The following is a 60,948-nucleotide window of genomic DNA, read 5'->3' on the forward strand; positions in this document are numbered from 1 at the left end:
AGTGGAGAGAAAAATAAACCAATGGACCAGGGTGGGAGGGGGTGGTGGGAGGAGAGACGAAAAAACCCAGCAAAATTAAACCAGCGAAAATAAACCTTGGAGACTATTCACCAACTACGAGAAGGAGCCGGAGCGGAAGGAGATGTCACAATTGGAAAGAATCGCAAAAAAATCATAACCTGGAGATCCCATTTCAAAAAAATGCTAATATCGATGGAGGGGTGATTTCCTTCTATAGGTGGAAAACATAGGAAATATTGGTTGTTATCAAGGAAAGGTAAAAAATTAGGAAAGTTAGAATTTTGAACTGATTTCTATGCAAATGGGGTTTTATTGTTTGGTAACATGATATCAGTACCTGCTCGTTTGTGACGTGTCTGATTAGGAAAGTTTGGAAATGTTAAGAAACAATTTATTAGGAGGAAAGTTTGTGTCGTGTCTGTTATTTGTTTTCTAAAACAAATTCTAGTAATGAGAGAAATCGATTGATTTAGATAACTTAGGAAAGTTAGATTAAAACATATTATTTGTTTCCTGAAAATCTGTTATTTGTTTCCTAAGACAAATTGAACCAATAAAAGGAATCGATTTATTTGCATAATTTAAGGAAGTTAGATCCATGATTTGTTATATGTTAGGAAAGTTCTGGTTGTAATAAAGAGTGGAGAGAAAAATAAACCGATGGACCAGGATGGGAGGAGGTGGTGGGAGGAGAGACGAAAAAACCCAGCGAAAATAAATCGCGGAGACTATTCACCAACTGCTCCATTAGAAGTAGACACCCGCCCATCATTAGCGACACGTGAGGCAAGACGCTTGCGTCTCGCTATAAGTGCAACTCTAGCAGATATCGTAAAAGGAGATGTATTGAATAATTACTACCGGTTTAGAGTTTTGGAGGCATAAAAATGACCAGAACAGATATTGTAAACTCGAGTGTTCTCATTTTTTCACAGTAAACTTAAAAATGGGCCTGCCGCACCGCATATGTAGAGTATTGGCGTCCTGGGTTTGCGCATATGCAAGACCTGCTCGGGCTTGGCAGGAGTGAAGTTTCACCCGACGCCCTTCCCGCTCTTACGCCTCCGCCGTCCGCTACCTCACTGCCGTCGCCCTGCCTGGCCACCCAATGCCACCCGCGCATCATCATGGAGCCACAGGAGACCCGCATCATCCTGAAGGAAATATGCCCTAGAGGCAGTAATAAAGTTGTTATTTATATTTCCTTATATCATGATAAATGTTTATTATTCATGCTAGAATTGTATTCACTCGAAACTTAATACATGTGTGAATACATAAACAAAATAGAGTGTCCCTAGTATGCCTCTACTTGACTAGCTCGTTAATAAAAAATGGTTATGTTTCCTGACCATAGACATGTGTTGTCATTTGATGAACGAGATCACATCATTAGAGAATGATGTGATGGAGAAGACCCATTCATTAGCTTAGCATAATGATCGTTTATTTTTATTGCTATTGCTTTCTTCATGACTTATACATATTCCTGTGACTATGAGATTATGCAACTCCCGAATACCGGAGGAACACCTTGTGTGCTATCAAACGTCACAACATAATTGGGTGATTATAAAGATGCTCTACATGTGTCTCCGAAGGTGTTTGTTGAGTTGGCATAGATCGAGATTAGGATTTGTCACTCCGGTATCGGAGAGGTATCTCTGGGCCCTCTCGGTAATGCACATCACTATAAGCCATGCAAGCAAAGTGACTAATGAGTTAATTACGGGATGATGCACTACAGAATGAGTAGACTTGCCGGTAACGAGATTGAACTAGGTATGATGATACTGACGATCGAATCTCGGGTAAGTAACACAACGATGACAAAGGGAATAACGTATGTTGTTATGCGGTTTGACCGATAAAGATCTTCGAAGAATATGTAGGAACCAATATGAGCATCCAGGTTCCACTATTGGTTATTGACCGGAGATGTGTGTCGGTCATGTCTACATATTTCTCAAACCCGTAGGGTCCGCACGCTTAACGTTCGATGACGATTTGTATTATGAGTTATGTGTTTTGGTGACTGATGACCCACAAGTATAGGGGATCTATCGTAGTCCTTTCGATAAGTAAGAGTGTCGAACCCAACGAGGAGCAAAAGGAAATGATAAGCGGTTTTCAGCAAGGTATTCTCTGCAAGTACTGAAATAAGTGGTAACAGATAGTTTTGTGATAGGATAAATTATAACGAGCAACAAGTAACAAAAGTAAATAAAGTGCAGCAAGATGGCCCAATCCTTTTGTAGCAAAGGACAAGCCGGAACAAACTCTTATAATAGGAAAAGCGCTCCCGAGGACACATGGGAATATCGTCAAGCTAGTTTTCATCACGTTCATATGATTCGCGTTTGATACTTTGATAATTTGATATGTGGGTGGACCGGTGCTTGGGTGCTGTTCTTACTTGAACAAGCATCCCACTTATGATTAACCTCTATTGCAAGCATCCGCAACTACAACAAAAGTATTAAGGTAAACCTAACCATAGCATGAAACATATGGATCCAAATCAGCCCCTTACGAAGCAACGCACAAACTAGGGTTTAAGCTTCTGTCACTCTAGCAACCCATCATCTACTTATTACTTCCCAATGCCTTCCTCTAGGCCCAAATAATGGTGAAGTGTTATGTAGTCAACGTTCACATAACACCACTAGAGGATAGACAACATACATCTTATCAAAATATCAAACGAATACCAAATTCACATGACTACTAATAGCAAGAATTCTCCCTTGTCCTCATGAACGAACATAATTACTCACAAAGCATATTCATGTTCATAATCAGAGGGGTAATAATATGCATATAGGATCTGAACATATGATCTTCCACCAATTAAACCAACTAGCATCAACTACAAGGAGTAATCAACACTACTAGCAACCTACTAGCACCAATCCCGGACTTTGAGACAAGAATTGGATACAAGAGATGAACTAGGGTTTGGACATGAGATGGTGCTGGTGAAGATGTTGATGGAGATTGCTCTCTCCCGATGAGAGGAGCGTTGGTGATGACGATAGTGATGATTTTCCCCTCCCAGAGGGAAGTATCCCCGGCAGAACAGCTCTGCCGGAGCTCTAGATTGGATCCACCAAGGTTCCGCCTCATGGCGGCGGAGTCTCGTCCCGAAAAGTTCCTCCCTTTTTTTCTCATCGAAAGACTTCATATAAGAGAAGATGGACGTCGGAGAGCCACCAGGGCCCCCCCACTCTCGTGAGCAGGGTGTGGGCCCCCTGGCCATCATCTTTGGCGAGGATTTTTCTTTATTTGTTTTAAGATGTTTCGTGGAGTTTCAGGACTTTTGGAGTTGCGCAGAATAGGTCTCTAATATTCGCTCCTTTTCCAGCCCAGAATTCCAGCTGCTGGCATTCTCCCTCCTTATGTAAACCTTGTAAAATAAGAGAGAATAGCCATAAGTATTGTGACATAAAGTGAAATAACAGTCCGCAATGCAATAAATATTGATATAAAAGCATGATGCAAAATGGACGTATCAACTCCCCCAAGCTTAGACCTCGCTTGTCCTCAAGCGAAAAGCCGATAACAATAAATATGTCCTCATATTTAGAGGTAGAGGCGTCGATAAAAATAAAATACGGACATGAAGGCGTCATGATTATTCTCATAGCAGCAACATATATAGATTTTGTCATATGATTACTTATGTTCAAGTGATGATCTATTCACAATGCAAAAGTATAAATCATAAACCTTATTGGGCTCCGACAAACTATAATCTCAGTCATTGAAGCAATTGCAATTTATCATAACATAGGAAAGAGTCTATGTCAGAGCTAAAAAGCAAGTCCACATACTCAACTATCATTTAGTCCTCCATAATTGCTAACACTCACGCGATACTTGTGGTTACGGAGTTTAATCAGACACAGAGAAAGATAGGGGCTTATAGTTTTGCCCCACAACCTTTTACCTCAAGGGTAATGTCAACAATAATGGTTCATGCTCCCCTACATCCAATTATATATATATATATATATATATATATCATGTTCTTTCCAACATGGTGAGCTTGCCAAAGGATAAAATGAAAAAGAAAAGGTGAAGATCACCATGACTCTTGCATAAGGTACAAGATAATGAGAAAGGATAGGCCCTTCATAGAGGGAAGCAGAGGTTGCCATGCGCTTTTATGGTTGGATGTATAAAATCTCAATAAGAAAGAACGTCACTTTATATTGCCCCTTGTGATATGAACCTTTATTATGCAGTCCGTTGCTTTTATTACTTCCACATCACAAGATCGTATAAAGCTTATTTCTCCCACACCAATCAATCATACATATTTAGAGCAATTTTTATTTCTTTGCACCGATGAAAACTTACTTGAAGGATCTTACTCAATCCATAGGTAGATATGGTGGACTCTCATGGCAAAAATGGTTTAAGGGTATTTGGAAGCACAAGTAGTATTTCTATTTGGTGCTGAGAATTTGGCTAGCATGAGGGAGAAAGGCAAGCTCAACAAGTTAGAGGATCCATGGCAACATACTTTATCTCAGATATAAGAAAGACATAACTCATTACATTGTCTTCCTTGTCCAACTTCAACTCTTTAGCATGTCATATTTTAATGAGTGCTCCCAATCATATAAGATTTCAATGATAATATATCTGTATGTGAAAACCTCTCTTTCCTTATTACTCCCTATTAATTGCAACAATGACCAAAGCTATGCTTTCCAACTCCCAACAACTTTTAATCATCATACTCTTTCTATGTGAAGTCATTACTCTCAATAAGATCAATATGAACTTTTTGTTTCTTTTTATTCTTTTTCTCTTTTCTTTTATTCACCCAAGATCATGGCTAAATACTCAAGCCCTTGACTCAACACTAATCTTTATTATATATAGCTCACGGACTCGATTACATAGAGATATCATAAAGCAAAACTCAAAACTAGATCATGCCATAAACTTTATTCTACTAGATCAAGATACTACTAATAGGATCGAACTAAGAAAAACAATAAAGATAAGAGTTGTGGTTGTGATACGATACCGGGGAATCTCCCCCAAGCTTGGCAGTTGCCAAGGGGAGTGCCCATACCCATGTGATTATGTCTCCTTTGTCGGTGAAGAAGGTGGTGGTGATGTTGGCTTAGTTGATGGCTTAGGCTTCTCCCTTAATTTGCGCTTGAGGACGACATTTTGATCCCTCAGATCATGAATCTCCCACTCCATGGTTAATATCTTTTTGCATAGGTCCTGCTTATTTTCCTGCAAGAGACGAAAAGGGATAAACTCGAACTTGGGTTTCTTTACCCTATCATGGAGACTTGACTTTTTGAACTCCACGTGCATGTCCCCAAGTTGAGGTAACGGTGCTTCATCTTCATCTGAGCTCGTCTCCTCCTTCCTCTTGGGTTCATAGTCCTCTTCTTCCTCCGTGGTCCATCCATCGTGTTCCACATCTCCATAGACCTTTGGATTTGCTAAGTAATCATCCACATAGCTTTCTCCTTCCGAATCCTGGGAAGACATGTTGATTTAATCTGCAACGGGACAGCTTGAAACGAAAACAGAGGATATTTGCGTGATACGGGAGTCAAAACCTTCGGGAGGTTATATAATGAATTTTTACCGACCAAAATACGTAACGTGCAAGAAAACGGAGTCCGGAAGGCACACAAGGTGCTCACGAGGTAGGGGGGCGCGCCCACCACCCTCGTGGGGCCCTCGTGTCCTTCCCGGACTGCTACTTATTTTTCTATTTTTCTAAATATTTCAAAATGGAGAAATATTGCCCTAAAAATTGTTTTGGAGTCGGTTTACTTACCGTGCTACATACCTATTCCTTTTCGGAGTCTGAAACATTCCGGAAAGTGTCTCTTATGTATTCCTCCGGGGTTACGGTTTCAATAATACTGGTTTCAACATTTATGGGATTACCTGAGATATAATGTTTGATTCTTTGACCGTTTACCACTTTCAGATTTGTGCCCTCGAAGTTGTTGATCTTTATGGCACCGGAACGATAGACCTCTTCGATAACATAGGGGCCTTCCCATTTAGAGAGTAGTTTTCCTGCAAAAAATCTTAAATGAGAGTTGTATAGTGATGACCCACAAGTATAGGGGATCTATCGTAGTCCTTTCGATAATTAAGAGTGTCGAACCCAACGAGGAGCAGAAGGAAATGATAAGCGGTTTTCAGCATGGTATTCTCTGCAAGTGCTGAAATAAGTGGTAACAGATAGTTTTGTGATAGGATAAATTGTAACGAGCAACAAGTAACAAAAGTAAATAAAGTGCAGCAAGATGGCCCAATCCTTTTGTAGCAAAGGACAAGCCGGAACAAACTCTTATAATAGGAAAAGCGCTCCCGAGGACACATGGGAATACGTCAAGCTAGTTTTCATCACGTTCATATGATTCGCGTTTGATACTTTGATAATTTGATATGTGGGTGGACCAGTGCTTGGGTGTTGTTCTTACTTGAACAAGCATCCCACTTATGATTAACCTCTATTTCAAGCATCCACAACTACAACAAAAGTATTAAGGTAAACCTAACCATAGCATGAAAATGTGGATCCAAATCAGCCCCTTACGAAGCAATGCATAAACTAGGGTTTAAGCTTCTGTCACTCTAGCAACCCATCATCTACTTATTACTTCCCAATGCCTTCCACTAGGCCCAAATAATGGTGAAGTGTTATGTAGTCGACGTTCATATAACACCACTAGAGGCTAGACAACATACATCTTATCAAAATATCAAACGAATACCAAATTCACATGACTACTCATAGCAAGACTTCTCCCTTGTCCTCAGGAACAAACGTAATTACTCACAAAGCATATTCATGTTCATAATTAGAGGGGTAATAATATGCATATAGGATCTGAACATATGATCTTCCACCAATTAAACCAACTAGCATCAACTACAAGGAGTAATCAACACTACTAGCAACCTACTAGCAACAATCTCGGACTTTGAGACAAGAATTGGATACAAGAGATGAACTACGGTTTGGAGATGAGATGGTGCTGGTGAAGATGTTGATGGAGATTGCCCTCTCCCGATGAGAGGAGCATTGGTGATGATGATGGTGATGATTTCCCCCTCCCGGAGGGAAGTTTCCCCGGCAGAACAGCTCTGCCGGAGCTCTAGATTGGATCTGCCAAGGTTCCGCCTCGTGGCGGCGGAGTCTCGTCCCGAAAAGTTCCTTCTTATTTTTTTCTCATCGAAAGACCTCATATAGGAGAAGATGGACGTCAGAGAGCCACCAGGGGGCCCACGAGGTAGGGGGGCGCGCCCTAGGGGGGGCGCGCCCCCACCCTCGTGAGCATGGTGTGGGCCCCTTGGCCTTCATCTTTGGCGAGGATTTTTCTTTATTTATTTTAAGGCGTTCTGTGGAGTTTCAGGACTTTTGGAGTTGCGCAGAATAGGTCTCTAATATTTGCCCCTTTTCCAGCCCAGAATTCCAGCTGCCGGCATTCTCCCTCCTTATGTAAACCTTGTAAAATAAGAGAGAATAGCCATAAGTATTGTGACATAAAGTGAAATAGCAGTCCATAATGCGATAAATATCGATATAAAAGCATGATGCAAAATGGACGTATCAACTCCCCCAATCTTAGACCTCGCTTGTCCTCAAGCGAAAAGCCGATAACAATAAATATGTCCTCATGTTTAGAGGTAGAGGCGTCGATAAAAATAAAATACGGACATGAAGGCACCATGATTATTCTCATAACAGCAACATATATAGATTTTGTCATATGATTACTTATGTTCAAGTGATGATCTATTCACAATGCAAAAGTATAAATCATAAACCTTATTGGGCTCCGACAAACTATAATCTCAGTCATTGAAGCAATTGCAATTTATCATAACATCGGAAAGAGTGTATGTCAGATCTAAAAAGCAAGTCCACATACTCAACTATCATTTAGTCCTCCATAATTGCTAACACTCACGCGATACTTGTGGTTACGGAGTTTTAATCGGACACAAAGAAAGATAGGGGCTTATAGTTTTGCCCCACAACCTTTTACCTCAAGGGTAATGTCAACAATAATGGTTCATGCTCCCCTACATCCAATTAGATATATATATCATGTTCTTTCCAACATGCTGAGCTTGCCAAAGGATAAAATGAAAAAGAAAAGGTGAAGATCACCATGACTCTTGCATAAGGTAGAAGATAATAATAAAGGATAGGCCCTTCGTAGAGGGAACCAGAGGTTGCCATGCGCTTTTATTGTTGGATATATAAAATCTCAATGCGAAAGAATGTCACTTTATATTGCCCCTTGTGATATGAACCTTTATTATGCAGTCCGTCGCTTTTATTACTTCCACATCACAAGATCGTATAAAGCTTATTTCTCCACACCAATCAATCATACATATCTAGAGCAATTTTTATTGCTTTGCACCGATGACAACTTACTTGAAGGATCTTACTCAATCCATAGGTAGATATGGTGGACTCTCATGGCAAAATTGGTTTAAGGGTATTTGGAAGCACAAGTAGTATTTCTACTTGGTGCTGAGAATTTGGCTAGCATGAGGGGGAAAGGCAAGCTCAACAAGTTAGAGGATCCATGACAACATACTTTATCTCAGATATAAGAAAGACATAACTCATTATGTTGTCTTTCTTGTCCAACATCAACTCTTTAGCATGTCATATTTTAATGAGTGCTCCCAATCATAAAAGATGTCAATGATAATATATCTATATGTGAAAACCTCTCTTTCCTTATTACTTCCTATTAATTGCAACAATGACCAAAGCTATGTTTGCCAACTCCCAACAACTTTTAATCATCATACTCTTTCTATGTGAAGTCATTACTCTCAATAAGATCAATATGAACTTTTTGTTTCTTTTTATTCTTTTTATCTTTTCTTTTATTCACCCAAGATCATGGCAAAATAATCAAGCCCTTGACTCAACACTAATCTTTATTATATATAACTCACAGACTCGATTACAAAGAAAGATCATAAAGCAAAACTCAAAACTAGATCATGCCATAAACTTTATTCTACTAGATCAAGATACTACTAATAGGATCGAACTAAGAAAAATGGTAAAGATAAGAGTTGTGATTGTGATACGATACCGGGGCACCTCCCCCAAGCTTGGCAGTTGCCAAGGGGAGTGCCCATACCCATGTGATTATATCTCCTTGGTTGGTGAAGAAGGTGGAGGTGTTGTAGGCTTAGTTGATAGCTTAGGCTTCTCCCTTAATTTGCGCTTGAGGACGGCATTTTAATCCCTCAGATCATCAATCTCCCACTCCATGGTTAATATCTTTTTTGATAGGTCCTGCTTATTTTCCTGCAAGAGACGAAAAGGGATAAACTCGAAGTTGGGTTTCTTTACCCTATCAGGGAGACTTGACTTTTGGAACTCCACGTGCATGTCCCCAGGTTGAGGTAATGGTGCTTCATATTCATCTGAGCTCGTCTCCTCCTTCCCCTTGGGTTCATAGTCCTCTTCTTCCTCCATGGTCCATCCATCATGTTCTACATCTCCATAGACCTTTGGATTTGCTAAGTAATCATCCACATAGCTTTCTCCTTCCGAATCCTGGGAAGACATGTTGATTTAAACTGCAACGGGACAGCTTGAAACGAAAACAGAGGATATTTGCGTGATACGGGGGTCAAAACCTTCGGGAGAATATATAATGAATTTTTACCGACTAAAATACGTAACGTGCAAGAAAACGGAGTCCGGAAGGCACACGGGGTGCTCACGAGGTAGGGGGCGCGCCTAGGGGGGTAGGCGCGCCCACCACCCTCGTGTCCTTCCCGGACTGTTACTTATTTTTCTATTTTTCTAAATATTCCAAAACGGAGAAATATTGCCTTAAAATTGTTTTGGAGTCGGTTTACTTACCGTACCACATACCTATTCCTTTTCGGAGTCTGAAACGTTTCAGAAAGTGTCTCTTATGTATTCCTCCGGGGTTACGGTTTCAGTAATATTGGTTTCAACATTTATGGGATTACCTGAGATATATTGTTTGATTCTTTGACCGTTTACCACTTTCGGATTTGTGCCCTCGAAGTTGTTGATCTTTATAGCACCGGAACGATAGACCTCTTCGATAACATAGGGGGCTTCCCATTTAGAAAGAAGATTTCCTGCAAAAAACCTTAAGCGACAGTTGTATAGCAATACATAATCACCTACATTAAACTCACGCTTTTGTATCCTTTTGTCATGCCATCTTTTAACTTTTTTCTTTAAACAACTTGGCATTTTCATAAGCTTGGGTTCTCCATTCATCAAGTGAGCTAATATCAAATAACCTCTTCTCACCGGCAAGTTTAAAATCATAGTTAAGCTCTTTAATAGCCCAATACGCCTTATGTTCTAGTTCGAGAGGTAAGTGACATGCTTTTCCATAAAACATTTTATACGGAGACATACCCATAGGATTTTTGTATGCAGTTCTATAAGCCCATAATGCATCATCAAGTTTCTTGGACCAATTCTTTCTAGACCTATTAATAGTCTTGTGCAAAATTAATTTGAGCTCTCTGTTGCTCAACTCTACTTGACCACTAGAACGCGGGTGATAAGGAGATGCAATTCTATGATTAACATCATATTTAGCAAGCATTTTACGGAAAGCACCATGAATAAAGTGTGAACCACCATCAGTCATTAAATATCTAGGGACTCCAAACCTCGGGAAAATAACTTCCTTAAGCATTTTAATAGAAGTATTATGATCAGCACTACTAGTTGGAATAGCTTCTACCCACTTAGTAACGTAATCAACAACAACTAGAATATGTGTGTATCCATTAGAGGCAGGAAAAGGTCCCATATAATCAAAGCCCCAAACATCAAACGGTTCAATAACAAGAGAATAATTCATAGGCATTTCTTGACGTCTACTAATATTACCAATTCTTTGACATTCATCACAAGACAAGACAAACTTACGGGCATCCTTCAAGAGAGTAGGCCAATAAAAACCAGATTGCAACACCTTATGTGCAGTTCTATCTCTAGCGTGGTGTCCTCCATAAGCCTTGGAATGACACTTGCGTAGGATCTATTCCTGTTCATGCTCAGGTACACAACGTCTAATAACACCATCTACTCCTTCCTTATAAAGATGTGGGTCATCCCAAAAGTAATGTCTTAAATCATAGAAAAACTTTTCTTTTGCTGGTATGTGAAGCTAGGTGGTATAAACTTAGCAACAATATAATTAGCATAATCAGCATACCATGGAGTACTACAAGAAGTACTTATAACATTTAATTGTTCATCAGAAAAGCTATCATTAATAGGTAGTGGGTTATCAAGAATATTTTCTAACCTAGACAAGTTGTCTGCAACGGGGTTCTCAGCTCCCTTTCTATCAACAATATGCAAATCAAATTCTTGTAGCAAGAGAACCCATCTAATAAGTCTAGGCTTAGCATCTTTCTTTTCCATAAGATATTTAATAGCAGCATGATCTGTTTGAATAGTTACTTTAGAATCAACAATATAAGATCTGAACTTATCACAAGCAAATACAACTGCTAAAAGCTCTTTTCAGTAGTAGCCTAGTTTCTTTGAGCATTGTCTAGAGTCTTACTAGCATAATGAATAACATTTAATATCTTATTAACTCGTTGCCCTAGAACAGCACCTACAACATAATCACTAGCATCACATATAATTTCAAAGGGTAAATTCCAATTAGGTGGCCGAACAATAGGTGCAGAGACTAATGCTTTCTTAAGTATTTCAAATGCTTCTACACAATCATCATCAAAGACAAATGGTATATCTTTTTGCAATAAATTAGTCAGAGGCCGGGAAATTTTTGAGAAGTCCTTAATGAACCTCCTGTAAAATCTGGCGTGACCAAGGAAACTTCTTATACCTTTGGTGTCCTTGGGACATGGCATCTTTTCAATAGCATCAACCTTGGCTTTATCAACTTCCATACCTCTTGAAACTTTATGCCCCAAGACAATACCTTCATTAACCATAAAGTGGCACTTTTCCCAATTCAAGACAAGATTAGTTTCTTCACATCTCTGCAAAACTCGATCAACATTGCTCAAGCAATCATCAAAAGAGGAACCATAGACGGAAAGGTCGTCCATGAAAACCTCACAAATCTTTTCACAAAATTCAGAGAATATAGCCATCATGCATCTTTGAAAGGTAGCAGGTGCATTACATAAACCAAAAGGCATATGTCTATAAGCAAAAGTACCAAAAGGGCATGTAAAAGTAGTCTTTGATTGATCTCTAGCCGACACAGGTATTTGAGAGAAACCAGAATAACCATCTAGAAAGCAATAGTGTGTATGTTTGCATAATCTTTCTAGCATTTGATCAATAAAAGGTAAGGGGTAATGATCTTTCTTAGTAGCTTTATTTAATTTTCGGAAATCAATTACCATCCTATAACCTGTGATAATTCTTTGTGGAATCAATTCATCTTTATCATTAGGAACAACCATAATACCTCCCTTCTTAGGGACACAATGGACAGGACTTACCCACTCACTATCAGCAACGGGATAGATTATACCTGCCTCCAGAAGCTTTAGTATTTCTTTTCTTACCACTTCTGTCATTTTAGGATTCAGACGTCGTTGAGGATCACGAACTGGTTTGGCATCTGCTTCCAAATTTATATTATGTTGACATAGAGTGGGACTAATGCCCTTAAGATCATCAAGAGTATATCCAATAGCAGCACGATGCTTCTTCAGAGTTTTCAATAATCTTTCTTCTTCATGCTCTGAAAGGTTAGCACTAATAATAACAGGATATATCTTCGTTTCATCAAGATAAGCATATTTAAGATTATCGGGAAAAGGTTTAAGCTCGAACATGGGATCACCCTTGGGTGGAAGAGGATCCCCTAAGATTTCAACAGGCAAGTTGTGGTGCAGAATAGGTTCATGTTTAAAGAATACTTCATATATTTCCCTTCTTTCATTCATGAACATATCATTTTCATGGTCTAGCAGTTCTAAAGGATCACTAGGAGGTACGGCAATAGAAGCAAGACCGATAATTTCATCCTTACTAGGTAATTCTTCCTCACGATGTTGTTTACCAAATTTAGAGAAATTAAACTCATGAACCATATCATCCAAGCCAATAGTAACAACATTCTTTTTGCAATCTATGGTAGCATTGACAGTATTTAAGAAGGGTCTACCAAATATAATGGGGCAAAAGTTATCTTGTGGGGAACCAAGAACAAGAAAATCAGCAGGATATTTAGTTTTCCCACACAAGACTTCAACATCTCTAACAATTCCAATTGGTGCAATAGTATCTCTATTAGCAACTTTAATAGTAACATCAATATCTTCTAACTCAACAGGTGCAATTTCATTCTTAATTTCTTTGTATAAGTCAATAGGTATTACACTAGCAGTAGCACCCATATCGCATAAGCCATGATAACAATGATCTCCTATTTTAACAGAAATAACAGGCACGCCTACCACAGGTCTATGTTTATCTTTATCACAAGGTTTAGCAATTCTAGCAGTTTCACATTCGAACTGAATAACATGCCCATCAATATTATCAGATAAGAGATCTTTAACAATAGCAATATTAGGTTCTACTTTAACTTGCTCAAGAGGTGTATAAGTTCTAATATTGCTTTTACGAATAACAATTGAAGCTTTAGCATGATCCTTTATTCTAACAGGGAAATGTGGTTTCTTCAACTTTAATAGGTGTGGCTACTTTTAGGAACAATATGATCATTATAAGTGACAGTCTTTTCTTCAACTTTAATAGGTGTGGCTACTTTTACTTCTACGGGAGGATGATATTTAAACCACTTCTCCTTAGGTACATTAACATAAGTAGCAAAAGATTCACAGAAAGAAGCTACTATCTCAGAGTCAAGTCCATATTTCGTGCTAAACTTACAGAAAATATCGGTATCCATAAAAGATTTAACACAATCAAACTTAGGTGTCATACCTGACTCCTTACCTTCTTCGAGGTCCCAATCTTCAGAGTTGCGTTTAATTCTATCCAATAAATTCCATCTGAATTCAGTAGTCTTCATCATAAAAGAGCCAGCACAAGAAGTATCGAGCATGGTGCGATTGTTATCAGAAAGCCGAGCATATAAATTTTGAATAATCATTTCTCTTGAGAGCTCATGATTGGGGCATGAATATAACATTGATTTAAGCCCCCCCAAGCTTGATCGATGCTTTCTCCTTCGGGAGGCCAGAAATTATATATATAATTGCGATCACGATGAACAAGATGCATAGGGTAATACTTTCTATGAAATTCCAGCTTCAATCTTTTATAGTCCCATGATCTCATATCATCACATAGCCTATACCATATCAATGTGTCTCCCTTCAAAGATAAAGGGAAAACCTTCTTCTTAGCAATATCATTGGGTATACCTGCAAGCTTAAATAATCCACAAACTTCATCCACATATATTAAGTGATCATCAGGATGCTTTGTTCCATCTCCTGTAAAAGGGTTAGCTAGCAGTTTTTCCATCATACCCGAAGGAAATTCAAAAGGAGTTTCATTTTCAATAGGTTCAGTAGGTTGAGGAGCAACTCTTTGCTCTACTGGAAGGGGTGAAGATACCCCGAACAAGCCCCTCAGAGAATTACTTTCCATAGTAACAAGTGACAGTAAATTTCAGCACACTATATAAAAATTTCCTTACCAAATTCCACCTACCAAAGGCGCTACACTCCCCGGCAACGGCGCCAGAAAAGAGTCTTGATGACCCACAAGTATAGGGGATCTATCGTAGTCCTTTCGATAAGTAAGAGTGTCGAACCCAACGAGGAGCAGAAGGAAATGATAAGCGGTTTTCAGCAAGGTATTCTCTGCAAGTACTAAAATAAGTGGTAACAGATAGTTTTGTGATAGGATAAATTGTAACGAGCAACAAGTAACAAATGTAAATAAAGTGCAGCAAGATGTCCCAATCCTTTTGTAGCAAAGGACAAGCCGGAACAAACAATTATAATAGGAAAAGCGCTCCCGAGGACACATGGGAATATCATCAAGCTAGTTTTCATCACATTCATATGATTCGCGTTTGATACTTTGATAATTTGATATGTGGGTGGACCGGTGCTTGGGTGTTGTTCTTACTTGAACAAGCATCCCACTTATGATTAACCTCTATTGCAAGCATCCGCAACTACAACAAAAGTATTAAGGTAAACCTAACCATAGCATGAATTCACATGACTAGAGGATAGCTAACATACATCTTCATAATCAGAGGGGTAATAATATGACTACTAACACCACTAGAGGATAGACAACATACATCTTATCAAAATATCAAACGAATACCAAATTCACATGACTACTAATAGCAAGAATTCTCCCTTGTCCTCATGAACGAACATAATTACTCACAAAGCATATTCATGTTCATAATCAGAGGGGTAATAATATGCATATAGGATCTGAACATATGATCTTCCACCAATTAAACCAACTAGCATCAACTACAAGGAGTAATCAACAGTACTAGCAACCTACTAGCTCCAATCCCGGACTTTGAGACAAGAATTGGATACAAGAGATGGACTAGGGTTTGGAGATGAGATGGTGCTGGTGAAGATGTTGATGGAGATTGCCCTCTCCCGATGAGAGGAGTGTTGGTGATGAAGATGGTGATGATTTCCCCCTCCCGGAGGGAAGTTTCCCCGGCAGAACAGCTCTGCCGGAGCTCTAGATTGGATTCGCCAAGGTTCCGCCTCGTGGCGGCGGAGTCTCGTCTCGAAAAGTTCCTTCTTATTTTTTTTCTCATCGAAAGACCTCATATAGGAGAAGATGGACGTCGGAGAGCCACTAGGGGGCCCACGAGGTAGTGGGCGCGCTCTAGGGGGGGCGCCCCCACCCTCGTGAGCAGGGTGTGGGCCCCCTGGCCTTCATCTTTGGCGAGGTTTTTTCTTTATTTATTTTAAGACGATCCATGGAGTTTCAGGACTTTTGGAGTTGCGCAGAATAGGTCTCTAATATTTGCCCCTTTTCCAGCTGCCGGCATTCTCCCTCCTTATGTAAATGTAACATCCAAAATTTTCAATTTGGAATGTTTTACAATTATTAGCTAAACATCTATGCATTTCGTTTGAATTGAGTGGCATTTGGAAATTTTCAGAGGCTTTTGAGTTTTGGTTTAATTTGGATTCAACTTGGCATTTTGCCAAAAGGTTTGAATTCAAATTTGAATTTTATTTGGAGTTTCCAAATTTTTTTTCTATTTTGCCTCTGGAAAAAAATGTTCACGTTGTAGGATTTATTTTTCTAATTTTATTAATATATATATATATATATGTCCTATATAAAAATATTATAGTTTTCGCTTATATTAGTTTCTCTCTCTGCCTTAATTCAAAAAAAAGAGGAAAGACCCAGGCGCGAGCCAGGCCAACCGGCCCAGCCAACAGCAGGCCAGCGCGCCTGCGCCCGAACCCCTCTCCCCTCGGTCGCCCGCTCGCCCCCTTCCCTCTCTGTCCCACTAACCCGCGGGGCCCGCCCTCATCCCCAACCCCTCGCTCACGAAACCGAACCAGAGTACGCCCGAGCGCCGCCGCTGTTCCGATCTTCCCGCGATCGCACTCCGAAGCTGCCCCCTCCTCCAAGTTGATATCCTATAAATACCTACGCCCTTCCTCCCTCGAACCCCCTAAAACCCTAACCTCGAAACCCACCACCGCCCCCGCGCTCGCCGAACGCATCTCGCCGCCACTCCCGACGCCGGTGAGCTCTCTCTGCCCCTCTAAGCACCTTTACCCGAACCCCCTCTTCGTTACGCACATCTTTGACATCCTCTCATCGCCCAGGAACAACCGAAGCCGCTGCCCCGAGCATCATCGCCCGCCGTCGGAGTTGCAGAGCACCAGGAGCCCTGCCGAGCTCGTCCCACTCGCCTCTGTCGTTCCCGAGCTCCACTGACTCCATCCCCGAGCTCCCCTAGAGCTGCCGCACACGCCCGACGACTCCGCCGTCGCCCCGGACCACCGGAGCACCCCCGCCACCAACGCCCGAGTCCACCTCGCCGTCGACCGCCGCTGTAAGCCACCGGACTCCCCACTACCGTCCGATTACCAATCTAGGGACTAGATTAGATCGCGCGAAGAGTTTGGTTTTTCTTCAGTAGACCGGTTTAGTTTCGGTTAGATCAGTTTATTTTAAGTTGTGGTTTAGTTGGACCGGCCCGATCGGTTTATTTCTGTTAGCCCGTGGATGCAGCGGTCTATTAATCGCTTAGGCGCTGTTTAGTTTTAGAGCGCTCACTATTTCGGCCCGTTAGCGCCTAGGTGTTTTATTTTTAATTTTCGTTTCTGTTTTTAACAGAATAGTTTCAGTTTTGTAAAATCTATATCTTTTAAGTTATTTAATATTTTTAGTTGATTCTTTTTGGTCTAGTTGCAAATTTCCTATAGTTGTTGTAGAAAATTAGATTCGGCCATGTTTAGGTTTTTAAAAATTGTTTTATATTAGTTTTAGTCAGATTAGTTTTTCTGCTATAAATTGAGTTAGGATTATTTTATTTTAGTGATTCTTTTTGTCACTGCTTTGTTTTGACCTTGTCTAGCAGTAGGAATTTATTTGGGCATTTATAGTCTTTATTAAAAATAGTTTTTATGCGTAAACAAGCTTTTCTAGTTTTTTAGCTTGCTGTGGTTTTCGGCTGTTCTAGTTTTTTTAATTTTTATTTTACCTATGTTATAATTTGTTTTTAGGTTAGTTTCTGTAGTTACATAGGGTGAACTTTTATTTGCAGAAAAAAATGTTTATTTTATTTTTATTTTTTTTCTTGCTAGTTGTTGGCTTGGAGTTCTTTGAGTTTTCTTTGGTTTTTGTTTTGATTGTTTTGTGTGATTTATGTTAGCATGGTGGTACGTTAAGTGATGGTATGGTTGTATGCTTATATGATTATTGTTTGCTTCGATAGAATTTCCGGAGTGTGAAGCTTGCTATCTCGAGTCACTAGCATTTGAAGACCGTCAGCCAGGCAAGTCATTTGATCATGTTTTTGCAATACCTATGATTTTGTTGCATTAGAATTGTTCCTCCCCACCATGCATGCAGTAGGGGAATTTTAAGTTATGTTCTTGAGTAGTATCATGAGGTAGGATGAACCCAATTCCCCTTGTTACCATTGCCCGGGACGATGTAGTTTATTTTGCTATGCTCGTAGACGGGGTTGGTTGAGTGATTCATAAGGGAGATGTGAGAGTCAAGATGATGACAACCGCATGACTTCAAGCTCAAGATGGACTTCAAATTCACTACTGGGTGGAGGACGGTTGACGGGCACCCTGGAGAAACCAGCGGGTGGCCGGGATGCATGGAGAAGCGCCATGACATCTTGCGGAAAGCTTCACCTAGCCACGAAGAGACGGATGGATACCCCTTGACCGGAAGCTTACCAGTGCAGCCGCAAGACATTATGGGCTCTGGCTGGGTTGACCCTAGGCGTGACTCTGGACGGACGGTGCCAGCAGATGTAGAAGAACGGTAGGACATGGATGGGCACCGGCAGTGCCCAGAGAAACTCTACGGAAGACCCTATTTCGTTCATCCCGTCTTCAAACACCAGGCTGTGCGAGGACATAAAGGAGGGAACGATTCTTGCGGGTAAAGTGCACAAGACTCTACAGAGTAACAACCTAATCGATTAGTCATGTCCCCGGTTACGGACAAATGAGCCTCTGGAAATTGGAGTATTTCGGAAATCTCAACACCGAATTTAATAAATTAATTGAGGGGTTATTTAATATTTGGGTATGAGACATTGGTTGGCGGAACCATCTCAATAACAACCAACATTTTGTAGTAATTGCAAGCAAGTCCTTTGTTATAGGGAAAAATTGGCTTTTTCGCAAAAACATAAAACTTAGAGCCCCACAGCCAAATTGCATATAGTGTTAGCATTATTATGTTGTTCTCTCTATGACTTGCCATCATATTCAAAATGCTGACCTACACGGCTGCAACGTCTTATGTTGCAGAGGAGTTTTCCGACCAGGAGTGAGGCTACGATCCACGCTTGGCGATTTCCCTATGGAGTCGGATGGACTCGCTATTCGTCTACGCTTCCGCAGCTTTATTTAGTTTATTTCTCATGAGTTGGCCTTCGGCCGAATTTATTCTATTGTAATAAAGACTCGATATGAGAATCGTGTAATAAATTCAGGTGCGATTGAACTTTGAATCTTTTCATAAATGTACTGTGTGTGCCAACATGATCTTGGGATGGTACACCTACACAGAGACTTGACCGATTTTGGGTCGGGTCACTACAGAGATGGTATTCATAGCACACGCTGACCGTAGGATGTAACCCCTAGGATTGAAAAGCCATAGGAAGAAACTATTTTATTGTATGTCCTTATCATTCCATAATACTCCCCTGTTCATTTCTGACTTCTCTCAGATTTCAACATTCTAGATGGCCGTCAAGTTCATCCCAGTTCTACTCCCGGAGTTTTGCCAGCCAGATGAGGCAATGCTTTTCGGCAGGAGGTTGGTCCAGATCACCAAGGAATTGAAGATTGCTCTGCCGTCTATCACCGGGACCCCTATCATGGCATTTCTAGAAGACCGTCGTTATAGGATTAAGGTGCACATATCAGGGAGAACTTTTGGAAGCCTCTCAGCGCCCGTTGACTTCAAGTTCACTGCTCCCACTTGGATACTCGGGAGAGACATAGCAGTTCATAGTGCACTTGGACGCATCCAGGAGGAATACAGGACCGAGCTTGTTGGATCAGACCACATCATGATTTCTCGCAGGACTGCAGATGGAGAGATTATCCGCACCATAGATGACGACTCCGTCCGCTCATATGTCCTAGACTTGGAGGCTCACATCAGGGCTCTAGAGATTCAGATGCGCAGGAGCTTGAAGACAGTCCAAAAGTTGCATCTTCGTGAAATTGAACTAGAGGATGCAGCACGTGAAGCCCACTATGAGCATGAGGATGAAGTCGAGGATTTTATGGAAAGACTCGAGGACCGGAAGAAATATATTGCCACACCGGAGGAGAAGATGGATCTGGGAGAAGACCTTTTCCCGAGTGGAGATGATGGACCTCTCGTGAGCAATGACCAGGATTATGAAGAGAGCTCCACCGAAGGAAGCCGCACCAAAGGACGACGCACCAGAGGATGCAGGGATAATTGATGAAGACATTTAGTCGACCGCCATGTTATTTTTATTTTCGTCGATCAGTTAGGCCGTTATTTTCAATTAGTCGTGAGATCTTGTAATCCGAGTTTGAACCTTGCTTGAGATGAATGAATAAATGATTGGTGTGATTGTGTTTGTGCATTCATTTGGGTAGTGTTATTTTCTCATTAGACCCTTGTTCTATTCTAATTTCTCATCCACTCCATAACACCAGATGCCTCTGAGACGTGACCCCGGTTTCACTTTCCCGCCGGAGCTCACCCAGCTGATTCAACAGCAGAATGCCTTAATGCAAATGCTCATCCAAAACCAAGGCAACAACAACAACCATCCACCGCCACCACCCCCTGTCGATAACCTGACCCGGTTCCTAAGGCTGAATCCACCAGTGTTCTCTAGTAGCACCGAGCCGATTGTAGCTGATGATTGGCTCCGCAAGATCGGAAGGGATCTAACAACTGCTGGATGCACAGATGCTGAGAAGGTGCGTTTTGCCGCACATTAACTGAATGGACCTGCAGCCTCTTGGTGGGAAAACTACACAGCCACTTATCCGGTCGCCACCATGACATGGGATCAGTTCCAGCGGGCTTTCCGCACCGCGCATGTCTCAGCTGGAGCCATGAGTCTGAAGAAGCGTGAGTTCCGCAACTTACGCCAGGGGAACCGTACTGTGGGGCAGTATGTGGATGAGTTCAACAAGTTATCTCGATATGCCCCAGATGGCGTGGCCACAGATGCCGCAAAATAGGAGAAGTTTCTTGAGGGACTCAATGATTAGCTAGGAATGCGGCTAATGGTGGCTACCTTCAACAACCACCAGGAGCTGGTAGACAAGGCCACTATACTTGAAGGCAAGCAGCAGCAGATTGAAAGCCGCAAGCGGAAATATAGCCAGGGAAAGTACAACTCCGGAGCTCAGCAGAAGCCCCGCTATGCCCCATACTCAGGAGGACATAACCATCACACCCATGGAGGACACAATCATGGAGGACATAACCATGGAGGGAATGGGAACAATCGCAACCACGACAACAACCCCAAGTCAGGCAATGGAGGCAATGGCAACCAGCACCGTCTTGCTCCAACTCAGAAGGATCTGAGTCATATCACCTGTTTCAAGTGTCAGAAGACAGGACACTACGCCACCGATTGTCCAGAGGCCAAGCAGAGGAATGGGAACGGCAACGGTAATGGAAGCTCAGCAAAGAAGCCCAACCCTTTTCCTCGTGCTTAGGTGAATCACATTGACGTGGAGGACGTCTATGATCAGCCAGAAACTGTGGTTGGTAAGTTTTTATTAAATTCACGTCCAGTATTGGTACTCTTTGATTCCGGTGCAACGCATTCATTCATATCAAGGGTAGTTGTGGAAAAATACGGGTTGCCCACTAGGACACTTAGAACCCCAATCCAAGTCACTCTCCAGGAGGAGAGATGATGGCAGGCTTAGGCTGTCATTCAACCCTCAGCATCGGAAATCATGATTTTCCCGTAGACCTCGTAGTCTTAGAATCCTAGGGATTGGACGTAATCCTAGGCATGGACTGGTTGACGAAGTTTGAAGGGAACATCGACTGTGCCTGCAAGACGATTTTGCTCACCACCCCGGAGCAGAAGAGGATCAAGTATGTATCTAGACGCACACCGATAAAGAAGCGGGTGAATTCCCTCACGAGAGTGGTTCAGGAGGAAGTGCTTGTAGTACAAGATTTTCCGGATGTATTTCCGGAAGAATTACCAAGAATGCCACCAGATAGAGAAATAGAATTTTTGATCGAGTTATTACCTGGCACAGCCCCAATATCCAAGAGACCTTATCGAATGCCCCCGAATGATTTGGAAGAGATCAAGCAGCAGATCAAGGAATTATTGGAGAAAGGATATATTCGCCCAAGTTCGTCACCTTGGGGAGCCCCAGTTCTTCTGGTAGAGAAGAAGGATGGAACCTTGAGAATGGTTGTAGATTATCGTTCATTGAACGACGTGACCATCAAGAATAAGTACCCTCTACCGATGATTAATGATTTATTTAATCAGCTAGTCGGAGCCAAAGTATTTTCTAAGATCGATCTTCGATCAGGGTATCATCAGCTGAAGATTCGTGAACATGATATACCCAAAACAGCCTTCACCACCAGGTATGGTTTATATGAGTATATCGTCATGTCATTCGGATTGACTAATGCCCCTGCGTATTTCATGAGCATGATGAACAAGGTATTTATGGAATACCTGGACAAGTTTGTCGTGGTGTTCATCGATGACATATTGGTTTTCTCCAAGAGCGAGGAAGAGCACAAGGAACATCTGCATCTAGTCCTGGAGAAACTCCGAGAACATCGGTTATATGCCAAGTTCAGCAAATGTGAATTTTGGTTGAAGGAAGTCGGATTCCTCGGACACGTTATTTCAGGAGAAGGAATAGCAGTCGACCCCACCAAGGTTGAATCGGTCACCAACTGGCAATCCCCCACCTCAGTCAAGGAGATCCGCAGTTTCCTCGGACTCGCAGGATATTATCAGAGATTTATTGAAAATTTCTCCAAGATTGCTAAACCCATGACCGAGCTATTGAAGAAGGAAACAAAGTACATTTGGACCGAGGATTGTGAAGCCAATTTTCAGGAGTTGAATAAACGTCTAGTTACAGCCCCAGTACTCATTTTGCCGGACATACACAAGGATTACCAGGTGTATTGTGACGCTTCTCGTCAAGGGCTCGGAGGGGTGCTCATGCAGGAAGGAAAAGTTGTAGCTTATACCTCCAGACAGCTACGACCTCACGAGATGAATTATGCCACACACGATTTGGAGTTAGCAGCCGTAGTGCACGCACTCAAGATGTGGAGACATTTCCTTGTCGGAAATAGTTGTGATGTTTACACGGATCATAAGAGATTGAAGTACATTTTCACGCAGAAGGAGTTGAACCTCAGACAAAGGAGATGGCTTGAATTGATCAAGGACTATGATATGAGATTGCATTATCACCCAGGGAAAGCAAATGTTGTAGAAGATGCCTTGAGCTGTAAAAGCCATGTGAACACCCTCATAGCTGGAGGATTACCTCAGAATTTAGCCGACAATCTCAGAGATCTCCGATTGGAAATAGTACCAAGAGGATTTGTCGCCACCTTGGATATTCAGACCACTCTGACCGAAAAGATCCGTGAAGCGCAGAAGACGGACAAGGAAATTGCAGAGATAAAGGAAAAGATGAGTAACGGAAAGGCTAAAGGTTTTCATAAGGATGAACACGGAACTTTATGGTTCGAGGATCGTATCTATGTGCCTAATGACCCAGAGGTCCGGAAGTTAATTCTTCAGGAGGCCCATGATTCACCGTACTCGATTCACCCAGGCAACACCAAGATGTATTTGGATTTGAAGGAAAGTTTCTGGTGGACAGATATGAAGAAGGATATTGCCGAGTACGTAGCAGTATGCGATGTTTGTTAGTGAGTAAAGGCTGAGCATCGGAAGCCGGCAGGGTTACTTCAACCACTGCCGATTCCCGAGTGGAAATGGGAAAAACTTGGAATGGATTTTATCACAGGATTACCCAGGACCCGTTCAGGTTATGATTCTATCTGGGTAGTGGTTGATCGCTTGACCAAGGTAGCTCATTTCATTCCCGTGAAGACTACATATACCAGCACTAAGTTAGCCAAGATATACATGACCAGGATCGTATGTCTGCATGGAGTTCCGAGGAGTATCGTGTCAGATAGAGGAACGCAATTTACCTCAAAGTTTTGGAATCAGTTGCATGAAACTTTGGGTACGAGGCTGGAGTTCAGTACAGCTTTTCATCCACAGACAGATGGACAGACCGAGAGAGTCAACCAGATTCTGGAGGACATGTTGAGAGCATGTGTGCTAGACTATGGGTCTAGCTGGGAAGACAATCTGCCATACGCAGAGTTCTCGTACAACAACAGCTATCAGACCAGTCTGAAGATGGCCCCTTTCGAAGCTCTATACGGAAGGAGGTGTAGAACACCATTGCTGTGGGATCGTGTTGGAGACCGAAAGCTTTTTGGTCCCGATCTTATCAGAGACTCCGAAGAGAAGGTCAAGCTGATTCGAGATAGACTCAAGATAGCCCAGTCGAGACAGAAGAGTTATGCCGACAGTAAACGCAAGGAGGTAATGTATGAAGTTGGAGACCGAGCCTATCTCCGTGTGTCCCCACTTCGTGGAATCAAGAGATTTGGTGTTAAAGGAAAATTAGCACCCAGGTTCATTGGCCCCTACAAAATCCTCGAACGCAGAGGAGAAGTTGCATACAAGCTGCAATTGCCGAAAGGATTGTCAGGAGTTCATGATGTCTTCCATGTTTCCCAGCTGAAGAAATGCCATGCTGAGATGGTCGATATTCCTTTGAGAGACACAGTGCCCCTAGAGGCCATACAGCTCGACAGTGATCTGACTTATGAGGAGAAACCCGCCAGGATTCTCGAGACTGCGAACAGAGTTACCCGCAGCAAGATCAACAAGTTTTGCAAGGTTCTGTGGAGTCATCATTTTGAGGAGGAAGCCACCTGGGAGCGAGAAGAAGATCTCCGCCGAGACCACCCGCACCTATTTGCTAGCCAACCCGAATCTCGAGGGCGAGATTCATCTTAAGGTGGGTAGGTTTGTAACATCCCAAATTTTCAATTTGGAATGTTTTGCGATTATTAGCTAAGCATCTATGCATTTTGTTTGAATTGAGTGGCATTTGGAAATTTTCAGAGGCTTTTGGGTTTTGGTTTAATTTGGATTCAACTTGGCATTTTGCCAAAAGGTTTGAATTCAAATTCAAATTTTATTTGGAGTTTCCAAAAAAATGTTTTTTTCTGTTTTGCCTCTGGAAAAAAATGTTCACGTTGTAGGATTTATTTTTCTAATTTTATTAATATATATATATGTCCTATATAAAAATATTATAGTTTTCACTTATATTAGTTTCTCTCTCTGCCTTAATTCAAAAAAAGAGAGGAAAGATCCAGGTGCGAGCCAGGCCAACCGGCCCAGCCAACAGCAGGCCAGCGCGCCCGCGCCCGAACTCCTATCCCCTCGGTCGCTCGCTCGACCCTTCCCTCTCTGTCCCACTGACCCGCGGGGCCCGCCCTCATCCCCAACCCCTCGCTCACGAAACCGACCCAGAGCACGCCCGAGCGCCGTCGCGGTTCCGATCTTCCCGCGATCGCGCTCCGAAGCTGCCCCCTCCTCCAAGTTGATGTCCTATAAATACCTACGCCCTTCCTCCCTCGAACCCCCTAAAACCCTAACCTCGAAACCCACCACCGCCCACGCCCTTGCCGAACGCATCTCGCCGCCGTCGCCTCGGTTCGCCGCCACTCCCGACGCCGGTGAGCCCTCTCTGCCCCTCTAAGCACCTTTACCCGAACCCCCTCTTCGTTACGCACATCTTTGACATCCTCTCATCGCCCAGGAACGACCGAAGCCGCCGCCCCGAGCATCACCGCCCGCCGCCGGAGTTGCAGAGCACCAAGAGCCCCGCCAAGCTCATCCCACTCGCCTCTGTTGTTCCCGAGCTCCACTGACTCCATCCCCGAGCTCCCCTCGAGCTGCCGCACCCGCCCGACGACTCCGCCGCCGCCCCGGACCACCGGAGCACCCCCGCCACCAACGCCCGAGCCCACCTCGCCGTCGACCGCCGTTGTAAGCCACCGGACTCCCCACCACCGCCTGATTTCCAATCTAGGGACTAGATTAGATCACGCGAAGAGTTTGGTTTTTCTTTAGTAAACCGGTTTAGTTTCGGTTAGATCGGTTTATTTTAAGTTGTGGTTTAGTTGGACTGGCCCGATCGGTTTATTTCTGTTAGCCCGTGGACGCAGTGGTCTATTAATCGCTTAGGCGCTGTTTAGTTTTAGAGCGCTCACTATTTCGGCCCGTTAGCCCCTAGGTGTTTTATTTTTAATTTTCGTTTCTGTTTTTAACAGAATAGTTTCAGTTTTGTAAAATCTATATCTTTTAAGTTATTTAATATTTTTAGTTGATTCTTTTTGCTCTAGTTTGCAAATTTCCTATAGTTGCTGTAGAAAATTAGATTCGGGCATGTTTAGGTTTCTAAAAATTGTTTTATATTAGTTTTAGTCAGATTAGTTTTTCTGCTATAAATTGAGTTAGGATTATTTTATTTTAGTGATTCTTTCTGTCACTGCTTTGTTTTGACCTTGTCTAGCAGTAGGAATTTATTTGGGCATTTATAGTCTTTATTAAAAATAGTTTTTATGCAAGAACAAGCTTTTCTAGTTTTTTAGCTTGCTGTGGTTTTCGGCTGTTCTAGTTTTTTTTAATTTTTATTTTACCTATGTTATAATTTATTTTTAGGTTAGTTTCTGTAGTTACAAAGGGTGAACTTTTATTTGCAGAAAAAAATGTTTATTTTATTTTTATTTTTTTTCTTGCTAGTTGTTGGCTTGGAGTTCTTTGAGTTTTCTTTGGTTTTTGTTTTGATTGTTTTGTGTGATTTATGTTAGCATGGTGTTACGTTAAGTGATGGTATGGTTGTATGCTTATATGATTATTGTTTGCTTCGATAGAATTTCCGGAGTGAGAAGCTTGCTATCTCGAGTCACTAGCGTTTGAAGACCGTCAGCCAGGCAAGTCATTTGATCATGTTTTTGCAATACCTATGATTTTGTTGCATTAGAATTGTTCCTCCCCACCATGCATGCAGTAGGAGAATTTTAAGTTATGTTCTTGAGTAGTATCTTGAGGTAGGATGAACCCAATTCCCCTTGTTACCATTGCCCGGGACAATGTAGTTTATTTTGCTATGCTCATAGACGGGGTTGGTTGAGTGATTCATAAGGGAGATGTGAGAGTCAAGATGATGACAACCCCATGACTTCAAGCTCAAGATGGACTTCAAATTCACTACTGGGTGGAGGACGGTTGACGGGCACCCTGGAGAAACCAGCGGATGGCCGGGATGCATGGAGAAGCGCCATGACATCTTGCGGAAAGCTTCACCTAGCCACGAAGAGACGGATGGATACCCCTTGACTGGAAGCTTACCTGTGCAGCCGCAAGCCATTATGGGCTCTGGCTGGGTTGACCCTAGGCGTGACTCTGGACGGACGGTGCCAGCAGATGTAGAAGAACGGTAGGACATGGATGGGCACCGGCAGTGCCCAGAGAAACTCTACGGAAGACCCTGTTTCGTTCATCCCGTCTTCAAACACCAGGCAGTGCGAGGACATAAATGAGGGAACGATTCTTGTAGGTAAAGTGCACAAGACTCTGCAGAGTAACAACCTAATTGATTAGTCGTGTCCCCGGTTACGGACAAATGAGCCTCTAGAAATTGGAGTATTTCGGAAATCTCAACACCGAATTTAATAAATTAATTGAGGGGTTATTTAATATTTGGGTATGAGACATTGGTTGGTGGAACCATCTCAATAACAACCAACATTTTGTAGTAATTGCAAGCAAGTCCTTTGTTATAGGGGAAAATTGGCTTTTTTGCAAAAACATAAAACTTAGAGCCCCACAGCCAAATTGCATATAGTGTTAGCATTCTTATTGTTGTTCTCTCTATGACTTGCCAGCATATTCAAAATGCTGACCTACACGGCTGCAATGTCTTATGTTGCAGAGGAGTTTTCCGACTAGGAGTGAGGCTACGATCCACGCTTGGCGATTGCCCTATGGAGTTGGATGGACTCGCTATTCGTCTACGCTTCCGCAGCTTTATTTAGTTTATTTCTCATGAGTTGGCCTTCGGCCGAATTTATTCTATTGTAATAAAGACTCGATATGATAATCGTGTAATAAATTCAGGTGTGATTGAACTTTGAATCTTTTCATCAATGTACTGTGTGTGCCAGCATGATCTTGAGATGGTACAGCTACACTGAGACTTGACCGATTTTGGGTCGAGTCGCTACAGTAAACCTTGTAAAATAAGAGAGAATAGCCATAAGTATTGTGACATAAAGTGAAATAACAGTCCATAATGCGATAAATATCGATATAAAAGCATGATGCAAAATGGACGTATCATATAGCAATACGTAATCACCTACATTAAACTCATGCTTTTGTATCCTTTTGTCATGCCATCTTTTAACTTTTTCTTTAAACAACTTGGCATTTTCATAAGCTTGGGTTCTCCATTCATCAAGTGAGCTAATATCAAATAACCACTTTTCACCGGCAAGTTTAAAATCATAGTTGAGCTCTTTAATAGCCCAATATGCCTTATGTTCTAGTTCGAGAGGTAAGTGACAAGCTTTTCCATAAACCATTTTATACGGAGACATACCCATAGGATTTTTATATGCAGTTCTATAAGCCCATAATGCATCATCAAGTTTTTTGGACCAATTCTTTCTAGACCTATTAACAGTCTTTTGCAAAATAATTTGAGCTCTCTATTGCTCAACTCTACTTGACCACTAGACTGAGGGTGATAAGGAGATGCAATTCTATGATTAACATCATATTTAGCAAGCATTTTACGGAAAGCACCATGAATAAAGTGTGAACCACCATCGGTCATTAAATATCTAGGGACTCCAAACCTCGGGAAAAAACTTCCTTAAGCATTTTAATAGAAGTGTTATGATCAGCACTACTAGTTGGAATAGCTTCTACCCACTTAGTAACGTAATCACCAACAACTAAAATATGTGTGTATCCATTAGAGGGAGGAAAAAGTCCCATATAATCGAAGCCCCAAACATCAAACGGTTCAATAACAAGAGAATAATTCATAGGCATTTCTTGATGTCTACTAATATTACCAATTCTTTGACATTCATCACAAGACAAGACAAACTTACGGGCATCCTTGAAGAGAGTAGGCCAATAAAAACCAGATTGCAATACCTTATGTGCAGTTCTATCTCCAGCGTGGTGTCCTCCATAAGCCTCGGAATGACACTTGCGTAGGATCTGTTCATGTTCATGCTCAGGTACACAACGTCTAATAACACCATCTACTCCTTCTTCATAAAGATGAGGGTCATCCCAAAAGTAATTTCTCAAGTCATAGAAAAACTTTTTCTTTTGCTCGTATGTGAAGCTAGGTGGTATAAACTTAGCAACAATATAATTAGCATAATCAGCATACCATGGAGTACTACGAGAAGTACTTATAACATTTAATTGCTCATTAGGAAAGCTATCATTAATAGGTAGTGAGTCATCAAGAATATTTTCTAACCTAGACAAGTTGTCTGCAATGGGTTTCTCAGCTCCCTTTCTATCAACAATATGCAAATCAAATTCTTGTAGCAAGAGAACCCGTCTAATAAGTCTAGGTTTAGCATCTTTCTTTTCCATAAGATATTTAATAGCAGCATGATCAGTTTGAATAGTTACTTTAGAATCAACAATATAAGATCTGAACTTATCGCAGGCAAATACAATTGCTAAAAGCTCTTTTTCAGCAGTAGCATAATTTCTTTGAACATTGTCTAGAGTCTTACTAGCATAATGAATAACATTTAATTTCTTATCAACTATTTGCCCTAGAACAGCACCTACAGCATAATCACTAGCATCACACATAATTTCAAAGGGTAAATTCCAATCAGGTGGCTGGTCAACAGGTGCAGAGGCTAATGTTTTTTAAGTATTTCAAATGCTTCTACACAATCATCATCAAAGACAAATGGTATATCTTTTTGCAATAAATTAGTCAGAGGCCGAGAAATTTTTGAGAAGTCCTTAATGAACCTCCTATAAAATCCGGCGTGACCAAGGAAACTTCTTATACCTTTGATGTCCTTGGGACATGGCATCTTTTCAATAGCATCGACCTTGGCTTTATCAACTTCAATACCTCTTTCAGAAACTTTGTGCCCCAAGACAATACCTTCATTAACCATAAAGTGGCACTTTTCCCAATTCAAGACAAGATTAGTTTCTTCACATCTCTGCAAAACTCTATCAAGATTGCTCAAGCAATCATCAAAAGAGGAACCATAGACGGAAAAGTCGTCCATGAAAACCTCACAAATCTTTTCACAAAATTCAGAGAATATAGCCATCATGCATCTTTGAAAGGTAGCAGGTGCATTACATAAACCAAAAGGCATACGTCTATAAGCAAAAGTACCAAAAGGGCATGTAAAAGTAGTCTTTGACTGATCTCTAGCCGACACAGGTATTTGAGAGAAACCAGAATAACCATCTAGAAAGCAATAGTGTGTATGTTTGCATAATCTTTCTAGCATTTGATCAATAAAAGGTAAGGGGTAATGATCTTTCTTAGTAGCTTTATTTAATTTGCGGAAATCAATTACCATCATATAACCTATGATAATTCTTTGTGGAATCAATTCATCTTTATCATTAGGAACAACAGTAATACCTCCCTTCTTAGGGACACAATGGACATGACTTACCCACTCACTATCAGCAACGGGATAGATTATACCTGCCTCTAGAAGCTTTAGTATTTCTTTTCTTACCACTTCTTTCATTTTAGGATTCAGACGTCGTTGAGGATCACGAACTGGTTTGGCATCTGCTTCCATATTTACTTTATGTTGACATAGAGTGGGACTAATGCACTTAAGATCATCAAGAGTATATCCAATAGCAGCACGATGCTTCTTCAGAGTTTTCAATAATCTTTCTTCTTCATGCTCTGAAAGGTTAGCACTAATAATAACAAGATATATCTTCTTTTCATCAAGATAAGCATATTTAAGATTATCAGGCAATGGTTTAAGCTCAAACACGGGATCACCCTTGGGTGGAGGAGGATCCCCTAAAATTTCAACAGGAAAATTATGTTGCAGAATAGGTTCCTGTTTAAAGAATACTTCATCTATTTCCCTTCTTTCATTCCTGAACATATCATTTTCATGGTCTAGCAAATAGTGTTCTAAAGGGTCACTAGGAGGTACGTCAATAGAAGCAAGACCAATACTTTCATCCTTACAAGATAATTCTTCCTCACGATGTTGTTTAATAAATTTAGAGAAAGTAAACTCATGAACCATATCATCCAAGCCAACAGTAACAACATTCTTTGTGCAATCTATGGTAGCATTGACAATGTTTAAGAAGGGTCTACCAAATATAATGGGACAAAAACTATCTTGTGGGGAACCAAGAACAAGAAAATCAGCAGGATATTTAGTTTTCCCACACAAGACTTCAACATCTCTAACAATTCCAATTGGTGCAATAGTATCTCTATTAGCAAGTTTAATAGTAACATCAATATCTTCTAACTCAACAGGTGCAATTTCATTCTTAATTTCTTCGTATAACTAGCACCCATATCGCATAAGCCATGATAACAATGATCTCCTATTTTAACAGAAATAACAGGCACGCCTACCACAGGTCTATGTTTATCTTTATCACAAGGTTTAGCAATTCTAGCAGTTTCACCTTCGAACTGAATAACACGCCCATCAATATTATCAGACAAGAGATCTTTAACAATAGCAATATTAGGTTCTACTTTAACTTGCTCAGGAGGTGTATAAGTTCTAATATTGCTTTTACAAACAACAGTTGAAGCTTTAGCATGATCCTTTATTCTAACAGGGAAAGGTGGTTTCTCAATATAAGAAGTAGGAACAATAGGATCATTATAAGTGATAGTGTTTTCTTCAACTTTAATAGGTGCGGCTACTTTTACTTCTATGGGAGGATGATATTTAAACCACTTCTCCTTAGGTAGATCAACATAAGTAGCAAAAGATTCACAGAAAGAAGCTACTATCTCAGAGTCAAGTCCATATTTAGTGCTAAACTTACGGAAAATATCGGTATCCATAAAAGATTTAACACAATCAAACTTAGGTGTCATACGTGACTCCTTACCTTCGTCGAGGTCCCAATCTTCAGAGTTGCGTTTAATTCTATCCAATTAATTCCATCTGAATTCAATAGTCTTCATCATAAAAGAGCCAGCACAAGAAGTATCGAGCATGGTGCGATTGTTTCCAGAAAGTCGGGCATATAAATTTTGAATAATCATTTCTCTTGAGAGCTCGTGATTGGGGCATGAATATAACATTGATTTAAGCCTCCCCCAAGCTTGAGCGATGCTTTCTCCTTCGTGAGGCCAGAAATTATATATATAATTGCGATCACGGTGAACAAGATGCATAGGGTAATACTTTCGATGAAATTCCAATTTCAATCTTTTATAGTCACATGATCTCATATCATCACATAGCCTATACCATATCAATGCATCTCCCTTCAAAGATAAAGGGAAGACCTTCTTCTTAGCAACATTATTGGGTATACCTGCAAGCTTAAATAATCCACAAACTTCATCCACATATATTAAGTGCTCATCAGGATGCTTTGTTCCATCTCCTGTAAAAGGGTTAGCTAGCAGTTTTTCCATCATACCCGAAGGAAATTCAAAAGGAGTTTCATTTTCAATAGGTTCAGTAGGTTGAGGAGCAACTCTTTGCTCTACTGGACGGGGTGAAGATACCCCGAACAAGCCCCTCGGAGAATTACTTTCCATAGTGACAAGTGATAGCAAATTTCAGCACACTATATAAATTTTTCCTTACCAAATTCCACCTACCAAAGGCGCTACACTCATCGGCAACGGCGCCAGAAAAGAGTCTTGATGACCCACAAGTATAGGGGATCTATCTTAGTCCTTTCGATAAGTAAGAGTGTCGAACCCAACGAGGAGCGGAAGGAAATGATAAGCGGTTTTCAGCAAGGTATTCTCTGCAAGTACTGAAATAAGTGGTAACAGATAGTTTTGTGATAGGATAAGTTGTAACGAGCAACAAGTAACAAAAGTAAATAAAGTTCAGCAAGATGGCCCAATCCTTTTGTAGCAAAGGACAAGCCGGAACAAACTCTTATAATAGGAAAAGTGCTCCCGAGGACACATGGGAATATCGTCAAGCTAGTTTTCATCACGTTCATATGATTCGCGTTTGATACTTTGATAATTTGATATGTGGGTGGACCGGTGCTTGGGTGCTGTTCTTACTTGAACAAGCATCCCACTTATGATTAACCTCTATTGCAAGCATCCGCAACTACAACAAAAGTATTAAGGTAAACCTAACCATAGCATGAAACATATGGATCCAAATCAGCCCCTTACGAAGCAACGCATAAACTAGGGTTTAAGCTTCTGTCACTCTAGCAACCCATCATCTACTTATTACTTCCCAATGCCTTCCTCTAGGCCCAAATAATGGTGAAGTGTTATGTAGTCGACGTTCAAATAACACCACTAGAGGCTAGACAACATACATCTTATCAAAATATCAAACGAATACCAAATTCACACGACTACTAATAGCAAGACTTCTCCCTTGTCCTCAGGAATGAACGTAATTACTCACAAAGCATATTCATGTTCATAATCAGAGGGGTAATAATATGCATATAGGATCTAAACATATGATCTTCCACCAATTAAACCAACTAGCATCAACTACAAGGAGTAATCAACACTACTAGCAACATACTAGCACCAATCCCGAACTTTGAGACAAGAATTGGATACAAGAGATGAACTAGGGTTTGGAGATGAGATGGTGTTGGTGAAGATGTTGATGGAGATTGCCCTCTCCCGATGAGAGGAGCGTTGGTGATGACGATGGTGATGATTTCCCCCTCCCGGAGGGAAGTATCCTCGGCATAATAGCTTTGTCGGAGCTCTAGATTGGATCCGCCAAGGTTCCGCCTCGTGGCGGCGGAGTCTCGTCCCGAAAAGTTCCTCCCTATTTTTTTCTCATCGAAAGACTTCATATAAGAGAAGATGTTCGTCGAAGAGCCACCAGGGGGCCCACGAGGTAGGGGCGCGCCCTAGGGGGGGCGCCCCCCACCCTCATGAGCAGGGTGTGGGCCCCCTGGCCTTCATCTTTGGCGAGGATTTTTCTTTATTTGTTTTAAGATGTTCCGTGGAGTTTCAGGACTTTTGGAGTTGCGCAGAATAGGTCTCTAATATTTGCTCCTTTTCCAGCCTAGAATTCCAGCTGCCGGCATTCTCCCTCCTTATGTAAACCTTGTAAAATAAGAGAGAATATCCATAAGTATTTTGACATAAAGTGAAATAACATTCCATAATGCAATAAATATCGATATAAAAGCATGATGCAAAATGGACGTATCAGTGAACGAAGTTTGTTCGGTGTCCCAGATGAGATCACGGACATGACGAGGAGTCTCGAAATGGTCGAGAGGCAAATATTCATATGTTGGAAGGTAATATTCGGATATCGGAATGGTTCCGAGTGATTCGGGTATTTTCTCAGAGTACCGAAGGGTTACCGGAACCCCTCGGGGAAGTGTTGGGTGTACATGGGCCTCAAGGGAGAGAGATGGATGCCCGCGGGAGGTGGTGCGTGCCCCCCTCCTAGGGAGTCCGAATAGGACAAGGAGGAGGGGCGCGTCCCCCTTCCCTTTCCCTCTCCCTCTCCTTCCTATTCCCTCCGATGGAGAAAGGTAGGGGGCGAATCCTACTTGGACTAGGAGTCCAAGTAGGACTCCCCCCTTGGAGCGCCCCTCCTGGCCACCGGCATCCTCCCCCCCTTTATATACAGGGGCAGGGGCACCCCAAAGGACACCAAGATTTCTCTTAGCCGTGTGTGGTGCCCCCCTCCACAGTTTACTCCTCCGGTCATAGCGTTGTAGTGCTTAGGCGAAGCCCTGCGCGGATCATATCACCATCACCGTCACCATGCCGTCGTGCTGATGGAACTCTCCCTCGACCCTCTACTGGATCAAGAGCTCGATCGAGAGACATCATCGAGCTGAACGTGTGCTGAACACGAAGGTGTCGTACATTCGGTACTTGGATCGGTTGAATCGTGAAGACGTTCGACCACATCAACCGCGTTAACCTAACGCTTCTGCTTTTGGTCTATGAGGGTACGTGGACACACTCTCCCCATCTCGGTGCTATGCATATCCTAGATAGATCTTGCATGATCGTAGGATTTTTTTTTGAAATTGCATGCTACATTCCTCAACGGTGGCATCAGAGCCAGGTCTATGCATAGATGATATGCACGAGTAGAACACAAAGAGTTGTGGGCGATAATAGTCATATTGCTTACCACCAATGTCTTACTTTGATACAGCGGTATTGTTGGATGAAGCGACCCGGACCAACATTACATGATTGCGTTCATGAGACTGGTTCTACCGACGTGCTTTGCACACAGGTGGCTGGCGGGTGTCTGTTTCTCCAACTTTAGTTGAATCGAGTTTGACTATGGCCGGTCCTTGTTGAAGGTTAAAACATCACACTTGACGAAAAGTCGTTGTGGTTTTGATGCGTAGGTAAGAACGGTTCTTGCTAGAAGCCCATAGCAGTGATACGTCTCCAACATATCTATAATTTTTGATTGTTCCATGCTATTATATTATACATCTAGGGTGTTTTATATGCATTTATATGCTATTTTCTATGATCTTTGGGACTAACCTATTAACCTAGAGCCCAGTGCCAGTTTACGTTTGAGTTTTACAGAAAAGGAATACCAAATGGAGTCCAATTGACGTGCCAATTTTTGATGATTTTTTATGGACCAAAAGAAGCCCCCGGAGTAAAATAGTTGGGCCAGAAGAGTCCCGAGCCATCCACGAGATAGGAGGGCGAGCCCAGGGGGTAGGGCGCGCCCTCCACCCTCGTGGACTACTCAGAGACCCCCCTGACGTGAGACCTACGCCAAAAATTCCTATAAATACAGAAAGCTCCATAAAATAACCTAGATCGGGAGTTACGCTGCCGCAAGCCTCTGTAGCCACCGAAAACCAATCTAGACCCGTTATGGCACCCTGTCGGAGGGGGAATCCCTCTCCGGTGGCCATCTTCATCATCTCAGCGCTCTCCATGACGAGGAGGGAGTAGTTCACCCTCGGGGCTGAGGGTATGTACCAGTAGCTATGTGTTTGATCTCTCTATCTCGTGTTCTCGATTTGGCACGATCTTGATGTATCGCGAGCTTTTCTATTATAGTTGGATCTTATGGTGTTTCTCCCCCTCTACTCTCTTGTAATGGATTGAGTTTTCCCTTCGAAGTTATCTTATCGGATTGAGTCTTTAAGGATTTGAGAACACTTGATGTATGTCTTGCATGTGCTTATCTGTGGTGACAATGGGATATTCACGTGATCCACTTGATGTATGTTTTGGTGATCAACTTGCGAGTTATGTGACCTCGTGAACTTATGCATAGGGGTTGGCACACGTTTTCGTCTTGACTCTCCGGTAGAAACTTTGGGGCACTCTTTGAAGTTCTTTGTGTTGGTTGAATAGATGAATCTGAGATTGTGTGATGCATATCATATAATCATACCCACGGATACTTGAGGTGACATTGGAGTATCTAGGTGACATTAGGGTTTTGGTTGATTTGTGTCTTAAGGTGTTATTTTAGTACGAACTCTAGGATAGATTGAACGGAAAGAATAGCTTCGTGTTATTTTACTACGGACTCTTGAATAGATCGATCAGAAAGGATAACTTTGAGGGGGTTTCGTACCCTACAATAATCTCTTTGTTTGTTCCCCGCTATTACTGACTTTGGAGTGACTCTTTTTTGCATGTTGAGGGATTTTTATATGATCCAATTATGTTATTATTGTTGAGAGAACTTGCACAAGTGAAAGTATGAACACTAGGCCTTGTTTCAACACATTGCAATATCGTTTTCGCTCACTTTTATCATTAGTTACCTTGCTGTTTTTATATTTTGAGATTACAAAAGCCTATATCTACCATCCATATTGCACTTGTATCACCATCTCTTCGCCAAACTAGTGCACCTATACAATTTACCATTGTATTGGGTGTGTTGGGGACACAAGAGACTCTTTTCTATTTGGTTGCAGGGTTGTTTGAGAGAGATCGTCTTCATCCTATGCCTCCCACGGATTGATAAACCTTAGGTCATCCACCTGAGGGAAGTTTGCTACTGTCCTACAAACCTCTGCACTTGGAGGCCCAACAACGTCTACAGGAAGAAGGTTGTGTAGTAGACATCAAGCAGCCACGTAAAACTTGCAACAACAAAGTAGAGGATGTCTAACTTGTTTTTGAAGGGCATGTTGTGATGTGATATGATCAAGACATGATGAGATAAATTGTTGTATGATATGATCATGTTTTGTAGAAGTTATCGGCAACTGGCAGGAGCCTTATGGTTGTCGCTTTATTATATGAAATGCAATCACCATGTAATTGCTTTACTTTATCACTAAGCGGTAGCGATAGTCGTAGAAGCAATAGTTGGCGAGATGACAACGACGCTACGATGGAGAACAAGGTGTCAAGCCAGTGATGATGGAGATCATGACGGTGCTTTTGAGATGGAGATCAAAGGCACAAGATGATGATGGCCATATCATGCCACATATTTTGGTTGCATGTGATGTTTATCCTTTATGCATCTTATTTTGCTTAGTACGGCGGTAGCATTATAAGATGATCCCTCACTAAATTTCAAGGTATAAGTGTTCTCCCTGAGTATGCACCGTTGCTACAGTTCGTCGTGCCGAGACACCACGTGATGATCGGGTGTGATAAGCTCTACGTTCACATACAACGGGTGCAAGCCAGTTTTGCATGTGCAGAATACTCAAGTTAAACTTGACGAGCCTAGAATATGGAGATATGGCCTCGGAACACTAAGACCGAAAGGTCGAACGTGAATCATATAGCACATATGATCAAGATGGTGATAGTCACCATTGAAAACTACTCCATCTCACGTGATGATCGGACATGGTTTAGTTGATATGGATCACATGATCATTTAGATGACCAGAGGGATGTCTATCTAAGTGGGAGTTCTTAAGTAATATGATTAATTGAACTTTAATTTATCATGAACTTAGTACATGATAGTTTTTTGCATATCTATGTTGTTGTAGATCAATGGCCCGTGCTATCGTTACCTTGAATTTTAATGTGTTCTTAGAGAAAGCTAAGTTGAAAGATGATGGTAGCAACTAGACGGACTGGGTCCGTAACTTGAGGATTATCCTCATTGCTGCACAGAAGAATTACGTCCTGGAAGCACCGCTAGGTGCAAGACCCACTGCAGGAGCAACTCCGGACGTTATGAACGTCTGGTAGAGCAAAGCTGATGACTACTCGATAGTTCAGTGTGCCATGCTTTACGGCTTAGAATCGGGACTTCAAAGACGTTTTGAACGTCATGGAGCATATGAGATGTTCCAGGAGTTGAAGTTAATATTTCAAGCAAATGCCCGAGTTGAGAGATATGAAGTCTCCAACAAGTTCTATAGTTGCAAGATGGAGAAGAATAGTTCTGTCAGTGAACACATACTCAGAATGTCTGGGTACCATAACCACTTGACTCAGCTGGGAGTTAATCTTCCTGATGATAGTGTCATTGACAGATTTCTTCAATCACTGCCACCAAGCTATAAAGGCTTCGTAATGAACTATAATATGCAAGAAAAATGGCAAAGGGAAGAAGGGGAACTTCAAGAAGAACAGCAAGCAAGTTGCTGCTCAAGGGAAGAAGCCCAAGTCTGGACCTAAGCCTGAAACTAAATGCTTCTACTGCAAAGGGACTGGTCACTAGAAGCGGAACTGCCCCAAGTATTTGGTGGATAAGAAGGATGGCAAAGTGAAAGGTATATTTGATATACATGTTATTGATGTGTACCTTACTAATGCTCGTAGTAGCGCCTGGGTATTTGATACTAGTTCTGTTGCTCATATTTGCAACTCGTAACAGAGGTTGCGGATTAAACGAAGATTGGCTAAGGACGAGGTGACGATGCGCGTGGGAAATGGTTCCAAAGTCATTGTGATCGCCGTCGGCACGCTACCTCTACATCTACCATCGAGATTAGTTTTAGACCTAAATAATTGTTATTTGGTGCTAGCGTTGAGCATGAACATTATATATGGATCTTGTTTGATGTGAGACGGTTATTCATTTAAATCGGAGAAAATGGTTGTTCTATTTATATGAGTAATATCTTTTATGGTCTTGCACCCTTAATGAGTGGTCTGTTTTGGTTGAATCTCGATTGTAGTGATACACATATTCATAATATTGAAGCCAAAAGATGCAAAGTTAATAATGATTGTGCAACTTATTTGTGGCACTGCCGTTTAGGTCATATTCGTGTAAAGCGCATGAAGAAACTCCATGCTGATGGGCTTTTGGAATCACTTGATGCTTGCGAACCATGCCTCATGGGCTAGATGACTAAGACTCCGTTCTCCGGAACAATGGAGCGAGCAACTGACTTGTTGGAAATAATACATACTGACGAATGTGGTCCGATAAGTGTTGAGGCTCATGGCGGGTATCGTTATTTTCTAACCTTCACAGACGATTTGAGCAGATATGGGTATATCTACTTAATGAAAAATAAGTCTGAAACATTTGAAAAGTTCAAAGAATTTTGGAGTGAAGTGGAAAATCATCGTAACAAGAAAATAACGTTTCTACGATCTGATCGTGGAGGTGAATATTTGAGTTATGAGTTTGATCTTCATTCGAAACAATGTGGAATAGTTTCGCAACTCACGCCACCTGGAACACCACAGCGTAATGGTGTGTCCGAATGTCGTAACCATACTTTATTAGATATGGTGCGATCTATGATGTCTCTTACCGATTTACCACTATCGTTTTGGGGTTATGCTTTAGAGACGGATGCATTCACGTTAAATAGGGCACCATCTAAATCCGTTGAGACGACACCATATGAACTGTGGTTTGGCAAGAAACATAAGCTGTCGTTTCTTAAAGTTTGGGGCTGCGATGCTTATGTGAAAAAGCTTCAACCTGATAAGCTCAAGCCCAAATCGAAGAAATGTCTCTTCATAGGATACCCAAAGGAGACTGTTGGGTACACCTTCTATCACAGATCCGAAGGCAAGATATTCGTTGCTAAGAATGGATCCTTTCTAGAGAAGGAGTTTCTTTCGAAAGAAGTGAGTGGGAGTAAAGTAGAACTTGATGAGGTAATTGTACCTTCTCCGGAATTGGAAAGTAGTTCATCACAGAAATCAGTTCCAGTGATTCCTACACCAATTAGTGAGGAAGCTAATGATGAAGATCATGAAACTTCAGATCAAGTTACTACCAAACCTCATAGGTCAACCAGGGTACGATCCGCACCAGAGTGGTACGGTAATCATGTTCTTGAAGTCATGTTACTAGACCATGACAAACCTACAAACTATGAGGAAGCGATGATGAGCCCAGATTCCGCGAAATGGCTTGAGGCCATGAAATCTGAGATGGGATCCATGTATGAGAACAAAGTGTGGACTTTGGTTGACTTGCCCGATGATCGGCAAGCCATAGAGAATAAATGGATCTTCAATAAGAAGACTGACGCTGGCGGTAATGTTACTGACTACAAAGCTCGACTTGTTGCGAAAGGTTTTCGACAAGTTCAAGGAGTAGACTATGATGAGACCTTCTCACCCGTAGCGATGCTTAAGTCTGTCTGAATCATGTTAGCAATTTCTGCAGTTTATGGTTATGAAATTTGGCAAATGGATGTCAAAACTGCATTCCTTAATGGATATCTTAAAGAAGAGTTGTATATGGTGCAACCAGATGGTTTTGTCGATCCTAAAGGTGCTAACAAAGTGTGCGAGCTCCAGCGATCCATTTATGGACTGGTGCAAGCCTCTCGGAGTTGGAATATACGCTTTGATAGTGTGATCAAAGCATATGGTTTTATACAGACTTTTGGAGAAGCCTATATTTACAATAAAGTGAGTGGGAGCTTTGTAGCATTTCTAATATTATATGTGGATGGCATATTGTTGATTGGAAAACACACAAAATTTCTGGATAGCATAAAAGGATAGTTGAATAAGAATTTTTCAATGAAAGACCTCGGTGAAGCTGCTTACATATTGGGCATCAAGATCTATAGAGATAGATCAAGACGCTTAATTGGACTTTCACAAAGCACATACCTTGATAAAGTTTTGAAGAAGTTCAAAATGGATCAGTCAAAGAAAGGGTTCTTGTCTGTGTTACAAGGTGTGAAGTTGAGTCAGACTCATTGCCCGACCACTGCAGAAGATAGAGAGAAAATGAAAGTCATTCCCTATGCTTTAGCCATAGGTTCTATCATGTATGCAATGCTGTGTAGCAGATCTGATGTGTGCCTTGCTATAAGTTTAGCAGGGAGGTACCAAAGTAATCAAGGAGTGGATCATTGGACAATGGTCAAGAACATCCTAAAATACCTGAAAAGGACTAAGGATATGTTTCTCGTTTATGGGGGTGACAAAGAGCTTGTCGAAAATGTTTACGTCGATGCAAGCTTTGACACTGATCCGGATGACTCTAAGTCGCAAACCGAATATGTATTTATTTTGAATGGTGGAGCTGTAAGTTGGTGCAGTTCCAAGCAGAGCGTCATGGAGGATCTACGTGTGAAGCAGAGTACATAGCTGCTTCGGAAGTAGAAAATTAAGTAGTATGGATGAAGGAGTTCATATCCGATCTAGGTGTAATACCTAGTGCATCGGGTCCAATGAAAATCTTTTGTGACAATACTAGAGCAATTGCCTTGGCGAAGGAATCCAGATTTCACAAGAGAACCAAACACATCAAGAGATGCTTCAATTTCATCCGCGATCAAGTCAAGGAGGGAGACATGGAGATTTGCAAGATACATATGAATCTGAATGTTGCAGACCAGTTGACTAAGCCTCTTGCACGAGCAAAACATGATCATCACCAAGACTCCATGGGTGTTAGAATCATTACTATGTAATCTAGATTATTTGCTCTAGTGCAAGTGAGAGACTGAAGGAAATATGCCCTAGAGGCAATAATAAATTTGCTATTTATATTTCCTTATATCATGATAAATGTTTATTATTCATGCTACAATTTTATTAACCGGAAACTTAGTACACGTGTGAATACATAGACAAAACAGAGTGTCCCTAGTATGCCTCTACTTGACTAGCTCATTAATCAAAGATGGTTATGTTTCCTGACAATAGACATGTGTTGTCATTTGATGAATGGGGTCATATCATTAGAGAATGATGTGATGGACAAGACCCATCCGTTAGCTTAGCATAATGATCGTTAAGTTTTATTGCTATTGCTTTCTTCATGACTTATACATATTCCTGTGACAATGAGATTATGCAACTCCCGAATAACGGAGGAACACCTTGTGTGCTATCAAACGTCACAACGTAACTAGGTGATTATAAAGATGCTCTACAGGTGTCTCTGAAGGTGTTTGTTGAGTTGGCAAAGATCGAGATTAGGATTTGTCACTTCGTGTATCGGAGAGGTATCTCTGGGCCCTCTCGGTAATGCACATCACTATAAGCCTTGCAAGTTAGTTACGGGATGATGCACTACGGAACGAGTAAAGATACTTTCCGGTAACGAGATTGAACTAGGTATGATGATACCGACGATCGAATCTCGGGCAAGTAACATACTGATGACAAAGGGAATAACGTATGTTGTTATGCGGTTTGACCGATAAAGATCTTCAAAGAATATGTAGGAACCAATATGAGCATCCAAGTTCCGCTATTGGTTATTGACCGGAGATGTGTCTCGGTCATGTCTACATAGTTCTTGAACCCGTAGGGTCCGCACGCTTAACGTTCGATGAGGATTTGTATTATGAGTTATGTGTTTTGGTGACTGAAGTTTGTTCGGAGTCCTGGATGAGATCATGGACATGATGAGGAGTCTCGAAATGGTTGAGAGGTAAAGGTTCATATATTGGAAGGTAGTATTCGTACATCAGAATGGTTCCGAGTGATTCGGGTATTTTTCCGGAGTAGGAGGGGTTACCGGAACCCCCCGGGGAAGTGCTGGGCCTACATGGGCCTAAAGGGAGAGAGAGAGAGGGAAGTCCGCGGGAGGTGGTGCGTGCCCCCTCCTATGGAGTCCAAATAGGACAAGGAGGAGGGGGCGTGGCCCCCTTTCCCTTTCCTTCCTATTCCCTCCGGTGGAGAAAGGAAAAGTGGGGTGAGGGGCGAATCCTACTTGGACTAGGAGTCCAAGTAGGACTCTCCCCTTGGTGCACCCCTCCTAGACGCCGGCCTCCTCCTCCCCCCTTTATATACAGGGGCAGGGGCACCCCAAAGGACACCAATATTTCTCTTAGCCGTGTGCGGTGCCCCCCTCCACAGTTTAGTCCTCCGGTCATAGTGTCGTAGTGCTTAGGCGAAGCCCTGCACGGATCACATCACCATCACCGTCACCACGCCGTCGTGCTGACGGAACTGTCCCTTAACCCTCTACTGGATCAAGAGCTTGAGGGACGTCATCGAGCTGAACGTGCGTTGAACACGGAGGTGACGTACATTCGGTACTTGGATCAGTTGGATCGTGAAGACGTTCGACTACATCAACTGCATTAACCTAATGCTTCCGCTTTCGGTCTACGAAGGTACGTGGACACACTCTCCCCATCTCGTTGCTATGAATATCCTAGATAGATCTTGCGTGATCGTAGGAATTTTTTTGAAATTTTGATACGTCTCCAATGTATCTATAATTTTTGATTGCTCCATGCTATATTATCTTCTGTTTAGGACATTATTGGGCTTTATTATCCACTTTTATATTATTTTTGGGACTAATCTATTAACCGGAGGCCCAGCCCAGAATTGCTATTTTTTTGCCTATTTTACGGTTTCGAAGAAAAGGAATATCAAACGGAGTCCAAACGGAATGAAACCTTCGGGAACGTGATTTTTGGAACGAATAAGATCCAGGAGACTTGGACCCTACGTCAAGCAACCAACAGGGAGGCCACGAGGTAGGGGGCGCGCCTACCCCCCCAGGCGTGCCCTCCACCCTCGTGGTCCCCCTATTGCTCCACCAACATACTCCTTCCTCCTATATATACCTACGTACCCCCGAACGATCAGATACGGAACCAAAACCCTAATTCCACCGCCGTAACTTTCTGTATCCACGAGATCCCATCTTGGGGCCTGTTCCGGAGCTCCGCCAGAGGGGGCATCGATCACGGAGGGCTTCTACATCAACACCATAGCCTCTCCGATGAAGTGTGAGTAGTTTACCTCAGACCTTCGGGAACATAGTTATTAGCTAGATGGCTTCTACTCTCCTTTTGGATCTCAATACAAAGTTCTCCCCCTCTCTTGTGGAGATCTATTCTATGTAATCTTATTTTGTGGTGTGTTTGTTGAGACCGATGAATTGTGGGTTTATGATCAAGTTTATCTATGAACAGTATTTCAATCTTCTTTGAATTCTTTTATGTATGGTTGGTTATCTTTGCAAGTCTCTTCGAATTATCAGTTTGGTTTGGCCTACTAGATTGATCTTTCTTGCAATGGGGGAAGTGCTTAGCTTTGGGTTCAATCTTGCGGTGTCCTTTCCCAGTGACAGTAGGGGCAGCAAGGCACGTATTGTATTGTTGCCATCGAGGATAACAAGATGGGGTTTTCATACATTGCATGAGTTTATCCCTCTACATCATGTCATCTTGCTTAAGGCGTTATTCTGTTCTTATGAACTTAATACTCTACATGAATGCTGGATAGCGGTCGATGTGTGGAGTAATAGCAGTAGATGCAGGCATGAGTCGGTCTACTTGTCTCGGACGTGATGCCTATATACATGATGATACCTAGATATTCTCATAACTATGCTCAATTATGTCAATTGTCCAACAGTAATTTGTTCACCCACCGTAAAATACCTATGCTCTTGAGAGAAGCCACTAGTGAAACCTATGGCCCCGGGTATATCTTCATCATATTAAATCTTCCAATACTTAGTTATTTTCATTGCTTTTATTTTACTTTGCATCTTTATCATAAAAATACCAAAAATATTATCTTATCATATCTATCAGATCTCACTCTCGTAAGTGACCGTGTAGGGATTGACAACCCCTTATCGCGTTAGTTGCGAGGATTTATTTGTTTTGTGTAGGTGCGAGGGACTCGCGCGTAGCCTCCTACTGGATTGATACCTTGGTTCTCAAAAACTGAGGGAAATACTTATGCTACTTTGTTGCACCACCCTTTCCTCTTCAAGGGAAAACCAACGCAAGTGCTCAAGAGGTAGCAAGAAGGATTTCTGGCGCCGTTGACGGGGAGGACTACGCGAAAGTCAACATACCAAGTACCCATCACAAACCCTTATCTCCCGCATTACATTATTTGCCATTTGCCTCTCGTTTTCCTCTCCCCCACTTCACCCTTGCCGTTTTATCCGCCCTTCCTTTTTCTTGCTCGCCTTTCTTCCTCCATGTCTGAATCAAAAAGGGTTGGGGGTTCTCTCCCGAGTTTTAGTACTTTGGACAACCCTTCTATTCTCGCTAAGCTTATAAATAAGGATACTATGGAAAAACCTACCGGAGTTATCAATGAGAATCTTAATAATTTTGACGAAGATGATTCCGGAATTTTTCGTTATTTACTTGATGATTCTTTGAAAGATGCTTGGTATAGACTATGAAGGATTAGGGCTAGCTATGTGCCTCAATACCAAATTGAAATTTACTTAAAAAGCTTTTATATTGCCCTTCCTTCTTCTTTTAACCATGTCTTAGATTCTATATTTGAAGAAGGCTTTCTTGAAGGGGATGCCGTAGACACTTATGAGAAGATGAAAACCATATTTGGGCACCCCATGAATGAGAAAGTTGAATCTACATCTCTTTTGCTCTCTTACCAAAATGAATCTATCAAAGAGATGAAGTCTAGCTTAGATACAAATTTCCATAACATACTTAATCTTTCTTCTACCATTAATAGCCATGTGCTTTATCAAAATAGAAAGATTAATTTCATAGACAGCAAGTTTGCTCTTTTTTTCCCTAAAACCAAAGATGGCAATACCTAGATCTATCCTTGCTTTTTATGCCTAGCTAGGGGCGTTAAACGATAGCGCTTGTTGGGAGGCAACCCAATTTTATTTTAATTCCTTGATTTTTGCTCTGCTTAGTAATAAATAATTTATCTAGCCTCTGTTTTGGTTGTGTTTTTTATGTTTAATTAGTGTTTATGCCAAGTAGAACCGTTGGGAAGACTTGGAAAAGTCTTGTTAATCCTGTTGTAAAAAACAAAAACTTTAGCGCTCACGAGAACTGCTTCCATTTTTATATGGAAAGTGCTATTTAGTTAATTCTTTTTTCATATGATTAATAGATGAATTCCTCACGTCCAGCAATTTATTTTAGAATTTTTGGGGTTCCAGATCTTGCGCTAGCTACAGATTACTACAGAATGTTCTATTTTTGATAGATTCTGTTTTTCGTGTGTTGTTTGCTTATTTTGATAAATCTACGGCTAGTAAAATAGTTTATAAATCATATAGAAGTTGGGATACATTAGGTTTAACACCAATATAAATAAAGAATGAGTTCATCACAGTACCTTGAAGTGGTCTTTTGTTTTTTTTCGCTAACAGAGCTCACGAGATTTTCTACTTTAAGTTTTGTGTCGTGAAGTTTTCAAGTTTTGGGTAAAGATTTGACTTCTGCTCGAGAAGACCCAGATGAGGCAGGTTATCATTGTTTCGTAGAACCGGATGATCTTGCGATCATGGATATCTTGGACCGGGATGATGGGAGATCAACATCATTCTTTTTTGGTGAGAGAATATCAACACTCTTTTTTTTAGAGTAAATTGCTCAAAACCACCAGGCTAGGGTAACATATTACCACTGCCTTTGCCGAAAACCACAAAAAACCATCAACTTTGCGGCAAGTGAGTAACAAATCGCACTAATTCAAAGTTGAGTCATGTCTAACATCAAAACCGACGGGAAGGACCCGTATGTTTGGGCTGATGTGGTGAAGACCTGCTGAGGTGCACGAGGGTCCCACTTGTTTGTCTCACACCTCCTTCTTCCTCCTCAAATTTCTCACTCTCTCACTACCCTTCTCACCAGCTCCACCGGTGGCTGGAGGCCGAGCTCAAGGAGGCACGCCGCCAACAAGCCTGCCTCGTAGCCTCGTCGGCTCGCGCTCGACGGCAAGCCCCGCCCCACGCCCGCCTCGCCCCGCTACTGAGCGCTCTCCTTGCGGCGTCGCCGTCTCCCTTCCAATGAGGCGAGTCGCCGCCCCGTCATCGCTGTGGAGGTCAGGATCGTCCAGCCCACCGCCAACCGGACTTTCGGCTGCAACGCCACTGCCTCCAGCCGCCATTGACCGTGGAGGAATTAGAAAAAATGGGTGAAAATAGTGAGGGGCTGACTGGGGGGCTCATCTTCCACCTCAGCATATTGTCCATGTAGGCATGCCAAATTAGCTTGACATGTGGGTCCCACCCATCAGTTCCATTGTTAGACGCGGCTCAGTTTCGAATTAGTGCGATTTGTTACTCACTTGCCACAGAGTTGGTGGTTTTTTTGGTTTTCGGCAAAAATGGTGGTAATCCGTTAACCCTAGCCATGAATGTGGTGGTTTTGAGCAATTTACTCGTTTTTGGACTTGTTGTATGTGTGTGTCTTGTTACAGAGGACAGACATTTGTTCATTGTGGTTGTATCATCTCGATATAATGTTCTCCCTCCGTTCCTAAATATAAGTCTTTTTAGGCATTCCCATATAGACTACATACGGAGTAAAATGAGTGAATATACACTCTACAATATGTCTATATACATTCATATGTAGTCCCATTGAAATCTATAGAGAGACTTGTATTTAGAAACGGAGGCAGTATGAATGAAGATACCCTTTGTAAAAAAAATAGACTTGCTTTTTTTGGGAAAAATAAAAAGACTTTGCCGACCTGGTGCATCTGGCATCTGGTCATGGAGGCCCAAGCCCATGCGTAATCTCCCCGGAGGGTTGAGGTCGAATCGAAACCGACGACCGGAACAGCAAACCTGAATCAAAGTCGTAGTCGTCGTCCCTTCTCCCTCCCGACTGGACTCCTTCTCGGACGCCAAACGGAAAAGGCACAGTTCATGTGCATCCCCAATAAGATCATATACCCCAAGCCGCACCGCATAAACAGCAGGATTTTTTTAGCTAATTAGCTGGTTCTATCATCAGGAATAGGCAATTTTGCAAGAACGAAGGAGCACATCAATGTCCAACATCAACCGGTCGCATCCGGCTCTCCCGATGGCGACCTTCCAGCCCAAGGGACAAGGGTAACCAACCAATCAGCCGAGTTCGTCTTGCTTCCTGTGATTCGCGGTTCCGATCTTGTTCAGCAGCCAATGCGTGCTAACTCTGTGTCGATCGTGTGGGTACGTGTTGCTCTCCTCAGGTTTTGCGCCGACGCCGGCGCCGTCGCCATTGGAGCAATGGACGAAGCGGTTCCAGGAGGCCGAGAGGCTGGTGGACGAGGTGATGGGGAACATCGCCGAGAGGGCGTCCGTCCCGGCGTCGCTGCCGCTAGAGCTGAAGCGCCGGACCGGCGAGATCCGGCGGAAGGTGGCCATCCTCGAGACCCGGCTGAGCCTCATGAGGGAGGACCTCGACCGACTCCCCAACAGGCATCTACTCATATTATTACTCCTCCTACTATAGAAAATCCTAACAATAATGCACAGAAATAACTCGATGTATTTGGTGCATAACACTAATCGATTTGCATTGCAGAAACGTGAAGGAGATGCGCAAGCTGGCGGAGAAGTTCGACGCTCTGGAGCTGAAGGTGAAGAAGGTGGCCGCGCCGTTCACCATGAAGAAGCACTCATCCAACAGGTGAATGAATTAATTTCTGAACTCTGAACCTGTCCGACTGACGCTGAAACAATATGTCTGCCAAGTTTCAACGACCAGTCTGAACTCTTTTCTGAACTCAATTTATGACCCCGAAAACCTGCCTGACTGACGCTGAAACAACCTGTCTGTGTTCCCACTTTCTGAACCTTCAGGAACGAGCTGCTTGGACCGAGCGACGACAGGTGCACGGTGGTGGACATAAAGAGCACGGCCAACATGGAGAATGAAGAGATTGTCCAGCTGCAGAGGAACATCATGAAAGGTACGCTTCGTTGGTTACTCCATCCATTGCCGTGCATCAACATATGTTTTGCAATGCTGCGTATATACTCAACTAAACAAACTCATGATGAACTAAACTTTGCATGATGATGCAGAGCAAGATGAGTGTCTAGACAGGCTGGAGGAGACCATAGTCAGCACCAAGCACATCGCGCTGGCGATCAACGAGGAGCTGGACCTGCACGTCAGGCTAATTGTAAGCATGGTCTTCTTGCCAGCTATCTGTTTTGGTTCCTGAAATTCCGGTGTCAATTTGTCCTTTCAAGTACACGAGTTCTTATTTTCTGAAACCATTATACATGATCGTTGCTGCAGGATGATCTGGACGAGAGGGTGGAGGACACGAGCAACCAGCTGCAGGTACCTCATTCCCTCCCATCATAGATATCCCAAATGATAATTACTACATCAAGATCGATAGCTTTCTAGTCTGCTAGATGTATGTATGTGCGCCACTAACATCCATGTCCTTGTGTCATGTTCGTCTACAGCGCGCGCAGAAGAAGCTCAAATCACTCAACACACGGATGCGGAAAAGCGGGTCATGCACGGGCATCCTCGTGTCGATCATCGCAGGTGTGATCTTCGTCGCCGTGGTCTGGGCTCTCATCAAGTTCTAGCGGCAGAAATGTCCGGATATAGAAGTTGCATTGTATATGTAAGGGAAGAAATCGTGAATGTACAGTCCTTTTCTAGTCTACTACTCTTATAGGAGTAGTAGGTAGCTCAAGTGCCAATCTGATCCGTGTATTGTCCTGCAACTCCCGGTCCCGGATGACTTGTGAAATTTCCTTAAGTTTGTCTGTGCCAATGCACAAGAATACTAGACATACGAGCGATTTAACCATGGACTGAATTTACAGACATACGTGACCTCCTCCCCACTAACCCTATCCCTGAATTTCACTGTGGGCGTGTTGTGCTACTCGCCAATGCGCCGTTCGTGCGTGCGCTGCGCGGCGGGTTCACGTAGTAGTGGTTTAAGGTTCAGAGTTAACTGAACTAGTAAAGAACATAAATGGGTTTCAGACAAGAAAGTAGCTGATTTGACACGAAGTTTCTAGGGTTCTTAGCCACCACTCTCAGATGCACATAAAGGGGGGCAGCCGGAACACGGCAGCTAGGGTTTTACCCAATACCAGAGATATGGTCTCTACGTGCCCAAATGCTTGGCCTTATAGCCATTACAGAATCAGCAAAAGGCGTAAAGTAAACAGTGCACATTTGTCGGAATTCAAACAGCGACCCATGGGCTAGCGAAGACCGTTGGATCTGGAATCAACGTCGAAAACATCATCTGCTCAGTGCGAGGCTGCGTAGACGGTTGGATGGAAGATCAAAGGTCGAGCTTGATTACGGCAAAGGCGGAGCGGTACTCCGATAACTGAAGAAATCGACACTGCAGGAATCAGTTTTCAGAGGTCCTGACAAGTCGTTACCTGGACGCGCGTACCAAAACCTGGAGCTCTGCCCTGACTCTCAGTCCACTGACTGTAGCATCGCTTGCAGTTTCATAATCAAATTAGGTGGTAAGCGTACGTCGCACCATTACTATATATGGCGTGGTTCCGGACAAAACATATACTCTACGTATCTCTGTCAGTGGACGATTGTCGCGCACTCACATGGGCGCCGCGCCTATGTAGCCGTTTCTTGCCGCAAAACATGCACTGACATTATTGATTATTCCCTCGTCGTGTAGACACACGGTCACAAACGCACATATGTCATACCTGACCTCAGTCTTCAAGGCAACTATCACATGGGTACAATGCACCACCGTACGTGCAATTAGGTCTTGCACCGTTTTCGCCACCGTACAATGCACCTCCTATGATTTGGAAGCCTATACAAACATTGCATGCCGTTTTGCCATGTACTCCCTCCGTCCCTCCCGGATTAGTTGTGTTTTAGTGTCAGATGCATCCATATTTAGACAAATCTATAACAGTTAACTTGGGACGGAGGTAAAACTACATTTGTACCAAATCTACTACCATGACATGCCCTGCAAAAACCACCTCGATCACCACAACCAAGACGAGAGCTGTCATCATCATTCTATAACGTTTCCAAGAAGAGCACTATGGTTGGGCATTTTGGCTCCGTCCCCATGGATCACAGCGGGCAACCAGACTGATGCCTTGATCGACCCACAAGCAAGCTCCAGTTTGTAATTTGTAAAGATGAGCCAGTTTGGCCCTTGGAAACCGCAGTGGAGCCGAAGAAGAAAACACAAGACCCCTGATTTGCCGGCTACTTGCGCGTACGGCTGCACCCACTACTGGCTAATCCCAATGCCAATGCCCCAAATTCTTGGCCGTGTTTCTAGCCAGCCTCCACATGCCTATCTATCTATCAGTGACTGATTTGATTAGTGAAAGTAGCACCACGCTGCCGAACTGTCCCTTTGCTGACCAGAGTAACTAGCTAGCCAGCGCGCTCCTTGGCACGATCTGCTCCCTATAAATTTGACCGCGCCGTGCAGATTTTGACGCAGCGGTCTCGGTTCGTCTACCTAGCTAGCTAGCTACTGTAATTGACAGTGGTCATGGCGTTGCTCGTGGTGGTTGGCGCCGCGGTTGTCGCAATGTGGCTACTGGCCGGTGAGGCGCGAGGCCAGGCGCAGCTCCAGGTAGGGTTCTACGCGCACTCGTGCCCCCAGGCGGAGGTGATCGTGAGGGACGAGGTCGGCAGGGCCGTCAGCGCCTACCCCGGCTTCGCCGCCGGCCTCGTCCGCCTCCACTTCCACGACTGCTTCGTCAAGGTTTGCACTTAGCTGTGTATCGACTAGCCAGTATGAAATGCAGGTTGCAATGCAGGCGTGCGCTCCATTGAAAATGTCAGTGATGTACTGACGAGCTGTTGACTATGGTTCGTGTCAGGGCTGCGACGCGTCAGTGCTGCTGGACTCGACGGCCAACAGCACGGCGGAGAAGGACGCCCCGCCCAACAAGAGCCTGAGGGGCTTCGAGGTCATCGACGCCGCCAAGAAGCGCCTCGAGGCCGCGTGCGCCGGGACCGTCTCATGCGCCGACATACTCGCCTTCGCCGCACGAGACAGCGTCGTCCTGGTACGTACGGTGACAGGGCTCACATTGCTGCCAGCCTTTTTTGAGCTCTTGCTCACACACCGTCAATGGCGACAATGGCAGGCCGGCGGTAGCCCGTACGGCGTCCCGGCCGGGCGGAGGGACGGCAACGTGTCGGCGGCGTCCGACGCGCAGGCGAGCCTGCCCCCACCCACGGCGAACGTGGCCCATCTCACGGAAGCCTTCGGTAAGAATGGGCTCTCCCAGGAGGACATGGTCACGCTTTCAGGTACCTAGCAGCCCACTCAAACACCCACAGCCCAGCTCACATCGACAGCTTCGGGCGGCCAGTGACGTTTTTTTTTTACTCTCTGCGTTTCTCATTTGTATGCGTTCAGGCGCGCACACGATCGGCGTGACGCACTGCAGCTCCTTCAGCGCGCGGCTGCACGGGTACAACGCCACCACGGGCACGGGCCAGGACCCGGCCATGGACGCGGCCAAGGCGGCGGAGCTGGCGCGGCAGTGCCCGCCGGGGAGCCCCAACGCAGTGCCCATGGACGCCGGCAGCCCCGACACGTTCGACACGGGCTACTTCCGCGCCCTGCTGGCCAACCAGGGCGTCCTCGCCTCCGACCAGACGCTCACCTCCGACAACGCCACGGCCGCGCTCGTGGCGCAGAACGCCGGCAACGTCTACCTGTTCGTGACCAGGTTCGGCGACGCCATGGTGAGGATGGGCGGCATCCGGGTGCTCACCGGCGGCGACGGCCAGATACGCACCAACTGCAGGGTCGTAAACTGATACACACTTGTTGCACCCTATCTTATTCGCTTACACTTTACGTCACTCTGAATCCGTGGTATCTTCTTGGCCGGTTTTGCAAAATGCAATGGAGTTATATATGCATCGACTGAATTTTGGACACGTACATTGCGTTGCGCGTGAGAGATGTGTGGTGTGGTGTGCGAGATCTCCCTTTCTCACCTGATAGGAAAGAGCTTCCAAAAACTGGTTTAGTTATTCGGGTGATGCGTGACGCATGGATCGGCCACACTGTAGACGTGCTTTTGTCATGTGTCGAGCAACCCTGGGTGCCTACCTAACAAGAAAACAAGAAGAAACCTAACAAGAACCCGGGCAAAGATTCACCAGGTTTAGTGTTTGCTGAACCGGACAAGCAAGTTGGTAACAACAACAATACTCTAGTTTGAGTTTCTTTCTGGTGTCCAAAAAAAAAAGTTTGAGTTTGTCCTCTTAATTATTAGAGCTGGAAACGGCCACGATGGAAGAAAAGCAATCAATCAATCATCCTTTGTAACGGAGCCGGCAAAGTGGGGATGAGCACAAGACGGGGCTAAGAAAGAAGCTGCTGGATGGATGGAGCCAGTTCTCGCTTTTTTTCAGGAAAGATTATCAACTATCCACTCATGAGGCTAGCATTTCTTATTGCCAGGAGGAGACTCGTTGCATGTTGCAGTCGCCTCCTTGGTCCTCATTAAGCAAGTCCATGATGTCTTTTGTGTGAATTAAGTTCCATATCTTCTTTCTTTATGGTGGCTGGTCAATAAACCATGATTCAGTGTTTGTCTAAACAAAAATCATGATTCAGTGAATCCACTCACAGATGTAAAAAAAAAGCAGCAATTAGGCAGATCCAATTCATCACCTCCATGGAATCACTTTGATCCAACGATCCACGTTGCTCTAGAGTTCAGCACTTGCGCATTTAACACTGAACATTAACGTGATAACCTACGCTAACAGCTGCCCGCCACATGGTAAAGACTGAACTGTTTCCAACGGCTAGCTGTATGCACAATTGCAAACCGGTTGTTAGGAACATGAACATGGGCGTCCTCCAACTGCGGTCAAACCGACAGCAGTCCATGGCAGATTCATCGGTTGATATTAGCCATAAATAGGGGCCAGGTTTGTTATTAGCACGGCTGGCACGCAGCTTCCACCACCAAACACGACCTGCATGTGCAGGCAGCACACGCACCTGTAATTAATCATGAGAAATCATCTCTAGACTAGGTGGGCATGCATGCATGCAGTTGCTCACTACTTGCTCCACTGAACTTACGCTGTCTTCTTGGCTTGACCCATTGAACATATATATATTTCCCTAGCTAGCTCCTGCACGGCTGCACTGGCAGTTTCATGATGCCCTCAACCTTTTTACCAGGCCTCCAGGTGTTTAACTAATCATGTGTAACTTTACCTAGAAACTGCAGTTACGTGGCAGCCGCCCCTCCCTGCTTTTCCATGCTTGCTTCATTCCTTCGGGTAAAGTTTTTGCAGCACACTCCTTAACGAGGAAGGCAGTCGAATCCGGGGCCCAGTTGTCGACTAGTGCCACTCGATTTGCTTGAACTAACCGCACTTACGCTCTTCCCCTGTCGTCTCATTCAGTTAAATACTCCCAGAGATCTGCTGCTTTAATCATGCCAGTTCAGAAAAAAGAGAGAGGGGATTAGTTTTCTGAAGCAGCAGCGGCAGCAGGCAGGAGTCAAATCAAACAATCAATTAGGCGATCGAGCAAGGACACCGAGCTGGCAAACCCGATGGGTCGAGGGATTACGCGTTAGCAGCTGACAGCGTACCGGATGCAACTACAGTACCAGTTACAGTAATCAAGAGACGATCATGGTCAGGGCACGTCATCAGCACTTCTTAACTCAAGTAGATGCAGGGTGGAGGGGTTGGAGTGCGCTGCAAACTGAAGCAAAGCCAACTCACACACCGATCTAGCATGTAACACATCATATCACTTTGCGGCCTCACGCACGGTATTCCCACGGGTGCCACCTTACCTGGCCCGGGACCATTTGCGCCTTTTGGCTCACGTATATGATAGTGTCGCTAGCATCCATATGACAAAGAACCCGGGCTGACATGGCTAGTCGTGAACCCAAAGTGGCACTAACTTACAGGGACAGGCATACATGACCCAGCAACGAACGTGTCGGTCATCAGCGAGTGAATCCAGGCTGTAGCACTGGGCTAGCAGGACTCCGGCGAACCGGGCTGTAGCGGGCTAACAGGACTCCGGTATTCATCGCGTGACATTTCCCCGAAGGGACAGACACAGGAACGAAGAAGGACACATGCCGGCCAGCCTAAGTGTTCCGGAGCAGTAGCAAGCTACCATGGCTCGGTGGAAACATTAGGAGACATTTCCCGGTAAGAGAGGCTACTAAGGATAAACAACTAGATAGTCAGATCCCACACATATCAAGCATTTCAATCATACACACAATATGCTCGATATGTGCAAATACAACATGGCATCACAACATGACTCTACGACTCAAGTATTTATTAGGCTCCGAGGAGCGAGATATTACAAACATGGGTCTCATGACCCAACAATCAGAGCATACAAGTCAAAACACAAACGGAAGTTATCATGTCTGAGTACAGACAACTATAAATGAAAGAGGCTGAGAAGCCTGACTATCTACCAGATTCTGCCGAGGGCACAAGATCGTAGCTGAGGTAACAAGCTAAACGTCGAAGTCCACGTGGAACTACTAGCGAGACCGAAGTCTCTCTGCAAAAACATAAAATAGGCAAACGTGAGTACAAATGTACCCAGCAAGACTTACATCAGAACTAACTACAGATGCATCATTATCAACAAAGGGGATGGTGGAGTTTAACTGCAGCAAGCCAGCTTTGACTCGGTGGCTATCCTGACACTACGACTGCAAGTAACTCTTTTGAGGTGGCGCACACGAGTCCACATATTCACCATATCAATACACCACTATGGATCCGCTCCCGTCTCCCTACGAGAACGACATCCATAGCACGCACGCTTATCTTGCGTATTTTAGAGTATCCACTTTCACTTGTCTATGAACTATGCAAGGGGTCCAAGTTTCCATATCCGAGGAATCCGGCTATTCGAATAGATAATGATAACCCTGCAGGGGTGTACTTCTTCACACACGCTCCCGCCACTTATCGCCCTGTACACGTCATGTACCTCGGCAACCTTCAGGTTTATCGTCCAGGTTTATCGCCTATTCGGGTTCCATCCGCAAGGAGATTCGGCCGGGGTGTCGCTCACGGCCCCAAACGATGTGAGCAGGGTTCCCAAGCCCACCATCCGGGTGCCACTTGGTACACCGTGCCACTGTGCCTAGTCTGTCCCAAGCCCACCTGTACCGGGTGCCACTTGGTAGACTACTAACACTACCTACAAACACCAGAAACTAGTTGCAACTCCTGGACAGAGATCATGTTGATTAATAAGTCGAGAGGGGTCGAGTTACCGGAACCCAATGTGTGGTAGTAACTGGTCATGGATCACAAACACAGAACTCAGTTCCTGAGGACGGCTGCAATGAGACAACCCACCATGTACTCCTACATGGCCTCTCACCGCTACCTTTACCAAATCATGTTCACACACTTAGCTCACACACAGCAGGACATGTTCACACGCCTCTGATTCATCCCCGATGAATCAGACCTGACTCAACTCTAAGCAGTAGCAGGCATGACAAACAAGCATGAATGAGTAGGCACATCAGGGCTCAAACAACTCCTACTCATGCTAGTGGGTTTCATCTATTTACTGTGGCAATGACAGGCCATGCAAAGGATAAAGGGGTTCAGCTACCGCAGCAAGTAACAGTTGGATCGTTGTTGTCCTAATGCAGTAATAGAGAGCAGGAGCGAGAGAGTGGGATTTTATCGGAATGAACAAGGAGGTTTTGCTTGCCTGGCACTTCTGAAGATAACATTGAGTCTTCATCAGTGTCAACGATCACATCGTCGGTACAACGTCTACCGAGGGGGAACAACACCGGCAAACACAGAAGAAACACAATCAATGCAATGCACAATATGATGCATGATCATGACATGACAAAATGAATGTGTTTTGGGCTAATGCATCTAGCAACAAGTTAAATGAAGTTGGTTTGAATACAAGATTCAAATTTAAACTCCATATGTGATTATTCAAATGCCATTTAATTGATTTGTGCTAAACAGCAGCTATAAATTGTTCTAACATGCATGAAAATGGTACAAATGGATTCCTTGAATTTTTCTGATAATTTTTCATATATAATTTATTTCATTTGGAGTTACGGTTAATTTTCTATGAATTTTTGAAGTTTTAATCATTTTCTGAAATTCCTGAATAAAAGTAAATCCAGAAAACCTATTACTGCGTCAGCATGACTTCACAGTGACGTCAGCAAGTCAACGTCGTTGTCCAGGTCAAATCTGACCTGTGGGGGCCACAGGTGAGTGACTAGTGCTGGATAGTGACACTGACGTGTGGGCCCAGTCAACGGACACGTCAGCCCAGTCAACTCTGACTGGTGGGTCCCGCGTGATTATAAACTAATCTAAACAGAAATAAATCCTAGATTATCTAGGGCGTGGGGCCCAGATGTCAGTGAGCTAGGTGGTTGGTTAGGGCGTCATTAGTGGCTAATGACAGCGCCACGTCACTGGCCACCGGAGTTCGGCCGGCGGCGACCCGAAACGCGGCGGATGTTCGTCGGGGCTGCGCTACAGACGGCGGCTGGGCAAGAGAAGGGCACAGGGAGGAGGCCCTCACTCGCGCGCATCTAGTGGTGGTGGAGGCCGGGTCTATCGTGGCCGGAGCCAACGACGGCGAGCTCCAAGACGGCGGCCGGAGTTCGGCCATGTGCGGGGTTGGGGCTGCGGCGCGCTAGGGGAGGAGCTGATGGTCCAGATGGCATCCGCGGGCCACCAGAAGCACGCTGGTGCCACGGGTTCGAGCAGAGGGGCTCAGGTCAGGAGAGCTACGCGGCCATGGCGGACGGCGGTGCTCGGGAATGTGGGCGGGGGTGCTATGGCACGGGAACGAGCAAAACGAAGGAGGGGAAATGGAGTGGAGCTCACGTGGATCCCATAGAGGTGGAGGCGAGCTCGGGGAAGGCCGAACGGCGACGAATTTGACGACGGCGATCCTCGGCGGCCGGCGATGGAAACGGCGATGCCGGCGACGTTGTGGCGCGTCCGTAGTTCCATGGCTTGGTGGAGAGGATGAGGAAGGCGCGGGCGGTTCTTCTGGAAGCATCGGCGAGGCGAGGGGTGGACATTGGCCGGGGTGGAGCTCGTCGGTGCTCTCGGGTGCTCGTGGTCGATCGCGAGAGAGAGAGAGAGCAGAGGAGGAGGAGGGGCTCCCGAGTGAGGGGGGATCAGGAGAAGTGTCGTGGCGTCGCGGAGGAAGTCCAGGGCGATGAGGGGGCAGCAGGAGGTGGCCAGGGGAAACAGGAGGTGGCCGGGGCGGCGTCGGCGCTCGCCACCGAGCAGCTTCGGGGCGAGGGGGAGGAAGACGAGAGAGAGGAGGAGGTGGGCTGGGCCGGCTTCTGCAGCAGGCCGCACAGGTGAGTGGGCCTCAGGTAAGCGTCAGGTAAGTTCCTTCTCTCTTTTTTAATTTTTCTGTTCTGTTTGTTTTATTAATTTATTTTGCCACTGTTTTGAATTTAAAATAATTCAAACAATGCCAAAAGCTCGTCTGAATATTTTTATTTTGCTAGATGGACTTTTCCAAAAGCTCATAAAATATTTCAGGGGTATTTGAAATTATATTCTAGTTATATGAATATAATTCAAATTCAAATGGCTAATGATTTAAATTCAAAGTCCCAAAAATAAATCCTTAAAAATGTTCAATATTTTTGGTTTGGATCAAAACCCTTGCCAAAAATATTAAACATCCAAGAACAGCATTTTGGAACAATGAATGAGCTTTTAGGGTTTTTGCCCTTCTTTTATTTAGGGTTTTGAGGCTTCTAAATTTCCCCAGTTCAAGTTTCAGAAATTTAAACATGATGCAAACGCTAGGCAGCACCAGAAGCTAGGGATGTGACAACCCACCCCCACTAAACAAAATCTCGTCCCGAGATTCAAGTGTAGGGTAAGACGAAGGGGAAACGCAAACTAGTATAATCTTCACGATCCAGGGTCCATTCCATAAGAGTGTTGATTTGATCACCATCATTATCTTGATGTCTTGCTCCGAGAACTCCAACCAACATGACAACGAGAGGAGAAGGGAACTCTAGAAGGATCCATCTTCTCGAAGGTCGAACAACTCAGGATTAACTCTCGGAATGGGACATAGCAACATCTCTCGAGCTGAGACACGAAGCATACCTCTGAAGAAATGGAGTGAGACAGATGACGAGGGCTCGCTAAGTAGACAACAATTCCACACCTAAGAAGGTGGTAAACGATTGTCAACGTAGCGAGGAGTTGAGTTGCCATGATACCACGGCGAAACATCCTGGAGGAGGGTGATTCGTAGATTATTACCTTAAGTGGCAAAAAGAATTACCTTTGATATAGAGATCATTGAGACTCTCTATATCAGCCTAAGGCAAATCACAGCAATCGATTGGCGGGGGTCGGTAGAATGACATAATCGGACTTGGATGATGTGGATTACCTTGTTGAAGACAACACAATGGATGAATTTGCTTACCATCGGAAATGGAAGAGACCCATGGTAGAATGGCACATTGGCGGTGCAAGCTGGGAACAGAATGCAAATGCTGGGAATGATTCTGGTAACTGGAAAGAACCCAACAATAGAGAGTGAATTCACTGTTTGAAAGGTCATAGCATTGCCGAGGAAACTGAGAGCAATCCAGTTAGTACCGATGACAACACCTAGCGCTTGTGCGTGCTCTCAAGAACTTGAGCATTTCCATATTCATCAAGGTTTTACCAACATCCATGTCAAGGATCCTGGCAACACAACTTGCTACCATGATGAATGATGATGGATGATGCAGATGCAAAGGAAGATAACACTTTCTTAGATTTCACCCTAGCAATGCCAAGGAAAGAAAATCTGGATGATCGACCGAGAGACATTTAGCACTCCGCTTCTAATGTTCTCCTTGATGTGCTAGTGTAACCCATTCATAGATATGGTTTGATATCTAGAACATCAAGTAAAAAGGTCGGACTTCGGAACACAGAAATCCATAGGGGCAACTAGGGAGTAAATCCTACGAAATCCCTATGGGGAGGTGGCCAACTTTCTCAATCAAAAGCCTACAATAATGGGTCTTCCGGCTAGATGTGTTGGCCACGACATCCACTTTACCGGTTATAGAGGGACCAATATTGTAGTTCTTGGGAACATTCCAACCATCAAGTCTGCCTGAGATTCAGATCTGGTTGGTGTCAGGATATTCCAAACTCATCGAGCCTAGGAAGAAAAATGAAAGTTTGCAACACAAATTGACGAAATGACGTTGCGAGATTCTCGGGAAATGAACTACGATAGCAAGCTCCAAAACATGAGCTGGTTTTGCTACACATGTGTGAACACGCTGCCTCAGACAAACATGATCACATGGTAGTCTTACAATAAAACACTATCGAGTTCTAGTTGGGAACCATCAGCGAGGATATCGAAGTTCTTTCATAAGTCCGGATAGCTCTTATGAAGATAATCCTTCTCCTTGAACAAATCGGTCAGTGGCTTGGCGTGCTAGGATACACATATGGAATGAAGATGATCAGTCTATCAAACCACAGAATACTTCGCACGTGCATAACTGACTTGGGATGGTTCCAGAGGAGGTAAAAACATGCTTTCTCGAATTCACGGCGGCAACTTACATCAAATGCACGTGAATCAAAGGAAGTCACTTCTTTCATCCAAACATATACTTCATGATCGGGGCATGAAGAAAATGCTTACACAAGTTTCCAACACTAGCTTAATGTT

The 60,948-nt window shown here is 43.5% G+C and overlaps 2 protein-coding genes across 2 annotated transcripts; both read left to right on the forward strand.

The window, feature by feature from the left end:
* The first annotated feature begins 48,163 nt into the window (after positions 1–48,163).
* LOC123108375 (syntaxin-51) lies at positions 48,164–49,906 on the forward strand. Its single transcript, XM_044530179.1, has 6 exons — positions 48,164–48,307; positions 48,427–48,866; positions 49,040–49,149; positions 49,265–49,365; positions 49,485–49,529; positions 49,661–49,906. Exons 2-6 carry the CDS (start codon positions 48,775–48,777, stop codon positions 49,787–49,789), a joined length of 477 nt encoding a protein of 158 aa, XP_044386114.1. The 5' UTR covers positions 48,164–48,307; positions 48,427–48,774; the 3' UTR covers positions 49,790–49,906.
* Positions 49,907–51,679: 1,773 nt separating this feature from the next.
* Positions 51,680–53,129, forward strand: LOC123108376 (peroxidase 5). The gene is made up of 4 exons (XM_044530180.1): positions 51,680–51,936; positions 52,055–52,243; positions 52,325–52,490; positions 52,600–53,129. The coding sequence occupies exons 1-4, from the start codon at positions 51,721–51,723 to the stop codon at positions 53,004–53,006; spliced, it is 978 nt and encodes a 325-aa protein (XP_044386115.1). The 5' UTR covers positions 51,680–51,720; the 3' UTR covers positions 53,007–53,129.
* The last annotated feature ends 7,819 nt before the right edge of the window (positions 53,130–60,948 follow it).

The sequence above is a fragment of the Triticum aestivum genome, chromosome 5A, assembly GCF_018294505.1.
Source record: "Triticum aestivum cultivar Chinese Spring chromosome 5A, IWGSC CS RefSeq v2.1, whole genome shotgun sequence".
NCBI classification, from domain to species: domain Eukaryota; kingdom Viridiplantae; phylum Streptophyta; class Magnoliopsida; order Poales; family Poaceae; genus Triticum; species Triticum aestivum.

Excerpts from the sequence above, each read along its gene's own strand:
- LOC123108375 (XM_044530179.1), top strand. The coding sequence starts at position 48,775 with ATGCGCAAGCTGGCGGAGAAGTTCGACGCTCTGGAGCTGAAGGTGAAG. Across the intron at positions 49,150-49,264 it reads GCAGAGGAACATCATGAAAG|AGCAAGATGAGTGTCTAGAC; the intron begins GTACGCTTCGTT and ends ATGATGATGCAG. Across the intron at positions 49,366-49,484 it reads ACCTGCACGTCAGGCTAATT|GATGATCTGGACGAGAGGGT; the intron begins GTAAGCATGGTC and ends TCGTTGCTGCAG.
- LOC123108376 (XM_044530180.1), top strand. The coding sequence starts at position 51,721 with ATGGCGTTGCTCGTGGTGGTTGGCGCCGCGGTTGTCGCAATGTGGCTA. Across the intron at positions 51,937-52,054 it reads TCCACGACTGCTTCGTCAAG|GGCTGCGACGCGTCAGTGCT; the intron begins GTTTGCACTTAG and ends GGTTCGTGTCAG. Across the intron at positions 52,244-52,324 it reads CACGAGACAGCGTCGTCCTG|GCCGGCGGTAGCCCGTACGG; the intron begins GTACGTACGGTG and ends CGACAATGGCAG.